The sequence below is a fragment of the Phyllobates terribilis genome, unplaced genomic scaffold (genome assembly GCF_046119375.1).
Source record: "Phyllobates terribilis strain yellow unplaced genomic scaffold, ASM4611937v1 Scaffold_7__3_contigs__length_470593459, whole genome shotgun sequence".
Lineage (NCBI taxonomy): Eukaryota > Metazoa > Chordata > Amphibia > Anura > Dendrobatidae > Phyllobates > Phyllobates terribilis.
The window spans coordinates 30,486,952-30,559,040 of NW_027362767.1; the positions used below are offsets into that span (position 1 = coordinate 30,486,952).

The window sequence follows — 72,089 nt, forward strand, 5'->3', positions numbered from 1 at the left end:
CGGTCTGCCTTGCAGTGGCGGTCATCCCTGACCGCAATCCACGGGTGGCGTAGTCGGACATTCAAAACACTGATAAATAGACTGCCACAATTTGGTCTGACCACCCTGAGCCACGGGATCGGGTTGCCACTACTACCCCCAGCATCGCATAGAAGCCCGGTTCCGGGTACCCTACGGCCCAGGGGGCGAGTCATAAGTACACAGTGACTGCACCACCAGAATAGTGAGTGCAGCTCTGGAGTATAAGGCTGTGTGCCCACGTAGCGTTTTTCAAGCGTATATGCTGCGGAATTTCCGCAGCGTAAACGCTTGAAAAACGCATGTATATCCGCACCCCATGGTCCCCAATGGCATTCCGCAATGTCAATGCCCATGCTGCGGATTTTTCCGCAGCGTATATGCTGCAGTCAAAAATCCGCAGCATGTTCATTAATTTTGCGGAAGCGCAGCGGAATCAATGTGCGGATGGTACCCAAGTCTGGATGAGAGGAGACTCTCATCCAGACCTGGGTACCAAAGAACCTGTAAAAAAAAGAATAAAATAAAGTTTATACTTATCTTCTGATGTTTTCCCTCCGTCGCGCTGTTGTCTGAAGGACCTGCCACGTCATTGAGTCATGTGACCCACCACATGACTCAATGACGTCACCGCAGGTCCTGCACACAACAGCGTGAGCCGCTCAAGCCTCTGGACGGGGCAGAGGATGCATCAGAAGGTGAGTATAAAGGTTTTTTTTTTATTTTTTACCATTCTGAACAAGTTGTCAAGCACTTTTCCAAGTGATGCTTGGAGAAGTGCTTGATAACCCGCATGCGGAAATGCATGCAAAGACGCCTCACAAACGCTTCTACCTGGCGGGAAAACCGCATGTAATATCCGCATGCGATTTTCCCGCCAGGGAGAAGCGTAAAAAATATGCTTCAGGTCCGCAACGTGGGCACATAGCCTTATACAGGATGTAACTCAGGATCAGTAATGTAATGTATGTACACAGTGACCGCACCAGCAGAATAGTGAGTGCAGCTCTGGAGTATAATTCAGGATGTAACTCAGGATCAGTAATGTAATGTATGTACACAGTGATTGCACCAGCAGAATAGTGAGTGCAGCTCTGGAGTATAATACAGGATGTAACTCAGGATCAGTAATGTAATGTATGTACACAGTGACTGCACCAGCAGAATAGTGAGTGCAGCTCTGGAGTATAATACAGGATGTAACTCAGGATCAGTAATGTAATGTATATACACAGTGACTGCACCAGCAGAATAGTGAGTGCAGCTCTGGAGTATAATACAGGATGTAACTCAGGATCAGTAATGTAATGTATGTACACAGTGACTGCACCAGCAGAATAGTGAGTGCAGCTCTGGAGTATAATACAGGAGGTAACTCAGGATCAGTAATGTAATGTATGTACACAGTGACTGCACCAGCAGAATAGGGAGTGCAGCTCTGGAGTATAATACAGGATGTAACTCAGGATCAGTAATGTAATGTATGTACACAGTGACTGCACCAGCAGAATAGTGAGTGCAGCTCTGGAGTATAATACAGGATGTAACTCAGGATCAGTAATGTAATGTATGTACACAGTGACTGCACCAGCAGAATAGTGATTGCAGCTCTGGAGTATAATACAGGATGTAACTCAGGATCAGTAATGTAATGTATGTACACAGTGACTGCACCAGCAGAATAGTGAGTGCAGCTCTGGAGTATAATACAGGAGGTAACTCAGGATCAGTAATGTAATGTATATACACAGTGACTGCACCAGCAGAATAGTGAGTGCAGCTCTGGAGCATAATACAGAATGTAACTCAGGATCAGTACAGGATCAGTAATGTAATGTATGTACACAGTGACTGCACCAGCAGAATAGTGAGCGCAGCTCTTGGGTATAATACAGGATGTAACTCAGGATCAGTAATGTAATGTATGTGCACAGTGACTGCACCAGCAGAATAGTGAGTGCAGCTCTGGAGTATAATACAGGATGTAACTCAGGATCAGTAATGTAATGTATGTACACAGTGACTGCACCAGCTGAATAGTGAGCGCAGCTCTGGAGCATAATACAAGATGTAACTCAGGATCAGTAATGTAATGTATGTGCACAGTGACTGCACCAGCAGAATAGTGAGTGCAGCTCTGGAGTATAATACAGGATGTAACTCAGGATCAGTACAGGATCAGTAATGTAATGTATGTGCACAGTGACTCCACCAGCAGAATAGTGACTGCAGCTCTGGACTATAATACAGGATGCAGCTCAGGATGAGTAATGTAATGTATGTACACAGTGACTGCACCAGCAGAATAGTGAGTGCAGCTCTGGAGTATAATACAGGAGGTAACTCAGGATCAGTAATGTAATGTACATACACAGTGACTGCACCAGCAGAATAGTGAGTGCAGCTCTGGAGTATAATACAGGATGTAACTCAGGATCAGTAATGTAATGTATGTACACAGTGACTGCACCAGCAGAATAGTGAGTGCAGCTCTGGAGTATAATACAGAAGGTAACTCAGGATCAGTAATGTAATGTATGTACACAGTGACTGCACCAGCAGAATAGTGAGTGCAACTCTGGAGTATAATACAGGAGGTAACTCAGGATCAGTAATGGAATGTATATACACAGTGACTGAACCAGCAGAATAGTGAGTGCAGCTCTGGAGTATAATACAGGATGTAACTCAGGATCAGTAATGTAATGTATGTACACAGTGACTGCACCAGCAGAATAGTGAGTGCAGCTCTGGAGTATAATACAGAAGGTAACTCAGGATCAGTAATGTAATGTATGTACACAGTGACTGCACCAGCAGAATAGTGAGTGCAACTCTGGAGTATAATACAGGAGGTAACTCAGGATCAGTAATGGAATGTATATACACAGTGACTGAACCAGCAGAATAGTGAGTGCTGCTCTGGAGTATAATACAGGATGTAACTCAGGATCAGTAATGTAATGTATGTACACAGTGACTGCACCAGCAGAATAGTGAGTGCAGCTCTGGAGTATAATACAGGATGTAACTCAGGATCAGTAATGTAATGTATGTATGTAGCACCCTGAGGATTCGGCTGCTACAGGGGTATTGCACCTCAACCCAGAGGTGTGATATTCCACTCCCGGGTAAGGATGGAGTGTGGAACTGAGCTCAGTTAGCTGCATGCACTACACACATCCCATTTCCGAGGAACAGACCAACGGTACTCCCACTTAGAAATGTGCAGGTACGACAGAGTCTGTTCCTGGCTGGAGTGGGAGGGGGGTGGTACATCCCAGTAGTGTAGGGGCAGATAGGGGGAGCAGCCTGGGTAAAGATAGGAGCTCATTGGGTGCTGGTCACCTGAGCTCACACATAGAGGGAGTATTTAAGGTGGGCACCATCTAAGATCAGGGTCAGTCAGTCAGTCAGCCAGTCTTTGCAGAGGAAGAGAGCAGAGGAGCAGAGCAGCCCCAGGCCCAGAGTGAGAGAGGAGAGAACAAAAGACCCAGAGGGGGAGAAAGAAGGAACTCTGAGAGCCCAAATATAATCACAGGGTGAAGAGTTGGCAACAGGGTACCGGATCCCAAACTGGTGGGGGCTACAGCATACCTCAGCCAGAGACCGGAGGCCGTGGGCAGCATCTGCCACGGCCACCCACCATATCCACCCAGAAGGCAGACCACGCATAGGGTCAGGGAACCCAGAGGCAAGGGTTCGCCAACAAGAGGCCCGAGGGAGCCGGACATAGGTGGATCCCTGGTGGGGAAGGCCAGAGACGAGGACAGGACAGAACGGGAGCTCAGAACCACGCTCCAGAACTACTTGGGGGTTGGCCGAGTCCAGGACCTGGTGGACGCAGCACGGCTCGGGTGGTCACTCAAGGCCGGAGTGACCAGTACAAGAACAGCAGTAAGTAAAGAACCCTGAACTGCACAACCCGACTCTGACTCTCATTACCATCATCCCTGCACCTCCACAACCACCATCCTCTGCACCTGACCCCCTGAGGCTATACCCCTCCCGTTGGGGGTTATACTACCTAAGCTGCACCAACACCATCAGCCTCAGCGGACCCTGCTGCAGCGGCGGCCGTAGTGACCGCAATTCAACGGGTGGCGTAGTCGACATAAAGAACTTTAGTAACATCAGTAAGGACTGCCACACACTGAGCTTGACACCCTGGGCACGGACCGGGTCACAGCCACTCGGAGACTACAACCCCCATCTGATCCGGCTCCGGGTATTCCCCTAAAGAATATGGCCCAGGGGGTGCGTCATGTACACAGTGACTGCACCAGCAGAATAGTGAGTGCAGCTCTGGAGTATAATACAGGAGGTAACTCAGGATCAGTAATGTAATGTATATACACAGTGACTGCACCAGCAGAATAGTGAGTGCAGCTCTGGAGCATAATACAGAATGTAACTCAGGATCAGTACAGGATCAGTAATGTAATGTATGTACACAGTGACTGTACCAGCAGAATAGTGAGTGCAGCTCTGAAGTATAATACAGGATGTAACTCAGGATCAGTAATGTAATGTATGTACACAGTGACTGCACCAGCAGAATAGTGAGCGCAGCTCTGGAGTATAATACAAGATGTAACTCAGGATCAGTAATGTAATGTATGTGCACAGTGACTGCACCAGCAGAATAGTGAGTGCAGCTCTGGAGTATAATTCAGGATGTAACTCAGGTTCAGTACAGGATCAGTAATGTAATGTATGTGCACAGTGACTCCACCAGCAGAATAGCGAGTGCAGCTCTGGAGTATAATACAGGATGTAGCTCAGGATCAGTAATGTAATGTATGTGCACAGTGACTGCACCAGCAGAATAGTGAGTGCAGCTCTGGAGTATAATACAGGAGGTAACTCAGGATCAGTAATGTAATGTACATACACAGTGACTGCACCAGCAGAATAGTGAGTGCAGCTCTGGAGTATAATACAGGATGTAACTCAGGATCAGTAATGTAATGTATGTACACAGTGACTGCACCAGCAGAATAGTGAGTGCAGCTCTGGAGTATAATACAGGAGGTAACTCAGGATCAGTAATGTAATGTACGTACACAGTGACTGCGCCAGCAGAATAGTGAGTGCAGCTCTGGAGTATAATACAGGAGGTAACTCAGGATCAGTAATGTAATGTATTTACACAGTGACTGCACCAGCAGAATAGTGAGTGAAGCTCTGGAGCATAATACAGAATGTAACTCAGGATCAGTACAGGATCAGTAATGTAATGTATGTACACAGTGACTGTACCAGCAGAATAGTGAGTGCAGCTCTGAAGTATAATACAGGATGTAACTCAGGATCAGTAATGTAATGTATGTACACAGTGACTGCACCAGCAGAATAGTGAGCGCAGCTCTGGAGTATAATACAAGATGTAACTCAGGATCAGTAATGTAATGTATGTGCACAGTGACTGCACCAGCAGAATAGTGAGTGCAGCTCTGGAGTATAATTCAGGATGTAACTCAGGTTCAGTACAGGATCAGTAATGTAATGTATGTGCACAGTGACTCCACCAGCAGAATAGCGAGTGCAGCTCTGGAGTATAATACAGGATGTAGCTCAGGATCAGTAATGTAATGTATGTGCACAGTGACTGCACCAGCAGAATAGTGAGTGCAGCTCTGGAGTATAATACAGGAGGTAACTCAGGATCAGTAATGTAATGTACATACACAGTGACTGCACCAGCAGAATAGTGAGTGCAGCTCTGGAGTATAATACAGGATGTAACTCAGGATCAGTAATGTAATGTATGTACACAGTGACTGCGCCAGCAGAATAGTGAGTGCAGCTCTGGAGTATAATACAGGAGGTAACTCAGGATCAGTAATGTAATGTATTTACACAGTGACTGCACCAGCAGAATAGTGAGTGCAGCTCTGGGGTATAATACAGGATGTAATTTAGGATCAGTACACGATATACAGAGGGTGAAATAAGTATTGAACACGTCAGCAATTTTCTAAGTAAATCTATTTCTAATGGTGCTTTTGACATGAACGTCTCCCCAGATGTCAGTAACATCCCATCCAATCCACACAGGAAATTAAATCAAACCAAAGTTGTGAAGACCCAGGGTCTTCCGTGAGCGTAATACCACTCAGACAACACAGGGTGAGGGTAAAACAGTGCGGCAATACTTTATTGAACCACTAAACGGACAATAAACACAGAACAGTCCCAGCAAATACCCAAGATGGTGCAAAATTACACAGTCCACCCTTCCGCTAGCCCGCCGGGAATAGAACAGCTGCGACTTTGGGACTTCCAGGGCCAACTACCTCAACCAGTGGCCCCCCGCTTCTGGCAGGTCCCCACATGAGGAGGTAGTGGCAAGCTTAGGAAGCTGACAGTCCATCGATGTACAAGGCCAGGAGACCCGAGGGTCCCACCCTGGCCTCTCTGAGAGTTTCCATGGGGCAAGATGACTGTCTGGTCCTAATCTGGCTCTCCAAATATCTCCATGGGTTACAGGCGACCAGAGGGTCTTATCTGGCAACCCCAAACAACATATCCATGGGGCCAGGTGACTTCATCGTCCCAACCTGGTCTCCCCAAATGTATCCATGGGTTCTCTGATGGTCAGTGGAGCAGATCCGTATCCTTCCAGTCAGGGCCATGTGCTCTTAGGCTGGAATCCTGTAGAATCCAAATTTGTGTCTCTCTGGATGGATCCATGCTACCAAACTACTGTCCTGAAGAGTCTGTCTGATTCTCCTTGATTCACCTTGCAGCAGGATAGAAAACAAACCCTTTTTATAGTTACATATGTGGCTAAGGTCATCAGTCACAGGTCAGGGGAAAGGTACAGGGCTCAGGACTCATTGTTTGAAAATTTAATCAATTTACATAGTTGGTAACCCCCTGCTTTTGTAAATCAACAACTAGCTGGCTTAGTACAATATGCAATTAGCATCATTGTTCCACTGAGTCCCTGCCCTTCTTGACCAGCTAAAGAAACACATACATTCAAAAGTCAACACAAACACAATAGTGTTTTTCTCTTGGCCTAACAAATCTAGACGTCTGGCTAATTAAGATTAGAAGCTGTGTTGTCACAAAAGCCCTGAAAGGACCTGACACCAGCTGATATCTATCAGTAATTAGAGAGCAATCCTACTACTTAGTGACAAATAATATTAGCTGGTTCAACTTTATGGCCTATTAAAATGTGTCTCATCATCTTTTTATAGACCTTTTAAGGTGCCACACAAGAAACATGTCATGGTGGGTAACACAAGTGAGCTGTCTTAAAACCTTCACAACCTTATTGTTGCAAAACATACTGATATCATTGGTTACAGAAGAATTTCTAAACTACTGAAGGTTCCAGCGAGCGCTGCTGGGGCCATAATCCAGAAGTGGAAAGAACATTATTTTACCATAAACCGGCCACGACCAGGTGCTCCCCGCAAGACTTTCGACAGAGGAGTGGAAAGAATTATCAGAAATGTTGTCCAACAGCCAAGGACAGCTGTGGAGAGCGACAGAAAGACCTGGAATCGGCAGGTACAATTGTATCACAGAAAACTATAAGTAATGCACTCAACCTCCATGACCTGTATGCATACTCACCACGCAACCTCAATGGTCCGTATGCACACTCACCACACAACCTCCATGGACTGTATGCACGCTCACCACGTAACCTCAATGGCCCGTATGCACACTCACCACACAACCTCCATGGCCTGTATGCACGCTCACCACGCAACCTCAAAGGCCCATATGCACACTCACCACGCAACCTCAATGGCCCGTATGCACACTCACCACGCAAACCTCCATGGCCTGTATGCACGCTCACCACTCAACCTCCATGGCCTGTATGCACGCTCACCACTCAACCTACATGGCCTGTATGCATGCTCACCAGTCAACCTCCATGGCCTGTATGTACGCTCACCACTCAACTTGCATGGCCTGTATGTACGCTCACCACGCAACCTCCATTGCCTGTATGCACGCTCACCACTCAACCTCCATGGCCTGTATGCACGCTCGCCACTCAACTTGGATGGCCTGTATGCACGCTCACCACACAACCTCCATGGCCTGTATGCACGCTCACCACTCAACCTCCATGGCATGTATGCACGCTCACCACCCAACCTGCATGGTCTATATGCACACTCACAACCCAACCTCCATGGCCTGTATGCACGCTCACCACGCAACCTCAAAGGCCCATATGCACACTCACCACGCAACCTCAATGGCCCGTATGCACACTCACCACGCAAACCTCCATGGCCTGTATGCACGCTCACCACTCAACCTCCATGGCCTGTATGCACGCTCACCACTCAACCTACATGGCCTGTATGCATGCTCACCACTCAACCTCCATGGCCTGTATGTACGCTCACCACTCAACTTGCATGGCCTGTATGTATGCTCACCACGCAACCTCCATTGCCTGTATGCACGCTCACCACTCAACCTCCATGGCCTGTATGCACGCTCGCCACTCAACTTGGATGGCCTGTATGCACGCTCACCACACAACCTCCATGGCCTGTATGCACGCTCACCACTCAACCTCCATGGCATGTATGCACGCTCACCACCCAACCTGCATGGTCTATATGCACACTCACAACCCAACCTCCATGGCCTGTATGCACGCTCACCACGCAACCTCAAAGGCCCATATGCACACTCACCACGCAACCTCAATGGCCCGTATGCACACTCACCACGCAAACCTCCATGGCCTGTATGCACGCTCACCACTCAACCTCCATGGCCTGTATGCACGCTCACCACTCAACCTACATGGCCTGTATGCATGCTCACCACTCAACCTCCATGGCCTGTATGTACGCTCACCACTCAACTTGCATGGCCTGTATGTATGCTCACCACGCAACCTCCATTGCCTGTATGCACGCTCACCACTCAACCTCCATGGCCTGTATGCACGCTCGCCACTCAACTTGGATGGCCTGTATGCACGCTCACCACACAACCTCCATGGCCTGTATGCACGCTCACCACTCAACCTCCATGGCATGTATGCACGCTCACCACCCAACCTGCATGGTCTATATGCACACTCACAACCCAACCTCCATGGCCTGTATGCATGCTCACCACTCAACCTCCATGGCCTGTATGCACGCTCACCAAGCAAGACTCCATTGCCTGTATGCACGCTCACTACTCAACCTCCATGGCCTGTATGCACGCTCACCACTCAACTTGGATGGCCTGTATGCACGCTCACCACACAACCTCCATGGCCTGTATGCACGCTCACCACTCAACCTCCATGCCATGTATGCACGCTCACCACTCAACCTGCATGGCCTGTATGCACGCTCACCACCCAACCTGCATGGCCTGTATGCACACTCACCACCCAACCTCCATAGCCTGTATGCACACTCACCACCCAACTTCCATGGCCTCTATGCACGCTCACCACACAACCTCCATGGCCTGTATGCACGCTCACCACGCAAGACTCCATGGCCTGTATGCACGCTCACCACGCAAGGCTCCATGGCCTGTATGCACGCTCACCACGCAACCTCCATGGCTTGTATGCACACTCACCAAGCAATCTCCATGGCCTGTATGCACGCTCACCACGCAACCTCCATGGCTTGTATGCACGCTCACCACGCAAGACTCCATTGCTGAACAAAAAGCAAGTTCAAGCGCGTTTACAGTTTGCTCAAAAACATTTAGAAAAGCCTGTGAAATACAGGGAGAATATAATCTGGTCAGATGAGACCAAAATTGAACTTGTTAGATGCCATAATACACACCAAGTTTGGAGGCCAAAAGGCACTGCACATCAGCCCAAAAACACCATACCAACAGTGAAGTGTGGAGGTGGGAACATCATGGTGTGGGGCTGGTTTCAGCATACGGCACAGGCAAACTTCCTATAATAATTGAAGGAAGGATGCATGGACAAATGTGCTGAGACATTCTGGATAAAAATCTGCTGCCATCTACCAGGATGATGAAGATGAAACAAGGGTGAACATTTCATCAAGAGACTGATCCCAAACACACAGCCAAGGAAACTCAGAGAAAGAAAATAAAGCTGCTAGAACGGCCGAGCCGATCACTGGACCTGAATCCAATAGAAAATGTATGGAAAGAACTAAAGCTCAGAGTTCATAGAAGAAGCCACGGAAGCTTCAGGAAGTGAAGAGTGTCTGTGTGGGAGAATGGGTCGAAATCACACCTGAGCAATGCCTGCGACTAGTTTCTCCATCTTGAAGCTTTATCACCAACAAAGTCTTTTGTTTGAATTAATATTTCAGTAAACGTGTTCATTACTTTTCCCTGTGTCATTTCTCATTATTTCACATAATTTATGGACATCTATGGTGATTGCTTTGACTGTGTGGATTGGATGGTTTGTTACCGACATCTGGTGAGAATTTCATGTCAATAGCACCTTTAGAAATAGATTCACTAAGAAAATTGTTGACGTGTTCAATACAGAATATGAGCTCAGTCTGGCTATCATGTAGTGAGCAGATATACATTTCTTACTTCTCCACCTCGGGTTGGATTCAGTTCCCTGACGCCGGTTCTCGCTGTTCTGCATTTTACTCGTCATACATTGTGACCTCTGCTACATCCGCACAGTGTTGTGTAGACTCTGTGGATCCCGGTAAACAGACGTAAAGGACAGATATGAATAATCAGTTCAGGCAAGAAAATCTCAGCTGAGCTTCTCGGATTGTGACAGATCCGCCGCCGCGTCTCAGTATTGACGAGGTTTAATTGCTCTTTGCTGCTGTTTGATTAATACGTTTGGAGCCATAAATTGTCTTGTTACAGTCACTCGAGGGAAAATACAGGAAAAGAGTTGGTTTTCTTTCAACTGGAAGGATGACAGATCAGTGAATGCTGCATGGATCTTTCACATCACCCCTCGAAGAAGCAGAATATGGGGGGCTCATTGGGTGAAAACGTGGCGGAAAGCAGAGAAAGACATCGGAACCAGAGACCACTCTTTGTACCAAGTGTTTCCAGAGGGTTCATACAAAAGAGTCGTAGGATGGAGGAATTCCTCTTTATGTGAAGGGACATATAATATCTCCTGCCTTTTGTGAGAATCTTCTCCATTATTTCACCAGAGTTATGGGAACCTCAAAAACGATTTAAAAAATTTTTGCAAACTTTTTGTGTAATTGGGTTGGTGGTTGATCTGAACGAATCATCTCACAAGATCCTGGTCCAGGGATCACTTCAGAGATCTATGGCCATCGGACAGGAGCCCTGCAAAAAGGCCTCCTACCTGCCGGCATCCGATTAGAGTTGTGGGTATGAAGCCACGACGATGATGATGCGCCAGGTCTGCAAATCAGTACAGGCGCCGATGAGGCCTACAGGTGGGAGGCATTTTGCAGGGCTTCTGTCTGGTGGCCATGGATCTCTGACGTGATCCCTGGACCAGGATCTTGTGAACCGATTCGCTAAGCTCAACCACCAATCCCAATGCACAAAAAGCGATGCACAAGTTTGTAAAGAGATTTGCAACTTCTTTTGAGGTCCCATAACCCTGGTGAAGGAATGGAGAAGGTTCTCACTAAAGGCAGGAGATATTTGTAGAGTTCATATATAAGTGTCTCAGTCCCTTCACATTCCCCCGTCCTACGACTTCATTGCATGAATCCTCCGGAAACTTTTCGTACTTACAGTGGCTTCTGGCTTTGAGGTTTTTCTCTGCTTCCAGCCACGTTCTTTGGGCCATTTTCTTCTCAATCTTATCGTCAATCAATGACGTTTGGCCAATCTACATGCGGCAAACGCATCTTAAAAAACAATTTTTTTTTCGTAGCAGATCAGCCTGTAATACAGTACAGTACTTTATGGGGGACGAGCGATCCCACTGGAGATCATTCGGTCGCACGTTGTACTAATAATTGCTCCCTGCAAATGGAGCAGAAGGAGTGCCGATCGATTTGCTACATCGATGGTCATTGCTTATTGTGGGCAGATTTTCATCTAAAGATCTCAAACTTCACATTCCCCGATATCAGAGGCAATAGATGGGAGAAGGAACCTTAATGATATGTTCTAAGAAAGTAAGACGCTGAGCATGTGCTGCTACAGTGAAAGGGTTAGTGAAGCAGGAGGGGTGAGCTGGGATTCCCAGTGACGGAGGGAGGGAGAGGGGGAGAGGCAAAGAAGACTATTGCTATTGAATATTGCTCCTTAAATCCTTGGTACATCACACATCTCCTGAGCCGCTCTTCTCACCGGCTGAGACACAGACCCCACAACAGCTTGCTCCTTGGTGAACTTCTTATCTGAAATTCTTGGCTTTTTCCTCCATTCTTAAGGAGTCTAGCTGATCCAGAATGAAGTGTGTATCCAGAAGAAGTTACTGTGGAGTGAGAAGGAGAAGTCTTATGTGATTGAGCAGATCACCTCCAGCTTTGCATTCAGTCACCAGTAGAGACTTGCAATGTGACAGCTTGGGATATTGTCTTCTCGGAGATACTTTCGGAAGAGCTGAGACATTGACCATGGAAATTACTCTTTGGTTTTGTCTTCTGGTCATACAGGAAAGCTGAGACAGACCAATGAGTAGGACAATTGGGTCACCTTCTGGCATTGCATCTCCTTGGACAAGCATGGGCACCCCGCCGCCAGCAGTATGCTCTGGGCTGCACCCCACATCTTGATGCTGTGCAGGGTAAGAACCTATTATATAACATGGCAGCAAATACCAGAAGGTTTCCACATCCCACTTGCTGGAGAACTTCTGGAGAAGCTCGCTAGTTTTCAGGTTCTCGAGGTCTCCAGTTTTGGGTAATTTCTTGGCTTTCACTATGTGCAAAGCTTCTGATAGCAGGTAGCTCTGGTGGTGTGGGGGTGCAGCGGGGGTGGAAGACGCAAGTTCAGTGAGTGGGAAAGTTCCAAATATAGTCTCATCAACGTTGCATCTCAGTATAAGACTATAGTAACAGGTGTGTTATACAATGAGCGTTGCTTACATTTATGGCATAAAATTAAGTTATAAGTGAACACGGCATCAATCGAGGGTATTTGCATTGAGATAAAAATAGGAGGAATTCATCAGCCACCAAAGTGACTGAATAAATTAGTTCTAGACTCAAATTATATTCTAAAAATAAAAAAAAATAAATAAAAAAAATATTCAAAACATCTAAAATTTAAATAATTTGGTTAAAGTAAAAGAGATGTCATTTCAACTATATATTTTTTTAAATAATAAAATAAATGAATGTTACAAAATAAACACTTTTTAGCTTTTTTAGGGTAAAAAAAAAAAATAATAATAATAATAATATATATATATATATTTTTTATTATTATTTTACTTTTTTTTATTTATTTATATTCTGCTTCCCATCCCCCAGCAAAAAAAACAAAAAACAAAAACATTTTGAGCTTGTAACTGTTCATTCTATAATCCGGACTCCTTTTTCCCACTTTTCTTAGCATTCCGCTAGATTCTCTGACATCTCTTTGCTTTTGCAACAATCTTTATTATTATTGTCAATTTGATATTTTTTGTTGATAAATTATATTTTTAAATATTTTTATTTTATATTTGAGAAGAAAAAAAACAAAACATAAAATAATAACTAAAATGTAAATTGGAACAAATTTGTGCAGAAATATTCAGGTGATCCACATTCTGCAGGGGGGGGGGATATTTTCGGCATTGCCATTGTCAGTGCCCCCCATTTTCTTGCATTAGCTATTGCCCTGATGCCGCCTTGATTAGTAAGTAGCAGTAAATGATTTCCCAAGACGGAGATAGGAGCACATCAGGCCGGTACCCAGATTTTCAGTCTCCTAGCAACAGCGTAGAAGACGTGAGACCCAGCAAAAAAGTGCCAATGTGGCAGAAGTGATGAAACGTCTCTCCCATGTATCAGCTGCAAATTTAATGTATCAAATTATTTCCTGCTCTTGTCTGTATGTAAAACCCCGTTTCCCGGCTTAGAATGGAATCTTCCACTAAAAATATCCAGGTAGGGTTAACCCTTTCAGAGTAATTCTGAATATTAGCCCAAAAGTGCTGACAGTCGGAAACAAGAAGAAGAAGAAGATTGCAGATAATCTAAGAGCCCAGCCATCATTGCCGATATCACTTTATACTTGGGTTTTGTTTTAGTCGATGATATTTTCCCTTTTTCTACATTATATAAAGTTCCAGATATTAGAAAGAGCTGGAGGAATATTCAGTCTCTCTCCACAGTGTCACAAACAAAGGAGACGGATTTGCTGACGGCAAACAAAATAATCAAAAAAGTATACGGTGAACGCACACATGCACATACATACACTTGTAGACATTTATACACACGTTTATATGCATTGTTACATATTCACTTATAGACATTTATACACACATAGTGGGGAAAATAAGGATTTGATACGCTGCTGATTTTGCCAGTTTTCCCACCTACAGAGAATGGAGAGATCTGTAATTTTTATCGTCGGTCACTTCACCTGTGAGAGACAGAATCTAAAAACAAAATATAGAAAATCACATTGTAGGATTTTTACATAATTAATTAGCATTTTGTTGCATGAAATAAGTATTTGATACAATAGAAAAACAGAATTTAATATTTGGTCCAGAAACCTTTGTTACAATTACAGAGGTCAGACGTTTCCTGTAGTTCTTGACCAGGTTTGCACACTCTGCAGCAGGGATTTTGGCCCCCTCCTCCATACAGATCTTCTCCAGATCTTTCAGGTTTTGTGGCTGTCGCTGGGCAACATTGAGTTTCAGCTCCTTCCAAAGATTTTCTATTGGGTTCAGGTCTGGAGACTGGCTAGACCACTCCAGGACCTTGAAATGCTTCTTACGGAGCTACTCCTTAGTTGCCCTGGCTATGTGTTTCGGGTCATTGTCATGCGGAAAACCCAGCCACGACCCATCTTCAATGCTCTTACTGAAGGAAGGAGGTTATTGGCCAAAATCTCGTGATACATGACCCCATCCATCCTCCCTTCAATACAGTGCAGTCGTCCTGTCCCCTTTGCTGAAACGCACCCCCAAAGTATAATGCTTCCCCCACCATGCTTCACAGCTGGGACGGTGTTCTTAGGGTTGTACTCATCCTTCTTCCTACAAACACATAGAGTGGAGTTGATACCAAAAAGTTCTATTTTGGTCTCATCTGACCACATGACCTTCTCCCATGCCTCCTCTACATTATCCAGATGGTCATTGGCGAACTTCAAATGGGCCTGGACATGTGCTGGTGTGAGCAGGGGGGCCTTGCGTGCCCTGAAGGATTTTAATCCATGATGGCATAGTGTGTTACACATACACTTGTAGACATTTATATATATACACACACATGCAGATTTACATATACACATACACACTTATACACATTTATAGACATATAGTTACACATATTCATACACAGATATAGACATGCACACATACAGTATACACACTTATACACCTCCATACATTAATATACTTACACTTTTAGACATCTATACAGACACACAGATCTATATTACATGTGCACAAAAACTTACAGACAATATATACCTAGACATATACACACCTTTATAAACATGTGCATTCATTGATTGACACATACATTCATAGGAGTAAAATGTGGAATCTGTAACAAGTAGTTTCTTCCTGAAGGGCTGCGAAGCGGCCCAATAATGAGGGTCTTCAGGAGCAGTGACGCACGGTGGAGGACCTCTGATGTCACATCATCTCATCTGTCTGGGATCACATGATGAGACAGAAGGCTCTGCACACGCCTCATACACAGAAGATCTGGGGAAGTTCTCCAAGATGTTTGACACAACCTCCTGCTGAGATCCTCCATAACCTGTGTACAAGTGACAAGAAGAAGTGGTGGAGACGACTGGCAGTCACCAGATACTGATGATGGAGGTGACGGGCGGTCACCAGATACTGATGATGGAGATGACGGGCGGTCACCAGATATTGATGATGGAGATGACGGGCGGTCACCAGATACTGATGATGGGGGTGACGGGCGGTCACCAGATGCTGATGATGGAGATGACGGGCGGTCACCAGATATTGATGATGGGGGTGACGGGCGGTCACCAGATGCTGATGATGGAGATGACGGGCGGTCACCAGATATTGATGATGGGGGTGACGGGCGGTCACCAGATACTGATGATGGAGATGACGGGCGGTCACCAGATACTGATGATGGGGGTGACGGGCGGTCACTAGATATTGATGATGGGGGTGACGGGCGGTCACCAGATGCTGATGATGGAGATGACGGGCGGTCACCAGATACTGATGATGGAGATGACGGGCGGTCACCAGATACTGATGATGGAGGCAATGGGCAGTCACCAGATACTGATGATGGAGACGACAGGCGGTCACCACATACTGATGATGGAGGCAATGGGCGGTCACCAGATACTAATGATGGAGGCAATGGGCGGTCACCAGATACTGATGCTGGAGGCAATGGGTGTTCACCAGATACTGATGATGGAGATGACGGGCGGTCACCAGATACTGATGGTGGAGGAGATGGGCGGTCACTAGATACTGATGATGTAGGTGACGGGCGGTCACCAGATACTGATGATGGAGTCAATAGGTGGTCACCAGATACTGATGATGGAGGAGACAGACGGTCGCCAGATACTGATGATGGAGGAGACGGACAGTCACCAGATACTGATGATGGAGGCGACAGGCGGTCACCACATACTGATGATGGAGGCAATGGGCGGTCACCAGATACTAATGATGGAGGCAATGGGCGGTCACCAGATACTGATGCTGGAGGCAATGGGTGTTCACCAGATACTGATGATGGAGATGACGGGCGGTCACCAGATACTGATGGTGGAGGAGACGGGCGGTCACCAGATACTGATGATGTAGGTGACGGGCGGTCACCAGATACTGATGATGGAGTCAATAGGTGGTCACCAGATACTGATGATGGAGGAGACAGACGGTCGCCAGATACTGATGATGGAGGAGACGGACAGTCACCAGATACTGATGATGGAGGCGATGGGCGGTCACCAGATACTAATGATGGAGGAGACGGACGGTCAAGAGATACTGATGATGGAAGCGATGGGCGGTCACCAGATACTGATGGTGGAGGCGACGGGCAGTCACCAGATACTGATGATGGAGGCGACGGGCGGTCACCAGATACTGATGGTGGAGGCGACGGGCAGTCACCAGATACTGATGATGGAGGCGACGGGCAGTCACCAGATACTGATGATGAAGGGGACGGGCGGTCACCAGATACTGATGGTGGAAGAGACGGGCGGTCACCAGATACTGATGATGGAGGAGACGGACGGTCACCAGATACTGATGATGGGGGAGACGGACGGTCACCAGATACTGAAGATGGAAACAACAGGAGGTCACCAGATACTGATAATGGAGGAGACAGACGGTCGCCAGATACTGATGATGGAGGAGACGGACGGTCACCAGATACTGATGATGGAGGCGACGGGCGGTCACCAGATACTGATGGTGGAGGAGATGGGCGGTCAACAGATACTGATGATGGAGGTGACGGGTGGTCACCAGATACTGATGATGGAGGTGACGGGTGGTCACCAGATACTGATGGTGGAGGCGACGGACGGTCAACAGATACTGATGATGGAGGCGATGGGCTGTCACCAGATACTGATGATGGAGGAGACGGACGGTCACCAGAAACTGATGATGGAAACAACAGGAGGTCACCAGATACTGATGATGGAGGAGACGGACGGTCACCAGATACTGATGATGGAGGAGACGGACGGTCACCAGATACTGATGATGGAGGAGACGGACAGTCACCAGATACTGATGAGATTCACATTTCTCTTTTATTTATTCACTTTGTATTTTGTTAATTGATAAAAATAAACTATTTTTGAAACCTTCTCACTTTTTACCATTTTCCTTGCGTCTGCCTAAAACTTTTGCACAGTGCTGTAGACATGCACACCTGAACACACACAGTCACTTAAAGATAGTTATACACCTATGCAATACATACACACGTGGTCAAAATTGTTGGTGCCCCTCGTTTAATGAAAGAAAAACCCACAATGGTCACAGAAATAACTCGAATCTGACAAAAATAATAATAAATTAAAAATCTATGAAAATGAACAAATGAAAGTCAGACATTGCTTTTCTGCTTCCACAAAATTTAAAAAAAATGTAACTCATGAAATCGGCCTGGACAGAAATGATGGTACCCCAGAAAATAATGTGCCAAAAGGGACATGTTTAAACAAGTTGTGTCCACTAATTAGCATCACAGGTGTCTACAATCTTGTAATCAGTCAGTGGGCCTGTATATAGGGCTACAGATACTCACTGTGCTGTTTGGTGACATGGTGTGTATGACGCGCCCCCTGGGCCATGTTTGGGGTGCGGCGCGCGTGCGCGCGGGGAATACCCGGAGCCGGATCCGATAGGGGTAGTAGTCCTCGTGGCGGTGACCCGGTCCGTGCCCAGGGTGGTCAAACTAAGTGGCAGTTATTGGTATGATGGTATTAGTGTCTGACTACGCCACCCGTTGAATGCGGCTATGAAGCCGCCGCTGCAGGGCAGTCCGCTGAGGCCGGTGGTACGGATGTGCAGCGTGGATGGTATAACCCCCAACGGGAGGGGTATGGCCTCAGGGCAGCTATGTTAGAGATGACAATGGGAGTGATGGTGCGGGTGTCCCAGTACTGATGGTGCAGGTGCGACGACGAAACACGGAGGCTTGAAGTGCAGTTTCAAAAGCTTTACTCACAGTTCTTTACCAGGTCGCCCGTGCACAGTAGGACCACCCGAGTCGTGCTGCGTCCACCAGGTCAGGGACTCGGCCAACTCCCAGGCAGTTCCAGAACGTGGTCCTGAGCTCCCCTCTCTTCCTTCCTACTGGCCGTCCCCACCAGGGATCCACCTTTGTCCAGCTCCCTCGGGCCTTCTGGTGGTGAAACCTTTCCCGGCTTCCCTGACCCTATACGTGGTATGCCTTCCTGGTGGATATGGCGAGGGGTCGCGCCAAAACTTGTCCACGACCTCCGGTTCCTGGCTAAGGATAATTGGCCTCCACCAGTTTGGGATCCGGTACCCTGCTCTGCCAACCCTTCACCCGTTTCCGTTCTCTCGTGGGATCTCAGGGTTCCCTCTATGCTTTCGTCTCTGGGCCTTTCCTTGCGTCTCTCTTCTTCCTCCTTTTTCCTTCTCTCTCTCTTTCTGCTTCAGGCCTGGCTCTGGAGCTGGGCCCAGACGGAGCCACAGCTCCCTGTCAGCCCTCTCTGGCTGAGCTCCTCTCTGCACAGACTCTCCTCTGAACAGGACCCTGTCCTAAGATGGTGCCCAACTTATATACTCCCTCTGACACCCGAGCCCAGGTGACAAGCACCCAATGGGCTCCTTCCTATGCCCAGAGTCCCTCCCCTGTCTGCTCCTACACCACTGGGATGTTCCCCCCCCCCCCACTCCAGCCAGGGACAGAAGCTGTCGTATCTGCACATCTATCTGGTGGGAGTACCGTTGATCTGTCCCCCGGAAATGGGGTGAGTGTAGTGCATGCAGCTAACTGAGCTCAGTTCCACACTCCATCCTTACCCGGGAGTGGAATACCACACCTCTGGTCTGAGGTGCAATACCCCTGTAGCAGCCGAGTCCTCGGGGTGCTACATTCCCCCCTGGTAAATCACAGCACGTCCTCGGGCTGGAATAGAGCAAAGGCAAATGAAAACTTACAAAAATTTTTAAAGTGCACTCACATATAAGACGTTAACCAACAACTCATCCCTTTATGGGAGGTACTCTACTCTTTTTAAACGTTACAGGTATAAAACATTTTCCTAATGCCACCGTAACTCTTTTTGAAAAACACCATTTAAAACTTTTGGCATTATTATTTTAGCAGCATGTCAAGTACCCTTACGGGTAACTATATACAGTTCTCTGTTTATGCTACTTCCCTTCAGTAGCGGTGTCCTCTCCTTGTTTCCTCCTGAGGGTAGTCTTCAGACCCGTCCGGGTCCTCTTGGCTTTCCTCATATTGTATCTCCTCCTCCGTCAACCGGTGCACGTGAAGGGCGTATGGTCCTTTGGCACACTGATGCCGGGTGAAGGTGACCTCATCACCCGGGTAGAGGTCACGTCCGCGATGTCCCTCCGGCAGGTGGCTTTCGACATCCCTGCGGGTGACAAAGACGTCGCCGGGGGTTCGGTGATCCCGGATAAAGCCCCAGCCATGCTCCAACTGGAACTTTATTACGGTCCCGGTGGCGCGGGGACCGTGGGCCGCACGGGGGTTTCGTCGGGCTCGGCGTTTCTGCTCCGCGCTCCGGACCTGCAGCTGTTCTTCGCGGATCCGCCTCTCTCGTCGTTCTCTCCCGAAGACCTCTAGTTGCTGACGGCAGCACTCCTCCCGCTGGGCTGCGGCCGTCCGGGTCTCTTTGGTGAACCCCATGAGGTCCTCACCGGTCGGATCCCATGCGAATTGGGCCTCTTCCAACGGGAGCGGAACAATTTTGGCGGGCGCCGGAGCCGGGATTAGAGGCTCACACAGGGGCCGTTCCCTCCGGAGTCGGGGGTTGATGTACTCCGGTGGCCACACGAAGGGCAGCCCGTCCGGGCTAGTATGCTGCGCGAAGAGATCTTCGCCCAGGGGCAGCACTGTGGAGGTTGATGGTTCTGTGGGGGCAGCGGCGCCCGGAGGTACTCGGCCTTGTGTCCAGGCCGGAGGCATCCTTTTTGGGTCCAGGTATGGCACCTTTGGGGAAGAGGGCGCTGGAGGGGTAACGGCGCCCGGATGCACCAGGCCTTGCGACCAGGCCGGTGGCACAGTGGAGGTAAAGGGCGCTGTGGAGACCGCGGCGCCCGGAGGCACTCGGCCTTGCGACCAGGCCGGTGGCACTTCCTCTTTTGCCGCGCTCAGGGTCAAGGGGCGTGGCGCGGAAGGGGGCGTGACCGCGGCTCCGGCCGCTTGAGGCCTAGTTGGGAGCAGTGGCGGTGCGGCAACGGGCGCAATGAGGGTGACTTCGGGCTCTGCGACGGGGAGCTGGGGCAGGCTTACGGCTACTGGGCTCGGGGTGATGACGTCCCCATTACCTGCTTCCATCCCTACGGCTCCCTCTGCGGCGTCGTCTCCGGCCTTCGTCCCTCCTGCACCATCCTCAGGGGCAGACTTGCTCCACGTTGCGGGTGGCGTCCTCTGCTGGCGGGTTCCAGCCTGCTGGGCCATCTCCCTCCTCCATTCGGCCAGTGCTTCCTGCTGTACTCGGGCCATCTTCCGGGCCAAGGCTTCCAGCACGGTCTGTGCACGCTCCCGATCTCTGGGGAGCTGTGCCAGGATCTCCACCAGGCCTTCTGGGGTGGCAGCCTGCAACAGGTTCCGGACCACAGGGTCAGTGCTGCTTGACTCTTCCTCCATCTCCGGGTGCGATGTGTCCAGACTCCTCCAGGCCGCACCCATCCTCTCTGTTTTGTTCTCTATCTGCCCCCCTTGGGAGTGGTCCCGGGGCAACTTAGTGACAGTCAGTTTCAGGGGCAGACCCCCCACTTTGATGGACATTTCCATGGTGGTAGTCTCGGCTGGTGGGGGCGGTCTCCGCTTTTGGCGCTCTTCTGGGACCGCGCCCACGATGGGAGGTGGTCTCTTGCCACCCTCTGGCACGCCCACAATGGCGTCCGCTCTGCCAGGGCGGGAAACTGTCCAAGATGGCGGGAATCGTCTCCTTATGGTGGGAAACTTCGCTGATGGCGGGCAAAGGCTGCAGATGGCGGGCAAACGGCGGGAAACGACCCCAGATGGCGTCCGATGGCGGGAACCCTCTGGAATTGGCGGGAGACTCCTTTTTGCGGTATATATGCACTTTTCTTCAGGCACGCAGTACCCGGTGGTTGCGGGCACGAGATCCTGCCGACTACGCCAAAGTTGACGCGCCCCCTGGGCCATGTTTGGGGTGCGGCGCGAGTGCGCGCGGGGAATACCCGGAGCCGGATCCAATAGGGGTAGTAGTCCTCGTGGCGGTGACCCGGTCCGTGCCCAGGGTGGTCAAACTAAGTGGCAGTTATTGGTATGATGGTATTAGTGTCCGACTACGCCACCCGATGAATGCGGCTATGAAGCCGCCGCTGCAGGGCAGTCCGCTGAGACGGGGGGACGGATGTGCAGCGTGGATGGTATAACCCCCAACGGGAGGGGTATGGCCTCAGGGCAGCTATGTTAGAGATGACAATGGGAGTGATGGTGCGGGTGTCCCAGTACTGATGGTGCAGGTGCGACGACGAAACACGGAGGCTTGAAGTGCAGTTTCAAAAGCTTTACTCACAGTTCTTTACCAGGTCGCCCGTGCACAGTAGGACCACCCGAGTCGTGCTGCGTCCACCAGGTCAGGGACTCGGCCAACTCCCAGGCAGTTCCAGAGCGTGGTCCTGAGCTCCCCTCTCTTCCTTCCTACTGGCCGTCCCCACCAGGGATCCACCTTTGTCCAGCTCCCTCGGGCCTTCTGGTGGCGAAACCTTTCCCGGCTTCCCTGACCCTATACGTGGTATGCCTTCCTGGTGGATATGGCGAGGGGTCGCGCCAAAACTTGTCCATGACCTCCGGTTCCTGGCTAAGGATAATTGGCCTCCACCAGTTTGGGATCCGGTACCCTGCTCTGCCAACCCTTCACCCGTTTCCGTTCTCTCGTGGGATCTCAGGGTTCCCTCTATGCTTTCGTCTCTGGGCCTTTCCTTGCGTCTCTCTTCTTCCTCCTTTTTCCTTCTCTCTCTCTCTCTGCTTCAGGCCTGGCTCTGGAGCTGGGCCCAGACGGAGCCACAGCTCCCTGTCAGCCCTCTCTGGCTGAGCTCCTCTCTGCACAGACTCTCCTCTGAACAGGACCCTGTCCTAAGATGGTGCCCAACTTATATACTCCCTCTGACACCCGAGCCCAGGTGACAAGCACCCAATGGGCTCCTTCCTATGCCCAGAGTCCCTCCCCTGTCTGCTCCTACACCACTGGGATGTTCCTCCCCCCCCCCACTCCAGCCAGGGACAGAAGCTGTCGTACCTGCACATCTATCTGGTGGAAGTACCGTTGATCTGTCCCCCGGAAATGGGGTGAGTGTAGTGCATGCAGCTGACGCGCCCTTGGGCCTGTGTCGCGCTGCGATGCGCACGCGGGAGCTTACCCGGAGCCGGATCTCTTGAGGGTTGTAGTCTTGTGGCGGCGACCCGGTCCGTGCCCAGGGAGTCAAACTGAGCGGCGATGTATTCGTAGTAAATAGTTGATGACTACGCCACCCGTTGAGTGCAGCCAGGAAGCTGCTGCTGCAGGGCAGACCGCTGAGGCCGGTGGTAGGATTGTGCAGCGTGATAGTATAACCCCCAACGGGAGGGGTATGGCCTCAGGGCAGCCGACGTGGATGATGGGGGTAGCAGGAACCACTCAGAGACGGTACGGTGTAGTTCAGGGTCTTTTACTGGTAACAACGACAGACCCTCCCGGAGTACTTGCTAGCAAACGGGGCCTGGTCAGTCTTTGAGCAGATGGGATCTCCCCTGGCCAGGCGTAGTTGTAGGCCTCCCAAACTGACTGTACTCTTCTGGCTACCTTGCTAGAAGCTGATGTAAGTAGCCCACGTCCCTGAGTGTACCGTGTGGTGCTCACCCGTATGGCCGGTGACTCGGGGCCTTCTAATGGCTTCCGCTCCACGATGGCGGTGCTGGTCCCACGCGTGTGACCGTGCCTTCGGGCTTCTGGGCCAGAGGACCTGAAATCCCCTGCCTGACGGATTCTGCTGCTGGGTAGGAGTTAGTCCCCACAGCCTCGGACTCCGGGTCCGGTAAAGAATCTTCTTAGTCAGGGCGAGCTTTACAGCTGCCAGCCCCTGACTCCTTGTAACTCTGCTGTTTCCTATGCTGCTTCTTGTCTCCACTCTCCTTGTCTGACTCACCCTGCCTCAGCCCCGGGTTTATACAGGGGAAGTTCTTCCCCTCCCAAGACTGGGCAGGAGGTGTGGCATGCACAGGATCCCTGACCAAAGGACCTCCCACCTGCTCTCAGACATAACATTACATTACTGTGGAAAACCAGACCCCTGGGGTGCCACATTCCCCCCTAGTGAAATTTAGTACTCCGGGACTAAACACATTTAGAAAAACATAACAAGGCAAAAACATTAATAATACAATAAGAAAACATATAAGATGGTTACGGCGTGTCCGCAACCGGGTGCAGTTTTGAAAAGCAAGGTGTCCATTTCACCAAAACAGGGAGACGTAACCAGGTAGGGGTCTGTCCTACCCCGAGTCCTTAACAGTCTCTAGTCCATCCTGGGTTACGCTCCAACTATGTACAAGGATTCCCGGTAAATCCACCAAGGACTCCTAAAAAGAACTAGAAACACAAAATTATACACAAGCAACTATAACCAAGTAAACATTATAAGATAGCTTAAACATTTAGATCCTCCAACGTGCGGGTAGCTGGCCTCTAGTGGCCCTAGTGGACCTACGGAGCTGACTGTCTGGCCCTGAACTACAGGGTGTAGGAGCTGTCAAGGGTAAACTGGGCAGCTGTCTATGGGCCCTCTGGCTCACTAGGGGTATGGCAGGCTCACTATAAGCAGAGGGTTGATTTTCCGGGTCTGCTTGTGTAGAGTCTTCTGCCTCCTGGACCGGCTGTTCTTCCAGCTCTACCGGTTGCTCCGTAGGTTCTTGGGATGATGGTTGGAGAAAGGTGAGTACGGGTACCACAACTGCACCATTGACTTGAGTCCAAGACCGAGGGAAGTCCCCGAGCACGGTACTAACCATATCTTCCCTTTCCTCTACGGGTCGATGGTCTTCTTGTTCCTCTTCAGGGTTCCTCAGTTGTTCGGGACACTTCTTCAGGTGGTCCCGGGATACAATGGCTGTGGTTTCCCCTCCGTCTTTACTGATGGTACAGACCTTCGGGTTTTCGTGGCTTGAGGGCAGTACGGTGTACGGGTCCTTCTCCCACTGGTCGTCCAACTTGTGGAGCCGTCTCTTCCTCTTCAAGACCTGCTCTCCGGGTACCAGGGGAACAGCGGGAGCATACTGGTTGTAAGTTTTCTCTTGTCTTTCCCTAGCCTGACAGAGACTTCGCTCCACGCTCTCCTGTACTCTCCGGTACTGCTGCTGCCTCTCTGTGTCCCAGTCTGTTTCTGGTGAAGTGTCCTCGGGGGTCAGGACTCCCATTTCCAGGTCAACAGGTAACTTACCAGGTCTTGCCCTCATTAGGTAAGCCGGGGTACAGTTGGTGGAACCTACCGGGATGTGGTTGTATAGGTCCACCAGATCGGGCAACTTTTCAGGCCACAGACTGCGTTCTTCCAGGGGCAACGTTTTTAGAAGATCCATTACCACCTGGTTCATTTTTTCACAAAGTCCATTAGTCTGCGGATGGTAGGGTGTCGTCCTTATCTTCCGGCAGCCATACAGATTGCAGAATTCCTGAAAGACCTCCGCTTCAAAGGCAGGTCCCTGGTCCGTCAGCACTTGGTCCGGGTACCCGTGTGGACGGCAGAAGTGCTGCTGGAAGGCTCTAGCTGCTGTTTGAGCCGTTAAGTCCTTGACGGGGACGACAACCAAGAACCGGGAGTAATGATCCACGATGGTTAACGCGTAGACGTAGCCACTTCTGCTTGGGGTCAGTTTTACATGATCCAAGGCTACCAGTTCCAACGGTTGCCGGGTGACGATGGACTGCAGGGGAGTCTTCTGGCTGGCTCGGTCCTTCCTTCTCAGGTTGCACGGGCCACAATCTCTGCACCACTTCTCGATGGTTCCCCTCATGCCTACCCAGTGGAACCGCTCGCGCAGCAGGAACTCCAGCTTTTTCCACCCAAAGTGTCCAGCTCCGTCGTGGTATGCCTCCATCACCATGGCTGCGTCTCTTCGTGGCACCACTACTTGCCAGAGTAATTCATGCGTCCGGGAGTTAACCATTCTGCGGCACAACTTCCCTTTGTAAAGGAACAGTCGACTCTTCTCTGCCCATAGTTGTTTGGCTTCCTCCGGAGCGTCTAGTGCAAGGCGAGCCTCCGGCCGAGTCAGCATCTCCTTCACCAGTCGGACGGCAGGGTCGCTGTCTTGCGTTTCCGCCCAGTTGTAGTGGGGTAAGGGGTTCAACGTAGCAGCCTGCTTACTCCTTACCCGGTGGGAATACTGAATAGTCCCATGACGGTGGAACGCAGGGAGTTCAACTTCTTCCAGTCCCTCCGGATCTTCTCCTCCGTCCGGCAGGTTGGGCATCCTGGACAGGGCGTCCGCGTTGGTATTGGAGCGTCCTGCCCGGTATTTGATTGTGAACTCGTAGTTGGACAGACGGGCCATCCACCTCTGCTCCAGGGCACCGAGTCTTGCCGTGTCCAGGTGTGTCAGCGGGTTGTTATCCGTGTACACGGTGAACCGGGAAGAAGCGAGGTAATGCTTAAAGCGCTCAGTGATTGCCCATACTACGGCCAGGAACTCTAACTTAAATGAGCTGTAATTCTCGGGGTTCCTTTCGGTGGGTCGCAGTTTTCGGCTGGCGTAGGCGATTACTCGTTCCTTCCCCTGCTGGATCTGGGACAGTACGGCTCCTAGCCCGATGTTACTGGCGTCGGTGTAGAGGATAAAGGGCTGGCTATAATCCGGGTACGCCAGGATTTCGTCCCCCGTGAGGGCCATCTTCAGCTGGCGGAAGGACTCTTCTTCCAGCTCTTCCCATTTGAAGGGCGGCTTCTGGTTCTTGGCCTTCCGGGACTGGCCTATCAGGAGGTCCTGCATAGGTGCTGCCTTTTTGGTGAAACCGGGAATAAACCTTCGGTAGTAGCCTACCAACCCGAGGAACTGCCGCACTTCCTTTACGCTGGAGGGGCTTGGCCATTCCTTAATTGCGGTGATTTTATCAGGGTCGGGAGCCACTCCGTCAGCGCTCACTACGTGTCCCAGGTACTGCACCTTTGGTTTCAGGAGGTGACACTTGGAGGGTTTCACCTTTAGGCCGTAACTCGCCAGAGCCTCGAACACTTCCGCCAGGTGTTTCAGGTGGTCCTCATACGTCTTGGAATATACGATGACATCGTCCAGGTACAACAGGACCGTCTCGAAGTTTCTGTGGCCCAGACAACACTCCATTAGGCGTTGGAAGGTTCCTGGTGCGTTGCAGAGTCCGAACGGCATGCAGGTGAACTCGCTAAGTCCCATCGGGGTGGTGAATGCGGTCTTCTCCCGGTCCGCCTCTGCTACAGGAACCTGCCAGTACCCGCTAGTGAGATCCAAGGTAGAGAAGAAGTTAGCAGATCTTAAAGCAGCCAATGACTCCTCTATCCTTGGTAAGGGGTACGCATCCTTGTGTGTGATACGGTTGATTTTCCGGTAATCTACACACATCCTCATGGTGTTGTCTTTCTTTTTGACTAAAACTAATGGGGCTGCCCAGGGGCTACAACTATCCCGGATTACCCCAGCCTCCTTCATGTCTCTAAGCATCCCCTTGGCGTGTTGGTAATGTGCAGGGGGTACGGGTCGATACCTCTCTTTTATGGGAGGATGATCTCCCGTGGGGATGCGATGTTCTACCCCCTTGACTCGCCCGAAGTCTAACGGGTGTTTACTAAACACTCTCTCATACTCTTGAACCACCCGATAGACTCCTTGTTTCTGATGTGAGGGAGTGGAGTCAGTACCCAGATGTAGTTGCTGACACCAGTCCTCCATGTCTTTCTTAGAGCCGTTACCTTCCTCCGGGTGAGATGGAGGCAAGGGTTCCACAGATTGTATAGAATTTTGATTAGTGATATATAATTTGGCTAGCGTGGCATACCGGGGCAGGTACACTTCCCTCTCCCCGATATTTATTATGCGAACGGGCACCCTCCCATGGCGTACATTGACGACCCCCCGTGCTGTCAAAATGGTGGGCCTACTGTCTGAGTAAACTGGTTCTACCATTGCCTGGTAATCTCTACCTCTCAGACCAATAGCTGCCCGGCACCAAATCATCATTTCACTTTTTGGGGGCATGGCAATAGGAAAAGGGTCACACATTCTTACGCTACCAATCTCACCGCCGGAGAGTTCCACTTGTTGCCGTTGCATCAGTGCCCGGATCTCTTTCTGGAGCACCCGCTGCTCGCCGGAGCTGGCATTCTTGGCAACCTGCTGTAAAAGGAAAATCACCTCTGCAAGACAATTTTCAATTACATTAGTTCCTAGAGTTATTTTTGGGTGACTCTCATGTTTATCAATATCTACAATGATCAGTCCCTGTGCGGCCAGTTCGACTCTACCAATTTTGATGGTCACCTCTTTAAATCCGATCTGTGGCACGGGCTGACCATTGCTGGCGATGATACTCAAGTCGTCGTCGGGGTAGCGGGTAATATCCGAGTCATTCCAGTACTGCTTGAAGAGCACGTACGGGATGGTGGTGACCTGTGACCCGGTGTCCAGTAGGGCACTCATGGGAATGCCATCCAGTACCACAGGCAAGACTGGACGTCCTCCCACATATCTGTCGCGCCAGTTCGATGGGCCTGGTGATCTTTTTCCTGGGGGTTGGCCCTCTACCCCAGGTTGTGCCCGTTTAAAGAACAGTACCTTTCCATATGTCCGGGTTGATTGCAGCGGCGGCAGATGGGTCGTCCGTCCTCGCTGTATCGGTCACTGGGTCTTCCTCTGGCCGGTGGGGTCCTCCTTGGTCGACGCCACGGGATGTCCTCCGGTCCGGATGCCAGCTGGATCTTCCCTGGGGTGGAAACCTGTAAAGACTGCACAGTTCGGGTTAGCGCAGCAACGCTCTTAGCTAGCTCTTGGACCTGATGGTGTAGGTCTGGAGCCGGGTCATTGTCCAAAGCCTGCGCATCAGCTCCCACAGGCCCTGCTGACAAGGGCGCCGCCTCCTGGTAGTAAGTGGTAGTGGGGCGTCTGTGGGTCACAACGCCACCTGGTGCCGGTTCTCGGAGCACCCGGATGGCTCTGTCCTTGAACTGTGCAAAGTCCAGATGGGGATCCTGTAAGGCCATTGCCCGCAACTGGGTTCGGTGGGCATTGCAATATAAACCCTCTATAAATTGTTCAGTCAACAGCCTGTCCTCGTTTCCCACCTCATCAGGGTCGGTCTGCTTTATGGCCCTCAGGGCCTCTTGTAGGTTTAGTGCATAGTCCCTTATACTCTCATGCGCTCGCTGCTTGCACCCGTAGAATCTAAGCTTAATCTCGGCTGAGGTGCGGGTATCAAAGGTGTCCTTCAGCCGGGTTAGTATCCCCGCGCAGAAATCCTGCCGACTACGCCAAAGTTGACGCGCCCCTGGGCCTGTGTCGCGCTGCGATGCGCACGCGGGAGCTTACCCGGAGCCGGATCTCTTGAGGGTTGTAGTCTTGTGGCGGCGACCCGGTCCGTGCCCAGGGAGTCAAACTGAGCGGCGATGTATTCGTAGTAAATAGTTGATGACTACGCCACCCGTTGAGTGCAGCCAGGAAGCTGCTGCTGCAGGGCAGACCGCTGAGGCCGGTGGTAGGATTGTGCAGCGTGATAGTATAACCCCCAACGGGAGGGGTATGGCCTCAGGGCAGCCGACGTGGATGATGGGGGTAGCAGGAACCACTCAGAGACGGTACGGTGTAGTTCAGGGTCTTTTACTGGTAACAACGACAGACCCTCCCGGAGTACTTGCTAGCAAACGGGGCCTGGTCAGTCTTTGAGCAGATGGGATCTCCCCTGGCCAGGCGTAGTTGTAGGCCTCCCAAACTGACTGTACTCTTCTGGCTACCTTGCTAGAAGCTGATGTAAGTAGCCCACGTCCCTGAGTATACCGTGTGGTGCTCACCCGTATGGCCGGTGACTCGGGGCCTTCTAATGGCTTCCGCTCCACGATGGCGGTGCTGGTCCCACGCGTGTGACCGTGCCTTCGGGCTTCTGGGCCAGAGGACCTGAAATCCCCTGCCTGACGGATTCTGCTGCTGGGTAGGAGTTAGTCCCCACAGCCTCGGACTCCGGGTCCGGTAAAGAATCTTCTTAGTCAGGGCGAGCTTTACAGCTGCCAGCCCCTGACTCCTTGTAACTCTGCTGTTTCCTATGCTGCTTCTTGTCTCCACTCTCCTTGTCTGACTCACCCTGCCTCAGCCCCGGGTTTATACAGGGGAAGTTCTTCCCCTCCCAAGACTGGGCAGGAGGTGTGGCATGCACAGGATCCCTGACCAAAGGACCTCCCACCTGCTCTCAGACATAACATTACATTACTGTGGAAAACCAGACCCCTGGGGTGCCACACAGCTAACTGAGCTCAGTTCCACACTCCATCCTTACCCGGGAGTGGAATACCACACCTCTGGTCTGAGGTGCAATACCCCTGTAGCAGCCGAGTCCTCGGGGTGCTACATGTACCACACTCAACATGGACCAGAGGAAGCAAAGGAAAGAGTTGTCTCAGGAGATTAGAAAGAAAATTATAGACAAGCATGTTAAAGGTCAAGGTTATAAGACCATCTCCAAGCAGCTTGATGTTCCTGTGACTACAGTTGCACATATTATTCAGAAATATAAGATCCATGGGACTGTAGCCAACCTCCCTGGACTTGGCCGCAGGAGGAAAATTGATGACAAATCAAAGAGATGGATAATACAAATGGTAACAAAAGAGCCCAGGAAAACTTCTAAAGCGATTAAAGGTGAACTTCAAGCTCAAGGAACATCAGTGTCAGATCGCACCATCCGTCGTTTGATCCAAAGTGGACTTCATGGGAGACGAGCAAGGAGAACACCATTGTTGAAAAAAAATATAAAAAAGCCAGACTGGAATTTGCCAAACTACATGTTGACAAGCCACAAAGCTTCTGGGAGAATGTCCTATGGACAGATGAGACAAAAAAAGGAAGTTTTTGGCAAGGCACATCAGCTCTATGTTCACAGATGGAAAAATGAAGCATATCAAGAAAAGAACACTGTCCCTACTGTGAAACATGGAGGAGTCTCTTTTATGTTTTGGGGCTGGTCTGCTGCATCTGGCACAGGGTGTCTTGAATCTGTGCAGGGTACAATGAAATCTCAAGACTATCAAGGGAATCTAGAGAGAAATGTGCTGCCCAGTGTCAGAAAGCTTGGTCTTAGTCGCAGGTCATGGGTCTAGCAACAGGATAATGACCCAAAACACACAGCTAAAAACACCCAAGAATGGCTAAGAGGAAAACATTGGACTATTCTGAAGTGACCTTCTATGAGCCCTGACCTAAATCCTATTGAGCATCTTTGGAAAGAGCTGAAACATGGCGTCTGGAAAAGGCAACCTTCAAACGCGAGACAACTGGAGCAGTTTGCTCATGAGGAGTCTCCAAAATACCTGTCGAGAGGTGCAGAAGTCTCATTGACAGTTACAGGAATCGTCTGATTGCCGCAAAAGGTTGTTCAATAAAATATTAAGTTAAGAAGAACCATCATTTCTGTCCAGGCCGATTTCATGAGGTTAATTGTATTTAAAATTCTGTGGAAGCAGAAAAGCAATGTCTGACTTTCATTTGATCATTTTCATAGATTTTTAATTTATTATTACTTTTGTCAGATTCAAGTTATTTCTGTGACCATTGTGGGTTTTTCTTTCATTAAACGAGGGGTACCAACAATTTTGACCACATGTGTATACTCACATATATTTATGCATATGTAGCACCCTGAGGATTCGGCTGCTACAGGGGTATTGCACCTCAATCCAGAGGTGTGATATTCCACTCCCGGGTAAGGATGGAGTGTGGACCTGAGCTCGGTAGGCTGCATGCACTACATACATCCCATTTCCGAGGAACAGGCCGACGGTACTCCCACTTAGAAATGTGCAGGTACGACCGAGTCTGTTCCTGGCTGGAGTGGGAGGGGGGTGGTACATCCCAAGTAGTGTAGGGGCAGATAGGGGGAGCAGCCTGGGTAAAGATAGGAGCTCATTGGGTGCTGGTCACCTGAGCTCACACATAGAGGGTGTATATAAGGTGGGCACCATCAAAGATCAGGGTCAGTCTGTCAGAGTCAGGAAGAGGAGCAGAGCAGATCCCTAGAGAGAGAGAGAGGAGAAAGAAGGAAAGACCCAGAGGGGGAAGCAGAAGAGAGGACTCTAAGACCCCAAATTCAATCCACGGGTGAAGAGTCGGCATTAGGGTACCGGAACCCAAGCTGGTGGGGGCAAAAGCACACCCTAGCCAGAGACCGGAGGCCGTGGGCAGCGTCTGCCACGGCCACCCACCACATCCACCCCGAAGGCATACCACGTGGAGGGTCAGGGAACCCAAGGCCAAGGGTCTCCCAACAGAAGGCCCGAGGGAGCTGGACCTGGGTGGATCACTAGTGGGGACGGCCAGAGAAAGGACAGAAGGAGAGCTCAGGGTCACGCTCCGGACTCGCTTGGGGGTTGGCTGGATCCAGGACCTGGTGGATGCAGCACGGCTCGGGAGGTCACTTGAAGCTGGAGTGACCGGAACATCAGCAGTGAGTAAATACCCTAAACTGCACAACCCGACTCTGTCTTCATTTAACACCTATGCTGCGCCACCACAACCCCCATCCTCTGCACCTGACCCCCTGAGGCTATACCCCACCCGTTGGGGGTTATACCACCAAAAGCTGCACCTACACCATCAGCCTCAGCGGACCCTGCTGCAGCGGCGGCCATAGTGACCGCAATACAACGGGTGGCGTAGTCGACAATAAAGAACTTTTAACATCTGTAGGACTGCCACATACAACTGAGTTTGACACCCTGGGCACGGACCGGGTCACAGCCACTCGGAAGACTACAACTCCCATCCGATCCGGCTCCGGATATTCCCCCTAAAGAATATGGCCCAGGGGGTGCGTCAACTTTGGCGTAGTCGGCAGGATTACGTGCCCGCAACAACCGGGTACTGCGTGCCTGAAGAAAAGAACGAGTTTACCTCAAAAAGGAGTCTCCTGCCGGTTCCGGAGGGTCCCCGCCATCGGACCCCATCACCAGTCGATTCCCGCCGGTTGTCCGCCATTAACAGCGTTTTCCCGCCATCTGCAGAGTTTCCCGCCACTGGGAAGCGATTCCCGCCATTTCCAAAGGTTTCCCGCCTTGGAAGAGCGGACGCCATTATGGGCGTGCCAGAGGGTGGCAAGAGGCCACCTCCCATCGTGGGCCAGGACCGAAAATGGCGCCAAAAGTGGAAACCGCCCCCACCAACAGAGACTGTGATGCTAGAGGTGTCTGTCAGCGTGAAAGAACAGCCCCTGGAGCTGACAATCACCAAGTTGCCCCGGGACCGCTCTCGAGGGGGGAGGAGACGAAAGGAGAGAACAAAGATGGGTGCCGCCTGGAGCAGTCTAGAGCGAGCGCACCCGGAGGCAAGAAGCCTGGAGAAGAATATTGGAGGAGCTTACCCGGAGATGGCGAGAAAGCAGAGCAGCACCGGCCCGTTGGCCAGGAGCCTGCTAGAAACAGAGGAGGGAAAGCAGAGCAGCACCGGCCCGCTGGCCAGGAGCCTGCTGGAGACAACAGTAGGAGAGCAGAGCAGCACCGACCCGCTGGTCAGGAGCCTGCTGGAAACAACGACCCCACTAGGCCTAGTGGAGGTCCTAGCACAGCTCCCCCGAGACCGGGAGTGTGCGCAGACCGCTCTGGAGGGCCTCGCAAGGAGGATGGCCCGGGTGCAGCGAGAGACGTTGGCGGAGTGGAGCCGAGAGATGGCCCAGCAGACCGAGACCCGTCAGCGGAGCACGCCACCCAAGACGAGGAAACAGACCGCCTCTGAGGATGGCGCGGGAGGACTGAAGGCCGGAGACGGCGCCGAGAAGGGAGCCGAACGAGTGGAGGCAGGTAAAGGGGACGTCTATACCCCAAACCGGGAAACCGCGTACCTGCCCCAGCTCCCCGTCGCAGAGCCCGAAGTCTATCCTGCCGTGCCCGTCGCTGCAACGTCACCGCCGCAGACTAGGCCTCAAACGGGAGCCGCGACCCCTGTGACGTCACACGCCTCGACCCCGAGCGTGACCAAGCAGGAAGTACCACCAGCCTGGTCGCAAGGCCTAGTACCCCCGGGCGCCGCAATACCAACAGCGCCCCCTACCTCCGCGGAGCCCCCGGCCTGGTCGCAGGGCCAAGTAGCCCAGGGCGCCGCCGTCCTTACGGTGCCCTTCACCTTCCAGATACCCCAGGCCTGGCCGCAAGGCCCGGGCAACCCGGGCGCTAACACCACCGCGCCCATAAGACCAAGAGTGCCGCATCTGGGAGAGGACCTGTTCGCCCAGCATACGTGCCCGGACGGGTCTGAAACTAGAGCCAAAGGTAACAATAAAGAAAGAGCAGGAGGACGCCGTCGTTAAGTACAGCGAAGCAGGAGCTGTATATAGTTGCCCGTCGGGGCACCATAAACTGAAACTGAAACTGTTACTGTTGATAATATAGTCCCCGTTGGGACCAGCATGTGTGAACTGTTACCCGTATTTCCCTAAATCCCACTGACCGAGGACTGAGAGCGGTCATTCCTCCCCAATACCTGGCCGAGGACTGAGAGCGGCCACTACCCCTGTATATAGTTGCGCTTCCTAAAGCGCCCCCTACCGGTTTTATAGGGAAACCAGTTTTCTAGAGAGACTGTCGCACTTTACCCGGTCACACGTTGCACAGTGACCGGAGGAGGAGCCAGAGGCGACGAGAATGTTTTATTTGCTAATATATGTTGTTTTATATGTTTATGAAAAAAAAAATGTATGTTTGTGGATGTTATGTCTTACAGCCCGAGGACGTGCTGTGATTTACCAGGGGGGAATGTAGCACCCTGAGGATTCGGCTGCTACAGGGGTATTGCACCTCAATCCAGAGGTGTGATATTCCACTCCCGGGTAAGGATGGAGTGTGGACCTGAGCTCGGTAGGCTGCATGCACTACACACATCCCATTTCCGAGGAACAGGCCGACGGTACTCCCACTTAGAAATGTGCAGGTACGACCGAGTCTGTTCCTGGCTGGAGTGGGAGGGGGGTGGTACATCCCAAGTAGTGTAGTGGCAGATAGGGGGAGCAGCCTGGGTAAAGATAGGAGCTCATTGGGTGCTGGTCACCTGAGCTCACACATAGAGGGTGTATATAAGGTGGGCACCATCAAAGATCAGGGTCAGTCTGTCAGAGTCAGGAAGAGGAGCAGAGCAGATCCCTAGAGAGAGAGAGAGGAGAAAGAAGGAAAGACCCAGAGGGGGAAGCAGAAGAGAGGACTCTAAGACCCCAAATTCAATCCACGGGTGAAGAGTCGGCATTAGGGTACCGGAACCCAAGCTGGTGGGGGCAAAAGCACACCCTAGCCAGAGACCGGAGGCCGTGGGCAGCGTCTGCCACGGCCACCCACCACATCCACCCCGAAGGCATACCACGTGGAGGGTCAGGGAACCCAAGGCCAAGGGTCTCCCAACAGAAGGCCCGAGGGAGCTGGACCTGGGTGGATCACTAGTGGGGACGGCCAGAGAAAGGACAGAAGGAGAGCTCAGGGTCACGCTCCGGACTCGCTTGGGGGTTGGCTGGATCCAGGACCTGGTGGATGCAGCACGGCTCGGGAGGTCACTTGAAGCTGGAGTGACCGGAACATCAGCAGTGAGTAAATACCCTAAACTGCACAACCCGACTCTGTCTTCATTTAACACCTATGCTGCGCCACCACAACCCCCATCCTCTGCACCTGACCCCCTGAGGCTATACCCCACCCGTTGGGGGTTATACCACCAAAAGCTGCACCTACACCATCAGCCTCAGCGGACCCTGCTGCAGCGGCGGCCATAGTGACCGCAATACAACGGGTGGCGTAGTCGACAATAAAGAACTTTTAACATCTGTAGGACTGCCACATACAACTGAGTTTGACACCCTGGGCACGGACCGGGTCACAGCCACTCAGAAGACTACAACTCCCATCCGATCCGGCTCCGGATATTCCCCCTAAAGAATATGGCCCAGGGGGCGCGTCACATACACATACTTAGATATATATATATATCCTTAAACATTTACAGACAAACGCACTTTCCTTTGTCTATACTCTCACACAATACTCATTATTTTCAAAATAGTCACAGAGACTCATACATACACATGTGCACATATATACAGCCACACATACATATATCCATACAGACACTCATGCAATCACACATACATAGACACATGGTCAAAATTGTTGTTACCCTTCTGGTCACTGCAATAATCACTGAAATAACTTGAAACTGACAAAAGTATTTTTTATTTACATTTTCTGAATATCAATTATGAGATTCGGACTTTGCTTTTTTTGCTTGTGAATTGTGGTTCAACAGAAAACTGTGAAAAAAAAAAACAAACTAATGAAAATGGCCTGGACAAAAATGATGGTTCCATAGAAAAGTAGTCATTGTGCTGTTTAGTATCATGAAGTACCACACTGAACCTGGAGAAAAGAAAGCTGAAGAGAGAGTTGTCTCAGGAGATTAGAGAGAAACGTATAGACAAACATGTTTAAGGTAAAGACTATAAGACGTCTCCACACAGTCGGATGTTCCTGTTACTACAGTTACACATATTATTTAGACGTTTAGGGTCTATGGGACTATAGCCGAGCTCCCTGAACGCGGCCACAAGAGGAAAACTGATGACAAATTGAAGAAATGGATAATATGAATGGGAACCAAAGAGCCCAGAACAACTTCCAAAGAGATCAGAGGTGTCAGGCAATTCGACAATTCGACAGGCAATTCGACAGTTCGACAGACAATCCCTGCATGTGTCATAGCTGTCTAACAGCCCTGACACTTGCAGCCGCGGCAACAGTAACAAAAATGCCAAGCACGCCGCAAATACTCGGCGACCACCTGAGCATGCTCGCCGAAGGGGTTAACAATACATACTCGCTCATCACTAGTTGGCACCCTTAAATTTGTTCCAGAAAATGAAGTATTTCTCCTAGACAATTATCGCACTTACAAATGTTTTGTTACACACGTTTATTTCCTTTGTGTGTATTGGAACAGCACAAAAAAAAAAAACATAGAAAAAAAGGCAAATTGGACATAATTTCACTCAAAACCCATAAAATGGTCCAGACAAAATTGTTGGCACCTTTGCAAAATTGTGGGTAAACAACTTTATTTCAAGCATGTGATGCTCGTACCAACTCACCTGTGGCGAGTAACAGATGTAGGCAATATGAAAATCACACCTGAAACCAAATAAAAAGGGGAAAAGTTGACTGGATCTCTGCATTGTGTGTCTCTGTGTGCCACACTAAGCATGGAGAACAGAAAGAGGAGAAGAGTACTGTCTGAGGACTAGAGAACCAAAATTGTTGAACAAAATCAACAATCTCAAGGTTACAAGTCCATCTCTTGATGTTCCTTTGTCCACAGTGCGCAACATAATCAAGAGGTTTACAACCCATGGCACTGTAGCTAATCTCCCTGGACATGGACGGCAGAGAGAAATTTATGAAAGGTTGCAACACAGGATAGTCTGGATGGTGGATAAGCAGCTCCAATCAAGTTACAAAGAAATCCAAGCTGTCCTGCAGGCTCAGGGTGCATCAATGTAAGCGCAAACTATCTGTCCACATGTGAATGAGATGAAACGCTATGGCAGGAGACCCAGGAGGACCTCACTGCTGACACAGACATAAAAAGGCTAAAATGCAGTTTGCCATAATGTACATGAGTAAGCCAAAATCCTTCTGGGAAAGCATCTTGTGGACAGATGAGAACAGAATAGAGCTTTTTGGTAAAGCACATTATACTACTGTTTACCAAAAATGGAATGAGGCCTACAAATAAAAGAACACAGTACCTACAGTCAGATATGGTGGAAGGTCACAGATGTTTTAGTTGTTTTGCTGCCTTTGGCACTGGGTGCCTTGACTGTGTGCAAGGCATCATGAAATTTGAAGATTACCAACAAATTTTGGGTGTCAATGTAGTGCCCAGTGTCAGAAAGCTGGTTTGCATCCAAGGTCATGGGTTTTTGAGCAGGACGATGACCCAAAGCATACTTCAAGAAGCCCCAGAAATGGATGGAAACAAAGCGCTGGAGAGTTCTGAAGTGGCAGCAATGAGTCCGGACCTAAATCTCATTGAACACCTGTGGAGAGAGCTTACAATTGCTGTTGGGAGAAGACGCCTTCAGATATGAGACCTGGAGCAGATTGTAAGAAGAGTCCAAGATTCCAGCTGAGAGGAGTAAGAAGCTGATGGTTATAGGAAGCGATTGATTTCAACTATTTATTCCAATGGGTGTGCAACCAAATATTAAGTAGGGGGTGCCAACAATTTCGTCCGGCCCATTTTTAATGTTTTGTGTGAAATTATGTCCAATTTGCCTTTTTTTTAATTTTGTTACAATAAAGACAAAGTGAATAAACATGTGTAATTTCAATAATTTTCTGGGAGAAATGCTTCATTTTCTGGAACAATTTTTAAGGGTGCCAACACTTTCGGCCATGACTGTAATTATCACTGTTGTATTGGTGTTTATCATTGGTATTTTACAGTAATATTAATAATAATGAGAATAATTGTAGCGTTGGTAATAACATGGATCACTTTCACCTCATGTATAAATTCTGTCTCTCTTCAGAAAGGCCTTATACAGTGACACTACAACTCTATAGGAGAGTTATATAAACAGCATCAGGCATGAAATTAGACAAAACAGAAATATTTAGCAAATATTAGTAAGCTAAAGAAGAAGTGATGTAAAGGTTTGACAAAAAAGACCAAAAATGCACCAAATCTATTATCTGGAAAAGTCATTGGCCATAAATAAGGGATGACCTTCTGGGACATGTAGGAGATCATGAGATCATGGGCACCTGTATTTTTTGAAACCTTACTTCAAACCATGGTGCAATTAACATGAAGTCTTAAGGGATTGTGTCTGCATTGCTGGACACTTTCTATGTTTGGGAGTGAGAAGTCTGAGGATTCAGATGTGCAACCTGTAAGTCTAAATAGTGACTAAGATTAGAGAGTCTGCCCCTGTGAATCTTGGTCTTGATCTTGAAATGGTGATGGAGGTCCTCCAATACTGAACTCAGGTAATATTCACTCTGTCCTGACACTTCAGAACTGCTGCTTACTCTCAGAGCTCCACAGGATATATGTTACTATGTAACCAAATGCTCAGTGATACAAAGGAAGAATGCAGCATTCTCTAATCTCCACTTCTTCCTCCTTTGTCCACCTACTTGTCCCGCTCTCTTCTCCACTCCTCCTTCTTATCTTCCCTCTTATTCGTCTTATAACTGCTCCTTTTTTGTTGTCTTCTTGTTCTTCATGTCTCCCTTGTTACCTTTCTGCTTCATGGCTTTTTTTCCTTGTATTAATCATCATCATCTTCCTTGCCCATCCACTTCCTTTCCTTTTGGATTACTTTGCTTTTCTTGCTCCTGCTGCATCTTATTATTTTTGTTTCCATCCTTCTCCCTCATGTTGATGTTTGTCTTTTTCCTTTTTCTGTTGCTGTTTTTCTTTTTTCTCTTCTTTTACTCGCTCATTCTTCCCTGTATTGTTTGTTCCTCTTCTTTTTCTTTATGTTCTTTTACATCTTACTCTTGGAACTTTATCTTTCTTCGTCTGCTTCTTGCTCTTATTTGCTTCTTCTCTTCTTTCAAACATCTTCCTCTTATTTTTTTCTGCCTTAACCCTTGGTTGCTGTTTTTTCTTCCTCTTTAGGTTTCTTATCTTGCTTTTATTCAAGTTGCTGTTGTTCTTATCCATGTTGTTCTTGGAGATAATATTTTTCTTGCTTTAGTTTATCATTCTACTTGTGTCTCGAGTCTTGTTTTTCTTCCCCTCCTCCTTCTTGTTTTTCTTTTAATCATCTTCTTGTTACTGTTCATCTTCTGCCTATCTTTGGCTGTTGGTTTCATCTTCTGCTTCTTCTTACATAACTGTTCTGTTTGATCTTATTCTTGTCTTTCTCCATTTGGTTCTTCTGTTACTGTTCTCCTTCTGTTCCGCTGGTTGTTGATTTCTTCTGCCTTTTCCTCCAGTTCAGTCTTCCTTACATTATTGTTCCTCCTGTTGTTCTTCATGTTGGGAGTTTACTCTTGGAGATGATGTCCTTCTTCTCTTCCTAGGTAAATTTTCTTCTTTTTGCCTCCTATTCTTGTATTTAAATACATCTTCCTGTTATTTGTCTTCTTCCTGATGCTTGCTTTTTTTTGTTTTTCTTCTTACATCCCAACTTTTTCCTTGCATTGATCTCCATTTTCTTCCTAATAGAATAAACTTAGTCCAGGTCACCTGATGATGTGCCTCACACAAAAGTTGTGGCTCACACTGATAGATTTGGTGCATATTTAGAAAAGTTTTTCTTACTTAGTCTTAGCTTTGGAGCTGACGCTATTTCTCTTCCTCTTATTTATGTTTCTTCTTCTGCCTCTTATTATTGTAGTTCCTCTTATTTTAATGCATCTTCCTTCCTTGTTGTTCTTTTTGCCACTTTTTCTTCTTGATTATTTTTCTCTTCCTCTGATAGGAAATGTAATGTATACCAATAAAACCCCTTTATCTAATCTACCTCATATCACTTTAACACTTCTCATAGCAATATAGAATCAGAGTAGAGAACCATATTACTCAGCAACTTGATCATTTTAGGATTAATAAGTAATTATTAAGCAAAGATGTAACATTACAGAAGCCACTGCAGTATTTGCAGAAGCCACTTATCTTGGTCGCACTAACCTTTAGGGTCCGTGGGGGTCTACGGAAAGAACCTTGAACAAGAACCATGCAGGCAGCATCTTTTAATTAACATAATACATAAGTAAGCATTTTTTGGTGACCGCCTGATTTGTAATGATTGGTTGTTAATTGTTTGTCCTGTAATATGATTGGTTACATCATGATCACCATATGTCCCTCCCACTTGAACATTCTTCTGTAATTTACTATAAGAATCTGTCCCTGACATAATGGAGGCAGTTCTGTTCTATCATTGATCAGAGCTCTTGTGGCTACAATAAAACTTTCTTTAATCCTTTGAGTAAGATTGTGACTTCATCCATGGGAGACTGAGAATTATTCCTTATCACCTCAAGTTTATGTTTGTCTTCTTCCATTTTCTCCCCTTATTTAATCTTCTGCTTGTTCCTCTAGTTTACCAGCTCATTCTCACTCATGTTAATTTTCCCATTTTTCTTCTCTCTAAAGTTGTTCTTCTTACTGTTGATGTTGGTGTTTTACTTCTTGATTATCTTTCTTTTTCTGCCTCTCAATGTTTTGTCCCCTTCTTCTTCTTTATCTTTTTATTATTGTTGTGCCTGCCACTTGTTCTTTTTGCTTTTCTTCCCCCTTCACTTCCCTCTCCTTCCTCTGACTATTCTTCTCTTTCTTCCTCATGTTTTTTTTCAGGTTGTTCTCTCTCACGTTGTTCTTTTTCTCATTTTCTGCATATTGAAATTGGCCGTCTATATCTAACATTTGAAGCTGATGTTTTCTTCTTCCTCCTCCAATACATCTTTCCTCCTCTTCCTCGCTTTCCTTGTGTTTCTCATTCAATTAATACAATTTCTAATTCTTTTAACTGACTCTCCTTGTTTCTCTTTTTCTCTTATCCCTTATTTTTCTTCATGTTTACCTTCTTCCTTTTGTTGTTTTTCTTCCTCCTCTTCTTCCTCTTGGTTACTGCCTCATTATTTCCCTTCGTATTGTTTTCTCATTTTCCTTCACATTTAAGTTGTTCTTTTACTTTATACTCTTGGTGCTGATGTACTACCTTTAGCTCATTACTTTTCTTCTGCCTGTCATCCATGTCGTTTTCTTATTCCTGTTATCTTTCTACCTCCCACTTGATCTTCTTATTTTTCCTTCTTCTTCCTCCTTTTCCTCATTTTTGTCTTCCTGCTCTGATTATTTTTCTTCTTCTGTTTCTTCCTCAGTTTTTACTAGTCCACTTTCCCCATTGCTTTTTCTTTTTTTATATTGAAGATATTCTTTTGTTCCTTAATCTTGGTGCTGATATTATCCATCTCATCCTTTTGTTTAGTTTCTTACTCTTGCTGTTATTTTTCTTGCTTCTATTTGTCCTTGGTTTTTATCTTCTATTCCTCCTTTTTCCTCATGATGAAATGTCTTTGTCTTCCTCCTCTTACTGTTATTCTTCTTTTTTTTCATATTCAAGTTGTTTTTCTTTATCTTTCTCTTCAGTCTAATCTCATGCTTCTTCCTTTACTTCAGCTTTCTTTTTTGCCTTTTAACTTTGTAGTTTTTCTCCTCCCTTGTCCTTCTTATACATCTTCCTGCCACTTTTATCCTTTCTTCTCTTCATTTGTCTTTTTCCTCTTGTTAATGTTTTTCCTCTTGTGCATCTTCCTCTAACTTTCCTCTTAATCTTTACTTTTATTTTACCTTCCAATTTTTCAATTAAATTTTTCTTCTCATTTTCTTCATATTGAAGTTGTTCTTTCTCACCCTGTTCTCCTTCCTATAGCTTCTTTTTTCTCTGCCTCTTACCTTTGATCTTTTTCTCCTCCTTCATTTTAAGGCATCATCTTGTTATCTTTCTTCCTGACACTTGTGCTTATATCTCCTCTCTTCATTCTTCTTTCCCTTGATTTTGATGTTTTTCTTTTTCTTCCTTTCATTTTTATTTCTTCTGTTAGTCCTTCTTGTGTTACCAGCTCATTCTTCATATTGAAGTTGTTCTTTTGGATCTTGCTGTTAGTTCTAATGTTCTTCGTCCTTTAATTCATCTTTTCTTCTTCTGACACTTAGGGGCTGATTCATCAAGCTGGTGTATTATAAGCTGGTCTTGATGAAGGGTCCACTGGAGTAAGATGCACCAAATTCAAGGCTTCTGTCTCCTAATAACTTTGGTGAATCTTTCAGGTGCAATTTGCCAGTGGTAGAAATGTTCCACTCTTACGGACTAAAGTACATTTTTATGATAATTTTGGCACTTTTTGTGTTGTACAGTAGTGTTCAAAATAATAGCAGTGTGTTCATATACATGAGTTCAGCACAAACTCTTTCTACCAGTCTTTATTTCCAGCATTGGGAACATTACACACTGTTTTCTAATTCAACACATGAAGAGAAATGTACATAATTTGTAACTACTTTACAGAAAATAACAAAAAATGAACATTCTTCTGTTCTAAAAAATAGCAGTGTCTGCATTTGTCTTTACAGACTCACAATATGTCCTCTCTCTTTTTTTGAGGATTTAGCTTTCCTGAGAATCACTAACCTAATATTTCGTTGTTACCCACAGTTTTTTAAAGCTGCTTCATATCTATGTTGCATAGAGTCAACCAACTTCTGGCTCCTGTCAGCTGTTATTCCAGCCCAGGATGCTTTGACTACATCCCACAATTTTTTGGCATATGTTGGCTTTCCCTCAGAAACTGCATTTTTGATGTCAACCCACAAGTGTTCTATCAGATTAAGGTCCGGGGATTGGGCTGGCAACTCCATAACCTCAATTTTGTTGGACTGGAACAAAGATTTTACTCATTTCCTGGTGTGTTTAGGGTCATTGTTTTGTTGAAACACCCATTTCAGGGGCATACCCTCTTCAGTGTAAGACAACATGACCTCTTCAAGTATTTTATTATATGCAGCCTGGTCCATGATCCCTGGTATGCGGTAAATAGGTCCGGTACCATAGTAAGAGACACATGCCCATATCATGATGCTTCCACCATGCTTCACTGTCTTCAGAGTGGACTGTGGCTGAATGCAGAGTTTGGGGGTCGTCTGACGAACTGTCTGCGGCCCTTGGTCCCAAAAAGAACAATTTCACTTTCATCAGTCCCCAAAATGTTTCTCAGTTTCTCTTTAGGCCAGCTGATGTGTTCTTTGGCAAATTGTATCCGCTTCAGTACATGTCTTTTTTTTAACACTGGGACTTTGCGGGGACTTCTTCCTAAGAGATTAGCTTCACACAGGCGTCTTCTAACTGTCACAGTCCTCGCAGGTAACTGGAGACAGTCTGTGATCATTCTGGAGCTGATCATTGGCTGAGCCTTTGCCATTCTGGCTATTCTTCCATCCATTTGATGGTAGTCTACTGTTGTCTTCCACATCTCTCTGGTTTTACTTTCCATTTTAAAGCATTGGAGATCATTTTAGCTGAACAGCCGATCATTGTCTGCACTTTTTTTTATAAGTTTTACCCTCTCCAATCAACTCTTTAATCAGAGTACGCTGTTCTTCTGAACAATGTCTCATATGACCCATATTTCTCAGGCTTTCAAGGAGAATTGCATGTACAACATGTGCTGACTTCACCCTTAAATAAGGACCACCTGATTCACACCTGTTTCCTCACAGAATGATTGACCTCACTGATTAAACTCCACACTGCTATTATTTTGAACACATCCCCGTACAATTAATTAATTATTCAGATACATAGACTCAAAAACCTGCAGATCATGAATGTGGAGTCTGGTGGTTTTCTTAGAATCTACTGCACCGACTGGTAAATTGTCTGACGTGTGGTAATATAATTTATACCAAAAACAGGGATTAATCTGGTCAGTCATATTGGACTGCTAGAATTTTGAACACTACTGTAAATTTTGATGAATCTGTGGCCTGTGCTCCACCATGCCCTTCCCTAATAAATTCCACTCACTTTTCAAAAATTTGTCAGAGTTGGAAGAGTTAAGTGTAAAAACACCAAAAGTTGCAAAACTCCAAACTACAAACATTTTACATTTCAAAACAGTTTTACCCCAGAATTCTGGTGCAAACTGGAGAATCGGGACCTTAGTCTGAGAGGTTTTAATGTTACTCTTATTGTTACTCTTAATGTTGTTATTCTCCTTCTTCTGGATCTTCTTATTTCTGTTTTGTCTCTTTTTTTGATTGCTGTTTTTTGTTCTTTTTCTTCTTTCTATGTATTTTTTTGTTATTGCTCTTCTCTATTAGACCAAGTTCACATAAGCGTAGATGGTCTCGTGTGAGAGAATTGGATTGATTATGGTAATGAATGACACTGAGCTCAAGCTCTGATCCGAGTGTCAGCGTAGTGTGATCCGATTCTCTTGGATAAGAGAATCATTGCACAGGTGAAGAAGATGAAGAACAAGATTTCTCCATTTTGTCCAAGTCTATAATATTAGTCTTTTCATATAGGCCAATGAGACTTTTTGGGCCCCCTAGACACCAGGGCCCGGGTGGGATTGCTGCCCCTGCACCTATGGTAGTTACGCCCCTGCTCCTCCCTTTTAATCTCCTTATTTCTCCTTCCCATTATTCTCATGTATTTTGGTCCTTTTATCTCTGTCACTAAAATGTGATTTATCTGATTCCAGAACATTGTATGAAATCTCACACACATTGTAGCAGCAGAAGTAACTCTCCTCTGTGTTACACTGACCGTATTAATGTTCCTGCATTGACCCCAGTGAGAGATAATAAGATCCATTTCTCAGGGATATTTCATATATAAAAGAATAAAAGAGATGATCAGAGCGCCAGAGATTATAGATTTTGGGAGAAGAATGAGCGCGGTTCCTTCTTTCCTAGTAAAGTGATATTTTGTGCACAGTCAGTGACCCTAGAAGAGAGACAGATACGTTTTATCTTCTCTATAAAGCCACAGCCATGAGTCATAAGAGGCAAGGTCACCTGCGCGTCCTGAAAGTATCAGACAGGTTTGTAGCCGGAGTCATAACATTAAGGAACAGTGATAACTTCATGGAAGAAGATTTGTAACGAGCAGCAGACAGAACGCCTTGTAAAATAGTCTGCACAGAAACTTTTTGATAAATGTTTGAATACATCTCCTTACACCGAACAGATTATTCTTCTGAGGACATTGCTGTAATTCTGAGCAGATAGACAGATAGATGGATAGATAAATAGATAGATAGATAATAGATAGATAGATAATAGATAGATAGATAATAGATAGATAGATAGATAGATAATAGATAGATAGATAGATAATAGATAGATAATAGATAATAGATAGATAATAGATAGATAGATAATAGATAGATAGATAGATGATAGATAATAGATAGATAATAGATAGATAATAGATAATAGATAGATAATAGATAATAGATAGATAATAGATAGATAGATAATAGATAGATAGATAGATAGATAGATGATAGATGATAGATAATAGATAGATAGATAGATGATAGATAATAGATAGATAATAGATAGATAGATAGATAGATAGATAGATAATAGATAGAGAGATAATAGATAGATAGATAATAGATAATAGATAGATAGATAATAGATAGATAGATAATAGATAGATAGATAATAGATAGATAATAGATAACAGATAGATAATAGATAGATAATAGATAGATAGATAGATAGATAGATAGATAATAGATAGAGGGATAATAGATAGAGGATAGATAGATAGATAGATAGATAGATAGATAGATAGATAGATAGATAATAAAAAGATAATTGATAGATAATAGATAGATAAATGGATAAAAGATAGATAATAGATAAATAGATAGATAGATAGATAATAGATGATATATTCAGTACAGACCAAAAGTTTGGACACACCTTCTCATTTAAAGATTTTTCTGTATTTTCGTGACTATGAAAATTGTACATTCACACTGAAGGCATCAAAACTATGAATTAACACATGTGGAATTATATACTTAACAAAAAAGTGTGAAACAACTGAAAATATGTCTTATATTCTAGGTTCTTCAAAGTAGACACCTTTTGCTTTGATGACTGCTTTTCACATTCTTGGCATTCTCTTGATGAGCTTCAAGAGGTAGTCACCGGAAATGGTCTTCCAACAATCTTGAAGGAGTTCCCAGAGATGCTTCGCACTTGTTGGCCCTTTTGCCTTCACTCTGCGGTCCAGCTCACCCCAAACCATCTCGATTGGGTTCAGGTCTGGTGACTGTGGAGGCCAGGTCATCTGGCGTAGCACCCCATCACTCTCCTTCTTGGTCAAATAGTCCTTACACAGCCTGGAGGTGTGTTTGGGGTCATTGTCCTGTTGAAAAATAAATGATGGTCCAACTAAACGCAAACCGGATGGAATAGCATGCCGCTGCAAGATGCTGTGGTAGCCATGCTGGTTCAGTATGCCTTCAATTTTGAATAAATCCCCAACAGTGTCACCAGCAAAGCCCCCCCACACCATCACACCTCCTCCTGCATGCTTCACGGTGGGAACCAGGCATGTAGAGTCCATCCGTTCACCTTTTCTGCGTCGCACAAAGACACAGTGGTTGGAACCAAAGATCTCAAATTTGGACTCATCAGACCAAAGCACAGATTTCCACTGGTCTAATGTCCATTCCTTGTGTTCTTTAGCCCAAACAAGTCTCTTCTGCTTGTTGCCTGTCCTTAGCAGTGGTTTCCTAGCAGCTATTTTACCATGAAGGTCTGCTGCGCAAAGTCTCCTCTTAACAGTTGTTGTAGAGATGTGTCTGCTGCTAGAACTCTGTGTGGCATTGACCTGGTCTCTAATCTGAGCTGCTGTTAACCTGCGATTTCTGAGGCTGGTGACTCGGATAAACTTATCCTCAGAAGCAGAGGTGACTCTTGGTCTTCCTTTCCTGGGGCGGTCCTCATGTGAGCCAGTTTCTTTGTAGCGCTTGATGGTTTTTGCAACTGCACTTGGGGACACTTTCAAAGTTTGCCCATTTTTTCAGACTGACTGACCTTCATTTCTTAAAGTAATGATGGCCACTCGTTTTTCTTTGCTTATCTGCTTTTTTCTTGCCATAATACAAATTCTAACAGTCTATTCAGTAGGACTATCAGCTGTGTATCCACCTGACTTCTGCACAACACAACTGATGGTCCCAACCCCATTTATAAGACAAGAAATCCCACTTATTAAACCTGACAGGGCACACCTGTGATGTGAAAACCATTTCCGGTGACTACCTCTTGAAGCTCATCAAGAGAATGCCAAGAGTGTGCAAAGCAGTCATCAAAGCAAAAGGTGGCTACTTTGAAGAACCTAGAATATAAGACATATTTTCAGTTGTTTCACACTTTTTTGTTAAGTATATAATTCCACATGTGTTAATTCATAGTTTTGATGCCTTCAGTGTGAATGTACAATTTTCAAAGTCATGAAAATACAGAAAAATCTTTAAATGAGAAGGTGTGTCCAAACTTTTGGTCTGTACTGTAGATAATAGATAGATAGATAGATAGATAATAGATAATAGATGGATAGATAGATAATAGATGATAGATAGATAATAGATAGATAGATAATAGATAGATAATAGATAGATAGATAATAGATAGATGATAATAGATAATAGATAGATGATAGATAATAGTTAGATAGATAGATAGATAATAGATAGATAATAGACAGACGATAGATAATAGATAATGGATAGATGATAGATAATAGATAGATAGATAATAAATGGATAATAGATAGATGATAGATCAATAGATAATAGATAGATAGATAATACATCGATAATAGATAAATAGATAGATAATAGATAGATAGATAATAGATAGATAATAGATAAATAGATAGATAATAGATAGATAGATAATAGATGATAGATAGATAATAGATAGATAATAGATAGATAATAGATAGATAGATAGATAATAGATAGATAATAGATAGATAATAGATCGATAATAGATAGATGATAGATAGATCGATAATAGATAGATGATAGATAGATAATAGATAGATAGATAATAGATAGATAATAGATAGATAGATAATAGATAATAAATGGATAATAGATAATAGATGATAGATAGATAATAGATAGATATATGATAGATGATAGATAGATAATAGATAGATAGATAATAGATAGATAGATGATAGATAGATAATAGATAATAAATGGATAATAGATAATAGATAGATAGATAGATAATAGATAGATAATAGATAGATAGATAATAGATAGATAGATGATAGATAGATAATAGATAGATAGATAATAGATAATAAATGGATAATAGATAATAGATAGATAATAGATAGATAATAGATAGATAGATAATAGATTGATAATAGATAGATGATAGATAGATAATAGATAGATAATAGATAGATAGATAGATAATAGATCGATAATAGATAGATAGATGATAGATAGATAATAGATAGATAATAGATAGATAGATGATAGATAGATAATAGATAGATAATAGATAATAAATGGGTAATAGATAATAGATCGATAATAGATAGATAGATGATAGATAATAGATAGATAATAGATAGATAATAGATAGATAATAGATAATAGATAGATAAAAGATAATAAATGGATAATAGATAATAGATGATAGATAGATGATAGATAGATAGATAATAGATAGATAGATAATAGATAATAGATAGATAATAGATTGATAATAGATAGATAGATAGATAGATAATAGATAGATAGATAGATAATAGATAGATGATAGATAGATCGATAATAGATAGATAGATGATAGATAGATAATAGATAGATAGATAATAGATAGATAGATAATAGATAGATAATAGATAGATAGATAATAGATAATAAATGGATAATAGATAATAGATGATAGATAGATAATAGATAGATAGATGATAGATAGATAATAGATAGATAGATAATAGATAGATAGATGATAGATAATAGATAATAAATGGATAATAGATAATAGATAGATAATAGATAGATAATAGATAGATAGATAGATAATAGATAGATAATAGATAATAAATGGATAATAGATGATAGATAGATAATAGATAGATAGATGATAGATAGATAATAGATAGATAGATAATAGATAATAAATGGATAATAGATAATAGATAGATAATAGATAGATAGATAGATAATAGATTGATAGATAGATGATAGATAGATAATAGATAATAGATAGATAGATAATAGATAGATAGATAGATGATAGATAGATAATAGTTAGATAGATAATAGATAATAAATGGATAATAGATAATAGATAGATAATAGATAGATAATAGATAGATAGATAATAGATCGATAATAGATAGATAGATGATAGATAGATAATAGATAGATAATAGATAGATAGATGATAGATAGATAATAGATAGATAATAGATAATAAATGGGTAATAGATAATAGATCGATAATAGATAGATAGATGATAGATAGATAATAGATAGATAATAGATAATAGATAGATAATAGATAGATAATAGATAGATAATAGATAATAAATGGATAATAGATAATAGATGATAGATAGATGATAGATTGATAATAGATAGATAATAGATAGATAGATAATAGATAGATAATAGATAGATAATAGATAGATAATAGATTGATAATAGATAGATAGATAGATAATAGATAGATAGATAGATAATAGATAGATGATAGATAATAGATAGATAATAGATAGATGATAGATAGATAGATAATAGATAGATAGATAATAGATAGATGATAGATAATAGATAGATGATAAATAATAAATACATAGATAAAAGATACATAGATATGAGATGATGGATATTAGATAATGTGTAGAATAAATAGATGATAGATGGTCGAGCTGTGGATTCTTCCTTCTCGCTTTCCTCATCACTTTCACATTTAGGAGGACTTGTCGGTGGCTCCGGGGGTCTTGTGGCCGCCGCTTCTCCACAATGGTCGGTGGATGTGAATAGCACAATTCACACTCTAATTCTCCTCCATGATCTGCAGCGCTTGTGACAGACGGGATTTGGAGCAGGAGCTTCTGTTTGTTGTTTTTCGCTTCTGGGCAACTCAAGAAAGATTCCAGTGAAATGAAGCCACATCTGAGAGATGTGAGGAGGCCGGAGAGCCGCTGACACACTGCACCGACACACCGACACTGAGCACCGATGGCTTCTAGATCACAGGGCGTTCTGGATTATCAGACGGGTGGAGGAAATAGTAGGAGGAAGATCAGCTGGTGAATGGTGGGAAGGATTGTAGTGATGAGAGATGTCATTCAAGCTCCAACAATGCAAAACAGGGAACCAGCAGAAGTATGAATGCTGCTCTGGGGGTGATAAAATGTAAAGTCAGCACAGACGGTTAGATAATATGTGGGAGAAGGACAGTGGTCTCAGGACCTCCACTGGGAGATACTAAGTTTCCTCCTTTAGGCTTTCAGTTTTGGGGTCGCTTTCTGTTGGGTTCTGGTGAATTACCAAGTTCTGCGCTAGTTACATTCGTTTTATAAGAGGTTTTCTGTAGCAGTAATGCAGCTCTAATGTCACATATTCAATGTTTGCATATCCCAGTGTTTCAGAGTGCAGCTGTATTTTCTTGGTTATGTTTCCCTTCCATCATGGCACTGAAGAATACCATGATATGAGCATAGTATGGCACTTTTATCTGGAGACCAGTCGCTGCTTCAGTATATTGCTTCAGGAGTTATATGTAGTCAATGTACTGCACTTATATTTCGACCCTGTGATATTTTTTGCCATTGTTGTATAGGCAGTCATATTAGGAGCCTGCATTACGCTGGTATTTGACACTATGTGGCGGCATTATATAGGCACTAACACTGTGTGAGATCATCAGCTGTTCAGTACATGGCAGCATTGTGTCGGCAGTAATATGGGGGCACCGCAGAGCAGTGATATGTGGTGTCATGTGACCGTATTATTTGATAACTGTCCGGCTGGTATCTCTCACCTTGTGAGATGGATCCCTGGAGCCCTTGTTCCGGATGCGTCATTTTATGCAGCACGGACAGACGACGTCGCAGCAGCAGCGAGATCCACATGGAACAGCGGAAACTGAGGTGGCAGAACGGCAGCCGGAGGAGCAAACGGGAACCACCGGATCCGATGAAGCAGAGCTGAGATTACGGCAGCGGACATAATGCAGTTATAATCCAGGGGAATAGAGGTGAACAGGGGCGACTTGGTGGTGAGGAACTGGTGAAGCAGAGCTGAATGGCAGAGCAGTTTCACTGCAGAATTGGCAGCAGTATGGCAGTATTAGCTCAGTGATATAGCAGAGCTGAGTTGCTTCAAAGTCCAATACAGAACTGGACAGCGATATAGCAAAGTTACCCAGCAAAGTAGCAGAGCTAGGTTTGTCACAAATCCAATGCAGAACTGGCCAGAGGTCTAGCAGGGCACATAGAAATGTAGCAGGGCTGAGTTTGTCACTGGGCCGTAATAGCAGTATAGCAGAATCACCCAGTGGTGTAGCAGAGCTGGGTCAGTCAGGAGGTTGATGAAGGGAAGCAGTCCACTGTATGATACACACTGTGCAGCCAGTGCGGTATTAATCATCCTATACCCAATATGTAACGCCATACTCTTCTGATTTCAGGTAAGACAGGGAAGAGGCACACTGGAATACATGACCAAGATGGTAATCACTGGCGGCAATGAAGACGACAGAGGAAGCCAAGAAAAAGAGAGCAAGGAGGAGACTATTCTGGCCATGCTGGGAATCATAGGGACCATCCTCAACCTGATTGTCATAATATTTGTCTACATTTATACCACTTTATAAAGACGTTACCAAGGAATGAAGCGCCGCCGGCCCTTTAAGACGCTCCAGCCTGAGATGAAGCAGAAGCAGCATAAAAGTCATCTGTACTACAAACAGACTGTAAAGTTTTCCTCTGGAGAGCGCCACCCTGTGGACCTGCTGTGTATATCTGCACCGCTACTCTATCAACAGGAAATTAACCTGGTGGGAGCGGCCGGAGGAGACTGAGCCGCGACATCAAATTCTTACACAATTTTGTTTCTCTGTTTCTTGGATTTCCTCCTGTTGATATGAATGTTTCTATCTGTGCTATAAGTGCAATACTTTCTAGCATGTGCCAAATATATCCGGGGGTTTATTAGCCATTAAAAGAGATTTCCTTTCCAATGTGTACAGCGTGTGCGAGACGTCATGTGACAGCGGGCCTGATATCTGCTAGGAAACACAGCAACCAATGATTACCACTTACTGTAATACAGTACAGACCAAAAGTTTGGACACACCTTCTCATTTAAAGATTTTTCTGTATTTTCCTGACTATGAAAATTGTACATTCACACTAAAGGCATCAAAACTATGAATTACCACATGTGGAATTATATACTTAACAAAAAAGTGTGAAACAACTGAAAATATGTCTTATATTCTAGGTTCTTCAAAGTAGCCACCTTTTGCTTTGACGACTGCTTTGCACACTCTTGGCATTCTCTTGATGAGCTTCAAGAGGTAGTCACCGGAAATGGTCTTCCAACAATCTTGAAGGAGTTCCCAGAGATGCTTAGCACTTGTTGGCCCTTTTGCCTTCACTCTGCGGTCCAGCTCACCCCAAACCATCTCGATTGGGTTCAGGTCTGGTGACTGTGGAGGCCAGGTCATCTGGCGTAGCCCCCCATCACTCTCCTTCTTGATCAAATAGCCCTTACACAGCCTGGAGGTGTGTTTGGGGTCATTGTTCTGTTGAAAAATAAATGATGGTCCAACTAAACGCAAACCGGATGGAATAGCATGCCGCTGCAAGATGCTGTGGTAGCCATGCTGGTTCAGTATGCCTTCAATATTGAATAAATCCCCAACAGTGTCACCAGCAAAGCCCCCCCACACCATCACACCTCCTCCTCCATGCTTCACGGTGGGAACCAGGCATGTAGAGTCCATCCGTTCACCTTTTCTGCGTCGCACAAAGACACGGTGGTTGGAACCAAAGATCTCAAATTTGGACTCATCAGACCAAAGCACAGATTTCCACTGGTCTAATGTCCATTCCTTGTGTTCTTTAGCCCAAACAAGTCTCTTCTGCTTGTTGCCTGTCCTTAGCAGTGGTTTCCTAGCAGATATTTTACCATGAAGGCCTGCTGCACAAAGTCTCCTCTTAACAGTTGTTGTAGAGATGTGTCTGCTGCTAGAACTCTGTGTGGCATTGACCTGGTCTCTAATCTGAGCTGCTGTTAACCTGCGATTTCTGAGGCTGGTGACTCGGATAAACTTATCCTCAGAAGCAGAGGTGACTCTTGGTCTTCCTTTCCTGGGGAGGTCCTCATGTGAGCCAGTTTCTTTGTAGCGCTTGATGGTTTTTGCAACTGCACTTGGGGACACTTTCAAAGTTTGCTCAATTTTTCAGACTGACTGACCTTCATTTCTTAAAGCAATGATGGCCACTCGTTTTTCTTTACTTAGCTGCTTTTTTATTGCCATAATACAAATTCTAACAGTCTATTCAGTAGGACTATCAGCTGTGTATCCACCTGACTTCTGCACAACACAACTGATGGTCCCAACCCCATTTATAAGGCAACAAATCCCACTTATTAAACCTGACAGGGCACACCTGTGAAGTGAAAACCATTTCCGGTGACTACCTCTTGAAGCTCATCAAGAGAATGCCAAGAGTGTGCAAAGCAGTCATCAAAGCAAAAGGTGGCTACTTTGAAGAACCTAGAATATAAGACATATTTTCAGTTGTTTCACACTTTTTTGTTAAGTATATAATTCCACATGTGTTAATTCATAGTTTTGATGCCTTCAGTGTGAATGTACAATTTTCATAGTCATGAAAATACAGAAAAATCTTTAAATGAGAAGGTGTGTCCAAACTTTTGGTCTGTACAGTACATCAGGGCATGGATTATTACCATTTACCGTAACACATCAGGGCATGGATTATTACCTCTTACCTTATTACATCAGGGCGTGGATTATTACCACTTACCGTAATACATCAGGGTATGGATTATTATCACTTATCATAATACATCAGGGCATGGATTATTACTTGTTACCTTATTACATCAGGGCATGGATTCATCAGGGCATGGATTATTACCATTTACCGCAACACATCGAGGCATGGATTATTACCAATTACCGTAATACATCAGGGTATGGATTATTATTACTTACTGTAATATATCAGGGCATGGATTATTACCACTTATCATAATACATCAGGGCATGGATTATTACCTGTTACCTTATTACATCAGGGCATGGATTATTACCATTTACCGCAACATGGATTATTACCACTTACTGTAATACATCAGGGTATGGATTATTATCACTTATCATAATACATCAGGTTATGGATTATTACCTCTTACCTTATTACATCAGGGCGTGGATTATTACTATTTACCGTAACACATCAGAGCATGGATTATTACCACTTACTGTAATACATCAGGGAAAGGATTATTACCCCTTACCTTATTACATCAGATCATGGATTATTACCTTTTACCTTATTACATCAGGGCGTGGATTATTACCATTTACTGTAATACATCAGGGCATAGATTATTACCATTTACTGTAATACATCAGGGCAGGGATTATTACCATTTACCTTATTACATCAGGTCATGGATTATAATCGTTTACTTTATTACATCAGGGTATGGATTATTACTATTTACCGTAACACATCAGGGTGTGGATTATTACCATTTACCTTATTATATCAGGTCATGGATTATAATCTCTTACTTTATTACATCAGGGCATGGATTATTACTATTTACTGTAACACATCAGGGCATAGATTATTATTACCACGTACCTTATTACATCATGGCATGGATTATTACTATGTACCATAACACATCAGGGTATGGATTATTACCATTTACTGTAATACATCAGGGTATGGATTATTACCATTTACCGTATTACAGCAGGGAATGGATTATTACCAATTACTATAATACATAAGGGCATGGATTATTACCACTTACCATAACACATCAGAGCATGGATTATTACCACTTAGTGTAATACATCAAGGTGTGAATTATTACCATTTACTGTAATACATCAGAGCATGGATTATTACCATTTACCGTAATACATCAGGGCATGGATTATTACCATTTACCGTAATACATCAGGGCATGGATTATTAGTATTTATCATAATACATCAGGGCATGGATTATTACCATTTACCGTAATACTTCAGGGCATGGATTATTAGTATTTATCATAATACATCATGGCGTGGATTATTACTATTTATCGTTATACATCAGGGCATGGATTATTACCACTTATCTTAATAGATCAGGGCGTGAATTCTTACCATTTACCATAATACATAAGAAAGTAGATTATTAAGATTCACCATAATACATCAGGACATGGATTATTTATTACCATTTACCGTAATACATTTGGTCATGGATTATTACCATTTACCATAATACTCCACAGCATGGATTATTACTACTTACCGTAACACATCAGGTCATGGATTATTACCGCTTACCTTAATACATCAGGGTATGGATTATTACCATTTACCGTATTACAGCAGGGAATGGATTATTACCAATTACTATAATACATAAGGGCGTGGATTATTACCACTTACCATTACACATCAGAGCTACCACTTACTGTAGTACATCAGGGCGTGAATTATTACCATTTACTGTAATACATCAGGGCATGGATTATTAGCATTTATCATAATACATCAGGGCATGGATTATTACCATTTACCGTAATACTTCAGGGCATGGATTATTAGCATTTATCATAATACATCAGGGCATGGATTATTACTATTTACCGTTATATATCAGGGCATGGATTATTACAATTTATCTTAATAGATCAGGGCGTGAATTCTTACCACTTACCATAATACATAAGGACATAGATTATTAAGATTCACCATAATACATCAGGACATGGATTATTTATTACCATTTACCGTAATACATCAGGTCACGGATTATTTATTACCATTTACCGTAATACATCAGGTCATGGATTATTTATTACCATTTACCGTAATACATCAGGTCATGGATTATTTATTACCATTTACCGTAATACATCAAGTCATGGATTATTACCATTTACCATAATACTCCACAGCATGGATTATTACTACTTACCGTAATGCATCAGGTCATGGATTATTACCGCTTACCTTAATACATTAGGGCATGGATTATTACAAAATACTGTAATATATCAGGGCATGGATTATTACCAATTGCTGTAATACATTAGGGCATGAGTTATTGCCATTTACCGTAATACAACAAGACGTGGATTATTACCACTTAAGGTAATACATCAAGGCATGAATTATTCCCACTTGCTTTAATACAGCAGTAAATGGGCTATTATGACTAACCACAATACCTTAGGGCATGGATTATTACCATTTACCTTAAATGGAATCTGTCGCAAAGTTATGAGCTGCAAAATGTAGTGACAGAGACACTGACTCTAGTGTTGTGTCACTTATTGGGCTGCTTGCTGTAGTTGTATTACCAGGAAATTATCACAAGAGAACCAGTAAAACTGCAGCCATGTAGTCCTCTATATTCATGAGCTCTGTATAACCGCACCCCCTCCACTAACTGTCAGCTTTCTGCCTATGCACAGTGTACAAAGCGTAATGTCTATCAGTGTTGTGGGTGAGGTCTCTGACCCTACGTCATTCTGCTTTCAGATGAGGTAGCAAAAACATGTTGACAGATTCCCTTTAAAACATCAGGGCATGGATTATTACCACTTACCTAAATATCTCAGGGATTGTGTTATTATACCCATAATATTGTATAGCATGGATTATAACCATTTACCTCTATAATTCAGTGTGGATTATTATCACTTAACTCATAGAGTATTACCATTTACCTCGGTGTCAGAGGGAATGGATAATTACCACTGTCCTCACTATCTCAGGGCATGGATCATTAGTACTACCACCTATTCATTACTATCATGTCACCTCAGTATCTCAGGGCATGGATTATTATCACTCACCCCAGTACATCAGGGCATTGATTAATATTTTTTATCTCAAAGTGGCAATGAATATTGTTACTGTACTCAATAAAGCAGGGCATGAATTATTACCATCCACCTTCATATGTTAGGGCATGGATTATTACCATCCACCTTCATATGTTAGGACATGGATTATTACCATACACCTTCATATATTAGGGCATGGATTATTACCATCCACCTTCACATGTTAGGGCATGGATTATTACCATACACCTTCATATATTAGGGCATGGATTATTACCATACACCTTCATATATTAGGGCATGGATTATTACCATCCACCTTCACATGTTAGGGCATGGATTATTACCATCCACCTTCATATGTTAGGACATGGATTATTACCATCCACCTTCATATGTTAGGACATGGATTATTACCATCCACCTTCATATGTTAGGGCATGGATTATTACCATCCACCTTCATATGTTAGGGCATGGATTATTACCATCCACCTTCATATGTTAGGGCATGGATTATTACCATACACCTTCATATATTAGGGCATGGATTATTACCATCCACCTTCACATGTTAGGGCATGGATTATTACCATCCACCTTCATATGTTAGGACATGGATTATTACCATCCACCTTCATATGTTAGGACATGGATTATTACCATCCACCTTCATATGTTAGGGCGTGGATTATTACCATCCACCTTCATATGTTAGGGCGTGGATTATTACCATCCACCTTCATATGTTAGGGCATGGATTATTACCATCCACCTTCATATGTTAGGGCGTGGATTATTACCATCCACCTTCATATGTTAGGACGTGGATTATTACCATCCACCTTCATATGTTAGGGCATGGATTATTACCATCCACCTTCATATGTTAGGACATGGATTATTACCACCCACCTTCATATGTTAGGGCATGGATTCTTACCATCCACCTTCATATGTTAGGGCATGGATTCTTACCATCCACCTTCATATGTTAGGGCATGGATTCTTACCATCCACCTTCATATGTTAGGGCATGGATTATTACCATCCACCTTCATATGTTAGGACATGGATTATTACCATACACCTTCATATATTAGGGCATGGATTATTACCATCCACCTTCACATGTTAGGGCATGGATTATTACCATACACCTTCATATATTAGGGCATGGATTATTACCATACACCTTCATATATTAGGGCATGGATTATTACCATCCACCTTAACATGTTAGGGCATGGATTATTACCATCCACCTTCATATGTTAGGACATGGATTATTACCATCCACCTTCATATGTTAGGACATGGATTATTACCATCCACCTTCATATGTTAGGACATGGATTATTACCATCCACCTTCATATGTTAGGGCATGGATTATTACCATACACCTTCATATATTAGGGCATGGATTATTACCATCCACCTTCACATGTTAGGGCATGGATTATTACCATCCACCTTCATATGTTAGGACATGGATTATTACCATCCACCTTCATATGTTAGGACATGGATTATTACCATCCACCTTCATATGTTAGGGCGTGGATTATTACCATCCACCTTCATATGTTAGGGCGTGGATTATTACCATCCACCTTCATATGTTAGGGCATGGATTATTACCATCCACCTTCATATGTTAGGGCGTGGATTATTATCATCCACCTTCATATGTTAGGACGTGGATTATTACCATCCACCTTCATATGTTAGGGCATGGATTATTACCATCCACCTTCATATGTTAGGACATGGATTATTACCACCCACCTTCATATGTTAGGGCATGGATTCTTACCATCCACCTTCATATGTTAGGGCATGGATTCTTACCATCCACCTTCATATGTTAGGGCATGGATTCTTACCATCCACCTTCATATGTTAGGGCATGGATTATTACCATCCACCTTCATATGTTAGGACATGGATTATTACCATACACCTTCATATATTAGGGCATGGATTATTACCATCCACCTTGACATGTTAGGGCATGGATTATTACCATACACCTTCATATATTAGGGCATGGATTATTACCATACACCTTCATATATTAGGGCATGGATTATTACCATCCACCTTCACATGTTAGCGCATGGATTATTACCATCCACCTTCATATGTTAGGACATGGATTATTACCATCCACCTTCATATGTTAGGACATGGATTATTACCATCCACCTTCATATGTTAGGACATGGATTATTACCATCCACCTTCATATGTTAGGGCATGGATTATTACCATCCACCTTCATATGTTAGGGCATGGATTATTACCATACACCTTCATATATTAGGGCATGGATTATTACCATCCACCTTCACATGTTAGGGCATGGATTATTACCATCCACCTTCATATGTTAGGACATGGATTATTACCATCCACCTTCATATGTTAGGACATGGATTATTACCATCCACCTTCATATGTTAGGGCATGGATTATTACCGTCCACCTTCATATGTTAGGGCGTGGATTATTACCATCCACCTTCATATGTTAGGGCATGGATTATTACCATCCACCTTCATATGTTAGGGCGTGGATTATTACCATCCACCTTCATATGTTAGGACGTGGATTATTACCATCCACCTTCATATGTTAGGGCATGGATTATTACCATCCACCTTCATATGTTAGGACATGGATTATTACCACCCACCTTCATATGTTAGGGCATGGATTATTACCATCCACCTTCATATGTTAGGGCGTGGATTATTACCATCCACCTTCATATGTTAGGACGTGGATTATTACCATCCACCTTCATATGTTAGGGCATGGATTATTACCATCCACCTTCATATGTTAGGACATGGATTATTACCACCCACCTTCATATGTTAGGGCATGGATTCTTACCATCCACCTTCATATGTTAGGGCATGGATTCTTACCATCCACCTTCATATGTTAGGGCATGGATTCTTACCATCCACCTTCATATGTTAGGGCATGGATTCTTACCATCCACCTTCATATGTTAGGGCATGGATTCTTACCATCCACCTTCATATGTTAGGGCATGGATTATTACCATCCACCTTCATATGTTAGGACATGGATTATTACCATACACCTTCATATATTAGGGCATGGATTATTACCATCCACCTTGACATGTTAGGGCATGGATTATTACCATACACCTTCATATATTAGGGCATGGATTATTACCATACACCTTCATATATTAGGGCATGGATTATTACCATCCACCTTCACATGTTAGGGCATGGATTATTACCATCCACCTTCATATGTTAGGACATGGATTATTACCATCCACCTTCATATGTTAGGACATGGATTATTACCATCCACCTTCATATGTTAGGACATGGATTATTACCATCCACCTTCATATGTTAGGGCATGGATTATTACCATCCACCTTCATATGTTAGGGCATGGATTATTACCATACACCTTCATATATTAGGGCATGGATTATTACCATCCACCTTCACATGTTAGGGCATGGATTATTACCATCCACCTTCATATGTTAGGACATGGATTATTACCACCCACCTTCATATGTTAGGACATGGATTATTACCATACACCTTCATATGTTAGGACATGGATTATTACCACCCACCTTCATATGTTAGGGCATGGATTCTTACCATCCACCTTCATATGTTAGGGCATGGATTCTTACCATCCACCTTCATATGTTAGGGCATGGATTCTTACCATCCACCTTCATATGTTAGGGCATGGATTATTACCATCCACCTTCATATGTTAGGACATGGATTATTACCATACACCTTCATATATTAGGGCATGGATTATTACCATCCACCTTGACATGTTAGGGCATGGATTATTACCATACACCTTCATATATTAGGGCATGGATTATTACCATACACCTTCATATATTAGGGCATGGATTATTACCATCCACCTTCACATGTTAGGGCATGGATTATTACCATCCACCTTCATATGTTAGGACATGGATTATTACCATCCACCTTCATATGTTAGGACGTGGATTATTACCATCCACCTTCATATGTTAGGGCATGGATTATTACCATCCACCTTCATATGTTAGGACATGGATTATTACCACCCACCTTCATATGTTAGGGCATGGATTATTACCATCCACCTTCATATGTTAGGGCGTGGATTATTACCATCCACCTTCATATGTTAGGACGTGGATTATTACCATCCACCTTCATATGTTAGGGCATGGATTATTACCATCCACCTTCATATGTTAGGGCATGGATTCTTACCATCCACCTTCATATGTTAGGGCATGGATTCTTACCATCCACCTTCATATGTTAGGGCATGGATTCTTACCATCCACCTTCATATGTTAGGGCATGGATTCTTACCATCCACCTTCATATGTTAGGGCATGGATTCTTACCATCCACCTTCATATGTTAGGGCATGGATTCTTACCATCCACCTTCATATGTTAGGACATGGATTCTTACCATCCACCTTCATATGTTAGGGCATGGATTCTTACCATCCACCTTCATATATTAGGGCATGGATTCTTACCATCCACCTTCATATATTAGGGCATGGATTCTTACCATCCACCTTCATATATTAGGGCATAGATTCTTACCATCCACCTTCATATATTAGGGCGTGGATTCTTACCATCCACCTTCATATATTAGGGCATGGATTCTTACCATCCACCTTCATATATTAGGGCGTGGATTATTACCATCCACCTTCATATGTTAGGACGTGGATTATTACCATCCACCTTCATATGTTAGGACATGGATTCTTACCATCCACCTTCATATGTTAGGGCATGGATTCTTACCATCCACCTTCATATGTTAGGGCATGGATTCTTACCATCCACCTTCATATGTTAGGGCATGGATTCTTACCATCCACCTTCATTTATTAGGGCATGGATTCTTACCATCCACCTTCATATATTAGGGCGTGGATTCTTACCATCCACCTTCATATATTAGGGCGTGGATTATTACCATCCACCTTCATATGTTAGGGCGTGGATTATTACCATCCACCTTCATATGTTAGGACGTGGATTATTACCATCCACCTTCATATGTTAGGGCATGGATTATTACCATCCACCTTCATATGTTAGGGCGTGGATTATTACCATCCACCTTCATATGTTAGGACGTGGATTATTACCATCCACCTTCATATGTTAGGGCGTGGATTATTACCATCCACCTTCATACGTTAGGACATGGATTATTACCATCCACCTTCATACGTTAGGGCATGGATTATTACCATCCACCTTCATATGTTAGGGCATGGATTATTACCATCCACCTTCATATGTTAGGACATGGATTATTACCATCCACCTTCATATGTTAGGGCATGGATTATTACCATCCACCTTCATATGTTAGGGCATGGATTCTTACCATCCACCTTCATATATTAGGGCATGGATTATTACCATCCACCTTCATATATTAGGGCATGGATTATTACCATCCACCTTCATATGTTAGGGCATGGATTATTACCATCCACCTTCATATATTAGGGCATGGATTATTACCATCCACCTTCATATATTAGGGCATGGATTATTACCATCCACCTTCATATGTTAGGGCATGGATTATTACCATCCACCTTCATATATTAGGGCATGGATTATTACCATCCACCTTCATATGTTAGGGCATGGATTATTACCATCCACCTTCATATGTTAGGGCATGGATTCTTACCATCCACCTTCATATGTTAGGGCATGGATTATTACCATCCACCTTCATATGTTAGGGCATGGATTCTTACCATACACCTTCATATGTTAGGGCATGAATTATTACCATCCACCTTCATATGTTAGGGCATGGATTATTACCATCCACCTTCATATGTTAAGGCATGGATTATTACCATACACCTCCATATGTTAGGGCATGGATTATAATCAATTACCTCATTATTTCAGGCCATGGATTAGGAACACTTAACACAGTATCACTATACATGGGATATTATCACTTACCTCAGTATCATAAAGAATGGATTATTACAATTTACTTCATTATCTCAGGGCATGGGTTATTGTCACATATCTCAGTATACCAGGGTATGGATTATTACCATTTACTTCACTATCCAAGGGTATGGATATTACCACTAACCTCAGTATCTTGGATTATTATCACTTACCTCTCTTTATAAAAGAACATGAAATATGTTTTTCTAGTTTAGAGCCACCTCTTTCATATATTTCATATAATGAAATATTTCATATAATGTGAGATGCAAATGAGCCGCGCTTCTCTATGAGATTACAACAGGATGACGCTGAAGCCGATACTGACCGACCAATGGACATGGTTTTGCTTTCCACTTTGATTTGTTTTGCCTTCACTTCTGATTTTAGTGTCCCTTTATCTTGATCACTGCAGCTCGGCTCCTATTGGAGAGAATGTGACGTGAGCTGCAGTACCAGAAAAAGGCCACTACATGTGTGTGGCACTGTGCCACTGTGCCTCAGTTTACTGTGTATATCCGCCCTCCGAGGGATCTGCAAACTGCTAATTGGTGAATGTGCCAGGTGCTGTGCGCCAATCCTCTGAGAGCTAACTGCAGCAGCAACACTCTCCACTGTCCTGGTCACCTAGCTCTTAACCACATTGGCACATTGTAGCAAACCTTCAGCTGTGTTTTAAGCCTCCAAAATGCAACCAACAATGTTTCTTTACACTGGCAGCAAGCAGCGATCGTAAAAATATTGAGGAATCTAAGCACAAAGTTCATCAGAAAGTTGCAAAAATTTTACGGAAGACCGGACTGTTCCTTTAAAAAAAAAAAAAGTTTGATAAAGAGGGAGCATCACTTTAAGCCCTGGGCCCATGCGGGATCTGGCTTGTGCTCGCTGGGACGCGACATTCGGAGTGTACCAGTTACTGCAGACACTTTTTCTTCAGCGCATCGATATTTATAGATATTTGTCCCTGAGACGGCGGCAGATGTATTTTTGCTTTCACCCAGATGGTTTCCTCCTTCTGTTCCCTCTGTCTGTACAGATCTACAAAGCCATCCTACCATGATGAAGACAAGAGTGATCTGCTCACGGAACGTCCCTGTCCCTTTAACTAGCGGGAGGCATCTGTGTAGGGGATTTGCAGGGTTTTCCATGATTTTTATGGGGAGAACTAAGCAGAACTGTTCACTGATATAAGGGAGAATTGCACGAACAGCAACTCCTGTGATATCAGCAGTGAGGGTAAGGAATCGACGGAGTAGAGATCTGGATATTGTAGCATTTCTGGGGATCATAGCTCTCCTGGGCTGCAGGATTTTTAGAGCGTATAGCTGTTAATTGTAACCATTATGCAGATTCCCTTAAAGGAATTGTCTACTTTCGAGAAACTTTTACTTCTAACCCTTTAAAGATCTGGATATTTTTCCTTTTTTGCACTTTGATTTTTTTTCCCTTCTTCCAAGAGCTATAACGTTTCTTTATTTGCAATCTGTAACGACAACATTCATTTTACCATATAATGTAATGGAAAACGAAAAAAAAAAAAAAAAAAATCCATGTGGAAAATGCAATTCCGCCTGTGATTTTTGGATTTTTATGGCATTCATTAGGCAGTAAAAATGGCATGGATATATTACCAGGATGCTATGCGCGCCGCCCAGCGGTCTGCACTCATAGCCAGTGAGTATTTCTGCTACACACAGGTGATTAGACAATCGCAGCTTCTAGTCACCCATGGAAACTATTGAAGCAAGTGAAAAGTAAAAAAAAAAAAAAAAAAAAGTTTTTAAAAATATTAAGATAAATTTAAAAATATAAAAGTTTAAATCCCCCCCCCCCCACTTTTCACCCCATTCAAAATAAAACAATAAAAAAATCAAATATACACAAATTTGGTATCACCGCTTCAAAATCGCCCGATCTATCAATATATAAAAAGAATTAATCCAATCGGTAAACGGCGTAACAAGAAAAAATTAAAACGCCAGAATTACGTTTTTTTTGGTCGCTGCAATAACGAGCGATCAAAACATTGTATCTACCCCAAGATGGTATCAATAAAAACATCAGCTCGGCGCCACCCGACCCCAGATCCCGAAAAATGGAGACGCTACACGTCTTGGAAAATGGCGACTTTTTTAAAATAAACTTTGGATTTTTTTTCCGCCGCTTAAATAAAAATGAATCGGTACATGTTTGGTGTCTACAAACTCGTAATGACCTGGAGAATCATAATGACAAGTCAGTTATACCATACAGTGAATGTGGTAAAATAAAACCCTCAAAAAACAACTGTGGAATTGCACTTTGTTTGCAATTTCACCGCACTTGGATTTTTTTCCCCCCGTTTTCCAGTACACAATATGGTAAAAACAATGGTGTCATTCAAAGGTAGAACTTGTCTTGCAAAAAATAAGCCCTCACACGGCCATATAGACGGAAAAATAAAAAAATTATGGCTCTGGGAAGAAGGGGAGCAAAAAGCAAAAGCGCAAAAACGGAAAATGGTCTGGGGTAAAGGGTTAATGGATTTTTTAGGAAAGTGCAACAGACAAAAAAATGGTAATTCTGGCTTTTTTTTTCTTTTTGGCATTTAACGTGCGGTTTAGTTTTCGACTTTGTTAGATTGCAATTGACACAGAGAAACCAAATCTGTTTCTTTGCCTTTTCGGTAGATGGGGATATTCTCCGCGCTGAGAGCTGATGGGGCAGGTGCACATGTTAATTGACAGCTGACACTATATAAGGTGCCCTGAACGCCACCTCCCCCAAACAAGTCATAGAATACATGTGTTTTTACTTGCTTCTTCCCCCATTCACTTAAATGGGTGAAATATGCTGCAAAAACGCTGAAAGGCTTGATGCTGCAGATCTGAAAAAAACACTTTGATGGTTAAAATCTGCAAAAAAAGAGAAAAAAAAAAGCCGAGCATGCAGGAGACATCGGAAGTCGCATTCACTTTGCTAATACTGTAAAACTGCAATTCTTTTCCAATGACAAAAATATTGATCTAGCACCAAGTATATTTCCAGGCTGAGAAGATACCGATGTATTAGGCTATAACAATAATTTCCTGACAGTTGCTGGACTCCTAAACCATATACAAAACTTATATACAGGGAGCTCCCCCTAGTGGTGGCTGCAGACAGAATATTATCATGTATCTCTGTATACAGGGAGCTCCCCCTAGTGGTGGCTGCAGACAGAATATTATCATGTATCTCTGTATACAGGGAGCTCCCCCTAGTGGTGACTGCAGACAGAATCTTATCATGTATCTCTGTATACAGGGAGCTCCCCCTAGTGGTGGCTGTAGACAGAATCTTATCATGTATCTCTGTATACACAGAGCTCCCCCTAGTGGTGACTGTAGACAGAATATTATCATGTATCTCTGTATACAGAGAGCTCCCCCTAGTGGTGACTGCAGACAGAATCTTATCATGTATCTCTGTATACACAGAGCTCCCCCTAGTGGTGGCTGCAGACAGAATATTATTATGTATCTCTGTATACAGGGAGCTCCCCCTAGTGGTGACTGCAGACAGAATCTTGTCATGTATCTCTGTATACAGGGAGCTCCCCCTAGTGGTGGCTGTAGACAGAATCTTATCATGTATCTCTGTATACAGGGAGCTCCCCCTAGTGGTGACTGCAGACAGGATCTCATCATGTATCTCTGTATACAGGGAGCTCCCCCTAGTGGTGGCTGCAGACAGGATCTTATCATGTATCTCTGTATACAGGGAGCTCCCCCTAGTGGTGACTGCAGACAGAAACTTATCATGTATCTCTGTATACAGGGAGCTCCCCCTAGTGGTGGCTGCAGGCAGAATTTTATCATGTATCTCTGTATACAGGGAGCTCCCCCTAGTGGTGGCTGCAGACAGGATCTTATCATGTATCTCTGTATACAGGGAGCTCCCCCTAGTGGTGGCTGCAGACAGAAAGTTATCATGTATCTCTGTATACAGGGAGCTCCCCCTAGTGGTGGCTGCAGACAGAATCTTATCATGTATCTATGTATGCAGGGAGCTCCCCCTAGTGGTGACTGCAGACAGTATCTTATCATGTATCTCTGTATACAGGGAGCTCCCCCTAGTGGTGACTGCAGACAGTATCTTATCATGTATCTCTGTATACAGGGAGCTCCCCCTAGTGGTGACTGCAGACAGTATCTTATCATGTATCTCTGTATACAGGGAGCTCCCTCTAGTGGTGGCTGCTTACAGAATCTTATCATGTATCTCTGTATACAGGGAGCTCCCCCTAGTGGTGGCTGCTTACAGAATCTTATCATGTATCTCTGTATACAGGGAGCTCCCCCTAGTGGTGACTGCTTACAGAATCTTATCATGTATCTCTGTATACAGGGAGCTCCCTCTAGTGGTGGCTGCAGACAGAATCTTATCATGTATCTCTGTATACAGGGAGCTCCCCCTAGTGGTGGCTGCTTACAGAATCTTATCATGTATCTCTGTATACAGGGAGCTCCCTCTAGTGGTGGCTGCAGACAGAATCTTATCATGTATCTCTGTATACAGGGAGCTCCCCCTAGTGGTGACTGCAGACAGAATCTTATCATGTATCTTTGTATACAGGGAGCTCCCCCTAGTGGTGGCTGCAGACAGAATCTTATCATGTATCTCTGTATACAGGGAGCTCCCCCTAGTGGTGGCTGCAGACAGAATCTTATCATGTATCTCTGTATATAGGGAGCTCCCCCTAGTGATGACTGCAGACAGAAACTTATCATGTATCTCTGTACACAGGGAGCTCCCCCTAGTGGTGACAGCAAACAGAAACTTATCATGTATCTCTGTATACAGGATGCTCCCCCTAGTGGTGACTGCAGACAGAAACTTATCATGTATCTCTGTGCACAGGGAGCTCCCCCTAGAGGTGGCTGCAGACAGAATCTTATCATGTATCTCTATATACAGGGAGCTCCCCCTAGTGGTGACTACAGACAAGTTCTTAACATGTATCTCTGTATACAGAGAGCTCCCTCTAGTGGTGGCTACAGACAGGATCTTATCATGTATCTCTGTATACAGGGAGCTCCCCCTAGTGGTGACTGCAGACAGAAACTTATCATGTATCTCTGTATACAGGGAGCTCCCCCTAGTGGTGGCTGCAGGCAGAATTTTATCATGTATCTCTGTATACAGGGAGCTCCCCCTAGTGGTGGCTGCAGACAGGATCTTATCATGTATCTCTGTATACAGGGAGCTCCTCCTAATGGTGGCTGCAGACAGAATCTTATCATGTATCTCTGTATACAGGGAGCTCCCCCTAGTGGTGGCTGCAGACAGAATCTTATCATGTATCTATGTATGCAGGGAGCTCCCTCTAGTGGTGGCTGCTTACAGAATCTTATCATGTATCTCTGTATACAGGGAGCTCCCCCTAGTGGTGGCTGCTTACAGAATCTTATCATGTATCTCTGTATACAGGGAGCTCCCCCTAGTGGTGGCTGCTTACAGAATCTTATCATGTATCTCTGTATACAGGGAGCTCCCTCTAGTGGTGGCTGCAGACAGAATCTTATCATGTATCTCTGTATACAGGGAGCTCCCCCTAGTGGTGGCTGCTTACAGAATCTTATCATGTATCTCTGTATACAGGGAGCTCCCTCTAGTGGTGGCTGCAGACAGAATCTTATCATGTATCTCTGTATACAGGGAACTCCCCCTAGTGGTGACTACAGACAAGATCTTAACATGCATCTCTGTATACAGAGAGCTCCCCCTAGTGGTGACTACAGACAGAATCTTATCATGTATCTCTGTATACAGGGAGCTCCTCCTAGTGGTGGCTGCAGACAGAATCTTATCATGTATCTCTGTATACAGGGAGCTCCTCCTAGTGGTGGCTGCAGACAGAATCTTATCATGTATCTCTGTATACAGGGAGCTCCCCCTAGTGGTGGCTACAGACAGAATCTTATCATGTATCTCTGTAAACAGGGAGCTCCCTCTATTGGTGGCTGCAGACAGAATCTTATCATGTATCTCTGAACACAGGGAGCTCCCCCTAGTGGTGGCTACAGACAGAATCTTATCATGTATCTCTGTATACAGGGAGCTCCCCCTAGTGGTGACTGCAGACAGAATCTTATCATGTATCTCTGTAAACAGGGAGCTCCCTCTATTGGTGGCTGCAGACAGAATCTTATCATGTATCTCTGAACACAGGGAGCTCCCCCTAGTGGTGACTGCAGACAGAATCTTATCATGTATCTTTGTATACAGGGAGCTCCCCCTAGTGGTGGCTGCAGACAGAATCTTATCATGTATCTCTGTATACAGGGAGCTCCCCCTAGTGGTGGCTGCAGACAGAATCTTATCATGTATCTCTGTATATAGGGAGCTCCCCCTAGTGATGACTGCAGACAGAAACTTATCATGTATCTCTGTACACAGGGAGCTCCCCCTAGTGGTGACAGCAAACAGAAACTTATCATGTATCTCTGTATACAGGATGCTCCCCCTAGTGGTGACTGCAGACAGAAACTTATCATGTATCTCTGTGCACAGGGAGCTCCCCCTAGAGGTGGCTGCAGACAGAATCTTATCATGTATCTCTATATACAGGGAGCTCCCCCTAGTGGTGACTACAGACAAGTTCTTAACATGTATCTCTGTATACAGAGAGCTCCCTCTAGTGGTGGCTACAGACAGGATCTTATCATGTATCTCTGTATACAGGGAGCTCCCCCTAGTGGTGACTGCAGACAGAAACTTATCATGTATCTCTGTATACAGGGAGCTCCCCCTAGTGGTGGCTGCAGGCAGAATTTTATCATGTATCTCTGTATACAGGGAGCTCCCCCTAGTGGTGGCTGCAGACAGGATCTTATCATGTATCTCTGTATACAGGGAGCTCCTCCTAATGGTGGCTGCAGACAGAATCTTATCATGTATCTCTGTATACAGGGAGCTCCCCCTAGTGGTGGCTGCAGACAGAATCTTATCATGTATCTATGTATGCAGGGAGCTCCCTCTAGTTGTGGCTGCTTACAGAATCTTATCATGTATCTCTGTATACAGGGAGCTCCCCCTAGTGGTGGCTGCTTACAGAATCTTATCATGTATCTCTGTATACAGGGAGCTCCCCCTAGTGGTGGCTGCTTACAGAATCTTATCATGTATCTCTGTATACAGGGAGCTCCCTCTAGTGGTGGCTGCAGACAGAATCTTATCATGTATCTCTGTATACAGGGAGCTCCCCCTAGTGGTGGCTGCTTACAGAATCTTATCATGTATCTCTGTATACAGGGAGCTCCCTCTAGTGGTGGCTGCAGACAGAATCTTATCATGTATCTCTGTATACAGGGAACTCCCCCTAGTGGTGACTACAGACAAGATCTTAACATGCATCTCTGTATACAGAGAGCTCCCCCTAGTGGTGACTACAGACAGAATCTTATCATGTATCTCTGTATACAGGGAGCTCCTCCTAGTGGTGGCTGCAGACAGAATCTTATCATGTATCTCTGTATACAGGGAGCTCCTCCTAGTGGTGGCTGCAGACAGAATCTTATCATGTATCTCTGTATACAGGGAGCTCCCCCTAGTGGTGGCTACAGACAGAATCTTATCATGTATCTCTGTAAACAGGGAGCTCCCTCTATTGGTGGCTGCAGACAGAATCTTATCATGTATCTCTGAACACAGGGAGCTCCCCCTAGTGGTGGCTACAGACAGAATCTTATCATGTATCTCTGTATACAGGGAGCTCCCCCTAGTGGTGACTACAGAAAGGATCTTATCATGTATCTCTGTATACAGGGAGCTCCCCCTAATGGTGGCTGCAGACAGATTCTTATCTTGTATCTCTGTTTATAGTCAGCTCCCCCTAGTGGTGGCTGCAGACAGAATCCTATCATGTATCTATGTATACAGGGAGCTCCCCCTAGTGGTGGCTGCAGACAGAATATTATCATGTATCTCTGTATACAGGGAGCTCCCCCTAGTGGTGGCTGTAGACAGAATCTTATCATGTATCTCTGTATACAGGGAGCTCGTTCTAGTGGTGACTGCAGACAGAATCTTATCATGTATCTCTGTATACAAGGAGCTCGTCATAGTGGTGGCTGCAGATAATTTTATCATGTATCTCTGTATACAGGGAGCTCCCTCTAGTGGTGACTGCAGACAGGATCTTATTATGTATCTCTGTATAGAGGGAGCTCCCTCTAGTGGTGACTGCAGACAGGATCTTATCATGTATCTCTGTATACAGGGAGCTCCCCCTAGTGGTGACTGCAGATAGAATCTTACCATGTATCACTGTATACAGGGAGCTCCCCCTAGTGGTGGCT

At 45.0% G+C, this 72,089-nt stretch overlaps 1 protein-coding gene across 1 annotated transcript; it reads left to right on the forward strand.

Annotated features, from left to right (window-relative positions):
- Window positions 1-11,614: 11,614 nt before the first annotated feature.
- TUNAR (transmembrane neural differentiation associated intracellular calcium regulator) lies at window positions 11,615-52,826 on the forward strand. Its single transcript, XM_073637498.1, has 2 exons — window positions 11,615-12,709; window positions 52,281-52,826. Exons 1-2 carry the CDS (start codon window positions 12,671-12,673, stop codon window positions 52,464-52,466), a joined length of 225 nt encoding a protein of 74 aa, XP_073493599.1. The 5' UTR covers window positions 11,615-12,670; the 3' UTR covers window positions 52,467-52,826.
- Window positions 52,827-72,089: the final 19,263 nt, after the last annotated feature.

Excerpts from the sequence above, each read along its gene's own strand:
- TUNAR (XM_073637498.1), top strand. The coding sequence starts at position 12,671 with ATGCTCTGGGCTGCACCCCACATCTTGATGCTGTGCAGG. Across the intron at positions 12,710-52,280 it reads ACATCTTGATGCTGTGCAGG|GTAAGACAGGGAAGAGGCAC; the intron begins GTAAGAACCTAT and ends TTCTGATTTCAG.